The 72,089-nt window shown below is 35.5% G+C and overlaps 3 protein-coding genes and 1 non-coding gene across 5 annotated transcripts; 1 reads left to right on the forward strand and 3 right to left on the reverse strand.

Annotated features, from left to right (window-relative positions):
- The first annotated feature begins 5,437 nt into the window (after positions 1 to 5,437).
- LOC145097630 (patatin-like protein 2) lies at positions 5,438 to 9,526 on the forward strand. 2 transcript variants are annotated; one of them, XM_079035234.1, is made up of 7 exons: positions 5,438 to 5,824; positions 5,929 to 6,110; positions 6,194 to 6,253; positions 6,869 to 7,061; positions 7,151 to 7,312; positions 8,769 to 9,077; positions 9,192 to 9,526. In XM_079035234.1, exons 1-7 carry the CDS (start codon positions 5,630 to 5,632, stop codon positions 9,417 to 9,419), a joined length of 1,329 nt encoding a protein of 442 aa, XP_078891360.1. In that variant the 5' UTR covers positions 5,438 to 5,629; the 3' UTR covers positions 9,420 to 9,526. The 2 variants fall into 2 exon arrangements, with proteins under 2 accessions (XP_078891360.1, XP_078891362.1); XM_079035236.1 differs by lacking the exon at positions 6,194 to 6,253.
- A 47-nt stretch (positions 9,527 to 9,573) lies between these two features.
- Positions 9,574 to 12,423, reverse strand: LOC145097631 (peptidyl-prolyl cis-trans isomerase CYP40-like). Its single transcript, XM_079035237.1, has 9 exons — positions 12,154 to 12,423; positions 11,030 to 11,530; positions 10,615 to 10,702; positions 10,479 to 10,531; positions 10,274 to 10,378; positions 10,085 to 10,160; positions 9,931 to 9,968; positions 9,776 to 9,847; positions 9,574 to 9,686 (listed from the first exon to the last, which is right to left on the reverse strand). The coding sequence occupies exons 1-8, from the start codon at positions 12,322 to 12,324 to the stop codon at positions 9,794 to 9,796; spliced, it is 1,086 nt and encodes a 361-aa protein (XP_078891363.1). The 5' UTR covers positions 12,325 to 12,423; the 3' UTR covers positions 9,574 to 9,686; positions 9,776 to 9,793.
- A 37,290-nt stretch (positions 12,424 to 49,713) lies between these two features.
- Positions 49,714 to 54,401, reverse strand: MAPKKK5 (mitogen-activated protein kinase kinase kinase 5). Its single transcript, XM_079037894.1, has 9 exons — positions 53,891 to 54,401; positions 53,319 to 53,555; positions 53,074 to 53,224; positions 52,623 to 52,786; positions 51,882 to 51,957; positions 51,750 to 51,809; positions 51,536 to 51,661; positions 50,091 to 50,249; positions 49,714 to 49,999 (listed from the first exon to the last, which is right to left on the reverse strand). The coding sequence occupies exons 1-9, from the start codon at positions 54,286 to 54,288 to the stop codon at positions 49,964 to 49,966; spliced, it is 1,407 nt and encodes a 468-aa protein (XP_078894020.1). The 5' UTR covers positions 54,289 to 54,401; the 3' UTR covers positions 49,714 to 49,963.
- A 2,787-nt stretch (positions 54,402 to 57,188) lies between these two features.
- LOC145049093 (small nucleolar RNA R71) lies at positions 57,189 to 57,295 on the reverse strand. Its single transcript, XR_013683208.1, has one exon. It is a non-coding gene; the product is annotated as a small nucleolar RNA R71 (small nucleolar RNA).
- Positions 57,296 to 72,089: the final 14,794 nt, after the last annotated feature.

Consider the following 72,089-nt stretch of genomic DNA (forward strand, 5'->3'; position numbering starts at 1 on the left):
GATAAAGGCAAATTTTATACTTAATATTAAACTAGTGAAGAGACCCATCCTTTGCATGGGTCGGAATGTATTTTCTACATTTGGTATTATTTTTATTGTTTACTCTAATGAAATAGAACATTTAAAAACATTTTCAGCTTAATTTACTATGATAGTTGATGACATTCATGACAAAGTTTCTCTTTAGCTAAACATTTTTGGAAAGCATCATCTATGAGAGGTGCAACTTCTTCCCTTTTTTCCCTTTCAAAGTGATCCATCGTCTTAGTTAGTTTTTGCATCGTCTTTTCCATTTCTTGCATCTCTCTAACTTGCTCCTGCATTTCTAGCTCCATCAAGGACTGTTTTCTCACCTTCTCCTGTCAACAGAAAAGGCAATGGTCCATATGAAAAAAAAAATAGGAATGGAGGATAGAGATTTTCAAACTTATCCTTTCAATGATGGGCTTCTTTTCTTTCTTTTTGATACATTTTCCAACATTATCTAGTAAATTTTGTGCTACTTCATGCTCATGTTCCTCGATCTCCCTAAGGGGGCTGATAATAGACAAATGAATGCCAAATTTCTCTAGCGGTCTTGATATATGATGCCAAACCTCCAAGGTAGCTTGAGATTGATTATAATTCATCATGCATTAAAAAAAACTCTAATTAATAAAACAAAATGGTACTTCTTTCCATCCACTTATGATAGATATAAGTGAAAGCAAAACGCTATAATACAAAATAATAATAATAATAATAATAATAATAATAATAATAATAATAATAAATAAATAAATAAATAAATAAAATCAAGGTGTTAATTCTGCCAATTTTCCCTAAAATTAACATAGAAAGTGCACCTATAATAAGAAGAAACAAAAGTATGTTGGTAAAATAGAAAATTGACTAAAAGATTGTTGTTATTAATTGCATTTATTATTTTTTCATGAAAAGGGAAAATGCAAAAACAACAACCTACTTTTTATATTATAGCATCCAAATCAAGGGTAATATATTTGTATTTCTTGCCTCAAATACAAAAATAGAGTAGCCAAAATTGTAACTTTTACAATATTGAAATTACATGTACAAAGAAGAGGATCCAACTTTAACTTCAGGTAATTTTTATTAAATTGAGGACAAAAGAAAAAACAAAAAGTGGTACCTTTATCATTTTAATAGAAAACGATTTAGCATAAATTTTCCTCAGGTTGATAGTCATCCCTGCCCAAAAAATTGAAATAGAAACTAACATGTTAGTAATTGTTTTTTTTTAAAGTGAAGTTTCTTTAATTGGAAAATACACTCAATCAGAATATTCAAATTTTTACCTGTTCGTTTGAAGGGACCCATCTCTGATTGAGAGTTACAAAAACCTCTTAAAGAAGCTAACCTGATAAAGAACAACAATGGTAAGCTTTGCACAATCATAGAGAAATTTGATATCCAAAACTTGAAGTTCTTCAAACCTGATGTTGAAAAGCTTCTTTGAGTTGTCCTTTGTTGTCGAATGGAATTACCTGAAGAAAAGAATAGTAGTGGTATTGTAAGTGAACTTGAAAATAACATGATGCTATCAGTTATTCCCAGAGCAATCTTTTATATCTTCATACCACTTACATAAAGAATAAAGAGGTTAAGAAGTTGTAACATTTCTACTGGTCCAGACATTCGAATAGCGATCGAAAGACCAGGAGATTGGTTCTAGAAAGCAATTCCAGCTGGGTTGACGGCTGTGTGGTAACATCCATTTGGTTTGGAATCAAAGAGAAGCTGATGCAATCAAGACTCATTTAATAATACCTCCAGAATAAATTACCTTAAAATTGTGATCCATCCCACAAAATTCATGAGAAATGTCCAAAAAATTGAGACAAATACATGTGTAGTTTACCTCAAAAAGATTAAGCACATCGATATAACCAAATTGTTTGATGGAACTATGGACTTGTGAATTCAGAGAAGCTTAATTAAATGACCTTAAAATCAAATGTTCTTATGTATGTCTCAATTAGGCATTCCATCAAATAGTTGGCCTGCAACTGAGAAGTGGAAAACAAATTCAAAGGAATTAAAATTAGAAATAAATAGAAAGGAATATATACAAACGTTAGGGATTATGTGACCTTCTTCGGTATGAGTAAAAGGGTAAAGGGAGAATTGTGAATGAATCGAAGACCTTTAAGAGCTTTATAGTGCGAGTTCCATCAAGCATAACCAGAGGAAAAGAAGAAGTCGATGAGAGATATCAAACTAAAAGCAGTTCAATATAACAAAACCCAATTTGTGAATTCAAAAAACAACAATAGGAAATCGAGAAGAGACAATACCTTTGTTCTTAAAGGATGTTGTTGTAGCTGAACTGTTGAAACCCTTTCTTTGCAATCGACATTTATGAGGATTTTTCATTATGATTCTGCTCAGTCGCCATGTTCTTTGAGTTTAAAAGATGGGATTTAGGGAAAATTAGACTATGTGATACCATGTCGCTTCTTCTTGCCTTCCTCTCGAAGCCTTCCGATCTCTATATGTTGGTTTATTCCCAGTCAATCAAAACATACACAATCGGTTGGTGGTTGAGACGGTGGAAGAACCGCATAACCAGAGGAAAAGAAGAAGCCGATAAAACACAGGCGGTGATATACACGTGTATATGGAGGAAACATCGAGGAGGAGGCGGTGGATATATGAGATCAACCAAAGTCGCGTCAACTAACTCCCCAACATACGCCGCCGGTTGTGAAAATATTAGATAACCTCCATCAAACAATTACAAATTTAACCTTTAAACTAAAATAATATATAAAAAATAATAAATAAAGAGTTTCCTCACCGGGAAAAAAAACTACTACGTGCTTCATTACTATAGGTTCTTTTCTTTTTCACATCTACTTCTCATTTTCACTAGAACCGACTTATATATATATATATATATATATATATATATATATATATATATATATATATATATAAGTATTAATCTTTTAATATTATAATAATATAAGGGTTGTATTTTAAACTTTTAAAATACTAGGATTTTAGAATTTAATATTCAAAATTAAACTTTTAATTAAATTTTAAATTCCACAACTTTGAGGGTGCAATTTGAAACTTTTCAAAATTAATAGTTCAAATTTTAAATAACTAATTAATCATATAATTAGACATTATCTTAAAGTTTGACCAAATCTATCTATTTTGATAAGGAAATCGGATTACCATTCAATAAAATCGATTTTTTGGAGATAAAAACGAGTTATGGTAATTATCCTAATCCAAAATAGATCAAAAATTCGGAAAATAAACTAATTGACGAGTCAACTCTTCGAGTTCATCTAGCAGATTGTGAATCTGCTTGATTTTCTGGTTTGGATAAATCACTATTGCATCAAATATAACAGAAAAACATCCTAGGCTCTGATACCACTGTTGGGTTTTGAGCATAACAACATTCATATGTGTTCATGCAACCCTAATTGCTTCGGATCTAAGTTTTTCTCTAGTTATACATGCAAAAAGAATTTCCAAAGCAATAACCCTAAACTAGCATACAATTTTCGAAATTAATACGAAAATTAGGGTTTGATTGTTACCTATCTTGTTATCTCGTAATAACAAGTAATCCAATGATGATCTTGACTCTCGAAAGCTTGAGTGCCTCACGCGTTGCACCTCTAATGGAATTACAAACACCAAGAGCAAGGGATGAGTGGGAGAGGGGAAAAATTAGGCTAGGGTTTCTCTTCTGTGAAGCAGTAGCCAATTTCAAGAGGTGTAAGGGTCTTTATATACTTGTGGCTGCTAGGGTTTCCTGATAAAACCCTAATTCCTTACTTAGGCTCCAAGCAGCCCATGAACCTTCCTTCTGGAAGGCCTTGGACGATTTTTATAGGGCCTCCTATAGATTTTGTCCAACCCATACAAAGGGAGTCCACTGCAACTATCATTGATTTGCAATATCATTCCCCGTACTTTTAATCAGTTCCTTTAATCCCAAAATTAATACCAAATTAATTTCTGATTAAATATTAATTAAATAATATGATTTCATATTAATATATTATTTTTATAATATATTAATAAATCATTAAATAACCTCTCTCTCTCCAAAGTCATCATGTCAAGTTGTTATGGTGAAGGCAACCCAAAAGGGTCATGTTACATCAGAACAAGTACATACCAATTATAATTATGGGTCTAGACACCTAATCCAACAATATTTTAGGTAACTCGCTAAGCTTTGTGCTTACGATTTAATGTTTAAATGTTTCAGGTACTTCTGATTTCAAAAGGGAAGGGCTCGACTTGATCGCATTGCATCCATTAGAGTTTTTTGCAATATTTGTTTTATGATCTTACACTGATGTTTTGATAATACTTTTATACTCTAATTATCTTTTGGATGAATGAATGAATGGTTTTGGTTATTGAAAAATAAAATTTTTATTTAGTATTTTTTTAGCACTTACACAATACGAAGGAAGGGTAAGGGGAGAAGATGGCTCGATGATGGGGGTGGGTCTAAACCCATTGTCTTCCTCTAATCGCGTTCGTGTGTTTTTCACTAGATTCAAAACCAAATCATATATGAAATTGGGAGTCGCGACTATGGAGGCGTCTAACAATGGCATTGATGGCAAAGGCTGATAGTTATGGAAAGAGGTCGAAGGTGGTTTCTGCAAACTAAGGAGAAAGATGGTTATGGGGAAGGAGAAGACGGTGGGATTAGGTTATATGTTTTCTATTTTTAGAAAGTGCATGTATGTATGTGTTTTTGAGAGAGAGAGAGAGAGAGAGAGAGAGGGAGAGAGAGAGAGATATGTATGCGCCCTCTTTTATTTTTTTTAATTATTAAAATATTAAAATAAATATTAAAAATGTAAAAATAAAAATAAAAGGATATAATAGCCATTTTAATTATCGGGGGAATCAAAATCACACAAAAGATGGTCACAATGACCATCAATCTAAAAATGCTAATGTTTAGACCAAAACTTGAAAAAAAAATGCATATCCCATCAAACATTTTTTCAGTTTTGTCCAAATATAAATTAATTTAAAAGGGTATTAAAGTTTTTTTTGCCTAGTTTAGGGACCAACTATACAGAAAATCAAAACCATAGGAAGTCTGTGTAACGAAAAAAAAAAGCTGGGGATGAAAACTACAAATCTGAATAACCATAAGGACCATTTATGTAATTTTGTAAATAAGTTAAAGTGAATTACAAATTTACCTACTATGGTAAGTCAAAATTTATTAGTGTTTCTACATGTTTCTCTCTCTCTCTTTTTTTTTTAATATTCTACACAACATATATCACACATTAGTAATTTATATGTATACCCATTTATGTGGAGCTCAATGGTCCTCCTGTCTTTTCTCAGTTTTGCTGTTTTTGGACATTCTTAGGAAAATTCGAAATGAGTCCCAAAGTAAAAAGTCTACAATACCCTAACTTTCACAATGGAAGAACAAGAACTTATTCTAAACAAAAGTCAGAAATTCAAAACTCATCCATCATACGAACACACAAAGATTTCTTGAAACTTTATAGAAACTCATCCCTCCTAATCTTCCATTTCTCCAATTGATCTTTTATGTTTATAGGTATCGGATTCACAAAACGATCTGTCGATCAAATCAATGAATAACACCAATCTTGTAATCATCTGGATATTAATCATTACCATTATCGTACCCATCAAGTCGAATAAAGGAACCGATAGACCAACTAATGTGGGGTTGGCAAACTATTGCACCATTCTTAGCATCGATGGTGGTGGTGTTCGTGGCCTCATTCCCAGTACAATCCTTGCATTTCTTGAATCCAAACTTCAGGTAAATGTATATTATATATTTCCAGATCTATTGTTATTGTTTTTGTTGTTGTTTATTTATATATGTTAGAGTTTTTTTATATTGGATTTGTTGTTTTGAGATAGGAAATAGATGGACCAAATGCGCGACTTGCAGATTATTTTGATGTGATTGCTGGAACAAGCACCGGAGGGTTGATGACGACGATGCTTACAGCTCCTGATTATAGAAATCGCCCGCTTTATGCTGCGAGAGACATTAATGGATTCTACTTTCAACATTCGCCTAAAATATTTCCTCAACTAAGGTGAATTTCGATGATTTTTTTTTTTAAATGGTGTTGTTTTGATTGAAACATTGTTTTCATTATCTTTTTCGAATCAAATACAGCGATGATGATGATACGATAATTAGTGAAAAATTTTCTACTCAACATGAAGCCTGCGATGGGTAAACACCTTCAACTACTTTTGTAGTTCATGATAAGAGGGTGTTTTGAAGTGTGTTATGAAACTGGTTATCTGATTATTACAATTTAAATTTGTAATAATCAATTTTTAGTGTTTGGATAAATCGATGTATTTTTTAAGATTTTTTGAAAGTTGATGGATCAAATAATCAGTTTCATACCAACTTCAACAAAACCGATCAGTTAAAATATTTTAATCGCCGACTTATCACTATTTTTATCTTATTTTAGAAACATTTTCCCAACGAGGAAAAATTCTAAAAATATTTTTATAGTCGATAGAAAGTAAATTGTCATAATATGAGTTTACATATTTTAACGTAAAATTACCATTTTTTATTAATCTTTTATAAACTTCTTACCTAATTATCACAACTTCAATAACAAATATAAAATATATCCAAACACTATCTCTTATAAAATGCTCTACCATAGCGGATTATATGATTTTGTTACTTGTAAAGTCAGTTTCAAAACACACATCCAAACAACCCTAACATTTTATTATCATCTATTTCTAAAATTAACCCGATTAAATACCATGAAAATAAAAAGCAAATACTTGTATAGATCTAAATTAAGTTTTACCATTGTAGTCGAATCAAGTTCCTGAACTCGGTAGCGGGCATGTTTGGTGAGGTCGCCGGACCAAAGTACGACGGAAAATACATCCGATCATTAACCAAGACGCTATTACGAAATATGACAATTAAACAGACTTTAACAGACATTGTTATACCTGCTTTCGATATCAAGCATCTTCAACCTACCATCTTCTCCACAGCTCAAGTAAGCTATATAACTACTCAATTCATCGAATTGGTCTTCGTTAGGGTTTGGAATTTTAATGATAACGAGTTTCAGTTTGATTCGTTTAGGCAAAAGAAATTGCCTGGAAAGATGCGCAATTAGCGGATGTATGCATCAGCACTGCAGCGGCTCCGACGTATTTTCCGCCGTATTATTTTGAGACTAGAGATACCGATGGAACCAAACACACTTTCGATCTCATCGATGGTGGAGTTGCTGCAAATAATCCGGTAATTATTGTTTCTCTTTTTCTTCTACAATTTTTTATGTTCTGATTACAGATGCATTTTGATTTGAGTAAATTTCATTTTTTGTCCAAAGTTATAGATAATTTTTTTCAATGTTTTCTTTTGTAATTTTTTTTCTTTTGAAGTTTTTATGATATTTTCGGTGTCTTTTCTAATTAAAATAACTGGTTTTAGTTTTTAATTATAATAGTTTTGGTCCAAAAAATATAGTGAAATGGACCAACACCATTACAAAAAAAACTCAAATAAATACCAAAATGACAAGAGAAAACATTTTGTGACCAAAACTGTAAAAATCAGCTATATTCAAAGAATCAAAGGACAACATAATTTACCCTGGACACTAACTTAGGAAATTAACATATAATAAAAACGTTTTTACAATTATTAGTGCCATAAAAGTGGTATTTTTACTTTTTACGAATAATAGCATGATATTTATAATACATAAAATGGGTTAAAGTCGTCTATATCTTTAATGCAAAAAACCTCTTAAATAGTTTTGTTTGATAATAGAAATTACTTCTCTTTAATAATATGGTTTTGTAATCATATGGAAAAATTGCAAAGAACAGCAATCGTACTTTACCCTTGATATCAAGATGGGCAATGTTTTGATTTATAAACAATAGAGCAAATTACAAGAATCCCTATGGTTTAGGGTAATTTGCATATTTGGTCCCTAACTTGTTTTTTTAACTCCAAAGGTCCCTACTGTTTATTTTTGTTACGCGTTTGGTCCCTGTTTTACCTAAAAAAATCTATCTTGCCCTTGATTTTTTAATTTATTTAAATAAACACACCCCCAACCTCATCCCCCTCACCTTACCTTATCTACCCCACCATTTTTCCCTATTTTAATAATAGTCTTTTTAGGTAAGACAGGGACCAAGCGCGTAACAAAAACAAATAGTAGAGACTTTCCGAGATAAAAAAAATAAGTTAGAGTCCAAGAATGCAAATTACCCCAAACCATACGGACCATTCGTGTAATGCATGAGTTATTAATTTATCAACAATAACAATGTACTCTATTTTTTAAAACAATAGTAACATATTTTCATTTTGCCCTCCATAAAATCAACGTTCTTACATTTCCTTGCCAATATTGGCAATTTACTTCAATTGCTATGTATGAGTTATTATATACAGTAATCTAAGTACATTGTTATTATTGATTAAACAATAATGTATAGTGCTAATGTTGGTAAAAGAAAAGTGAAATACCTTACATTCTACTGCAATTTATCCTTAATCATATCAAAGAGGCTCATTATTTATGAAACTATTCTAAGATTTTAGGACAAAAAAGATTGTTAACTGAAAGTACAAATCCTTTAAATTAAGTAAAAAAAATATTTTTTTTTATTTGTAGGAATTTATATAAAAAGTGATAATGTAAGTATTATTTAAACGACAAACAACTGATAATTGACAGACGCAACTTGCCTTGACGCATATACATAAGGAAGTGTTGATGGGGAAATACAGATTCGCGGGTGCAACTTCGAACCACGTTGATGCCAAAAGGATGCTTGTTCTTTCACTTGGAACCGGCATGCAAAAATTCACCGAAAGATATACAGCACAAAAAGCCGCAAGATGGGGTTTGCTGAGGTGGATTTTCGATAATGGGTCCACCCCAATTCTACATATTTACAGTGATGCCAGCTCAGACATGGTTGATATCCACGTGTCAACTCTTTTCAGAGCCTTGAACGCCGAAAAGAATTATCTACGCATTCAGGTAGTCTTCTTAATTTCAATCCAAAATTCCAAATCCTTTTTTGCTTTTTTATGAAAAACGAATATTATTAATACTACCCATTTCTATTAGAATTAATTATGTTAATAATGGCAGGAAGAGAACTTGACAGGGGACCAAACTTCAGTGGATATTTCAACAATGGAGAACATGAAAGCTTTAGAAAATATTGGGAAAAAACTGTTGCAAAAAAACGTGTCAAGATTAGACGTTGAATCAGGCAAATTCTTAGAGGTTAAAGGCGCAGGAACAAACGCTGAAGCTTTAACACATTTCGCCAGACAACTTTGTGCAGAAAGAAAACGTCGCCGTTGTACAAATTAAGGTTTCTTCCATTGGTCTTTTTTGTCTTTATTCTACCAGATCAATCAATCTTGTAACGTCTTTTTTCTAATAACATAGGATTTCATTAATCATTTAATCATTAATCATTATACTGTCCAAATTCCATTTTCATTTTTTTTTAATATAAAAATCATCATATAACATTCAAATCACATTCATCAATAAGCAATAATTGGTTTGAATCAAGGACAAAATTTTTTGTATCACTGAATTACTTGCTAGATCTGAGAACATGTTTCCGGAATCCTGAAATAAGATATTTACAAAGGGTAAGATGGTAATTTTTAACCGAAGGTTAATTCTTAAATATATATTGGTATAAAAATAATACTTACAGTTAAATTTTTGTGGAATTACTTGAACATTCTGGCAAATGCTTTCTTTTCTTGATCCCTCCTATCAGCAATCTGAATACACATTAAAATATAAATTTAAGTAAAAAACAAAATTTATCTTTTTGAAATTGAAATTTGAGAGAGAAAGGACATACCCTCTTCTTAGCTGCAGCTAGCTCTTTCTTTATTCCACCTGAATTAACCAAAAACATAAAAAGCATCAGATAAGATGTGTATTTTACTTTTTTACCCTTACTAACAATAATAATACTTATATTATTAACAATTAAAATGGTAAATTAAATTTACCATCATTAGGTTCCAACACCAGTGCTTTCTTGAAACTTTCAACAGCTGAATCAATGTCATTGAGTGCCATACTTGCCTGTTTGTTATGTAAAAAAAAAATATTTTATATTTACAATTGGTTAAAATGAACTTTAATTATAATTTATAAATTATAAATAAATAGATAGATTGATATATAAATATAACAACCTGGCCTTGACGAAAAAGAGCTTTCACATTATCATCCATTTCACGAAGTGCAAAGTCAGCATCCAATAAAGCTCCTTTCAAATCTCCAAGTTTCAATTTGCAAGCCTAAAATAAAATAAAAAAATTAATAATCCACTTTATACCCTTCTTTAATTATATTTTTATAGAATATTTTCTTGTTTAAATTGTCTTTTTAGCAACTTACAGAACTGTTTGTGAAGATCTGTGATTTTGTCTTCCTTAAAGAATCAGTTTTCCCTGAAAAATCAAAAGAACATAATATAATATGTATCAATTTACTATTAAATAAATAATAAATAAAAATTTCTCATTATATTCACCTTCATCAATATCTTCCTTCTCCCAGCATATGTCCAAGTAACGCAAAGCCTTACGATACTTCCTAAGGGCATTTTTGTAATCTTGCTTCTACAAAATGCAAAAACAACCACAAAAAATGTCATTTTTTATAAAGGGGTCAAAATGTTGCATCTTTTATGCAAATAACATTTTACACTTATCTGTATAAAAATCAATATTTTGACAACATTTTTGGAAAAGAATTATTAATTTTACTATGAGATGAAACCCTTTAAACAATAAAAGGGCAAAAACAGAAAGTTATGTTAAACTTTTAATTTAGATTGTAGAATTATAGAAAGATAAAGTTTAGGTTGTATAATGTTGTGTCTTTTTATCAATTAACCCTAAAGAATATACAAAATTACATTATCCAAGTAATAAAATTTAGATTACCTTAAACTGTTCATTCCCAAAAGCTTTAATGGCATCAACAGCAGTCATCCACCATGAAACTTCTTCAGGCTTAACATCAAGATCAAGTGGCCAATCAGGATAAGTATCACCATCTTTAAAAAAGTCACAAACACCATCATCTTCTCCTTCTAGAAGCTCCCCACAATCTTGTATAACAACTTCTTGAATAGGTAAGTCGTTTTCTACAGTTGTAGTATGCTCAACTGATCTAACAACTCCCATTCCTTTTATAACTCTACCAAAAACTACATGCTTTCCATCTAGATGAGATGTACGTGTGGTTGTGATGAAAAATTGAGAGCCATTTGTGTTTGGACCAGAATTGGCCATTGATAGCATTCCTTTTCTTTCATGTTTCAATTCGAAATTCTCATCTTCAAATTTTAAACCATAGATTGATTCTCCTCCTGTGCCATTTCGAGCAGATATATCACCTCCTTGAATCATGAAACCTTTGATCACACGATGGAAACATGATCCCTGCAAGTTATGATCAGACAATAAGATAATGATGTTCACCTTAGATATGTGTGTAATTGTTTGTTTATTGTATTTGGTTCTCTGTTTTTCATGAATATGTTTGATTTTGTGAGTTTTGATGTAGGATTGGTTGATTTGCTAGAAAAGGAACATAAGGCATGTATGAATTATATGAATGAACTTGGGATTAAGCCTATACAAGCTTTACATGACATCAAGTTGCACTTACAGTTTGAAAGATGACAGACATTGATTAGATTAGAAATTAGCATAAAAAAGTTCAAAAGAAAGTCTCTTGCTTGTCAAACTGGAAAGAGGCTTTCATTCATATAATTCATACGAATTTGAGGAACCCTAACAAAGAGAAAATCAAAATATTCGATTAGCTTGTTGAAACGCAAGGAAACTCATTGAGTGAAGGACATAAAACTTGCAAAACACATACGATTTTCAACTGAACAGCTAGTAGAAGAGATAGAATCAGGTTTCTGAGAAAACTAAAACTACAAACAACCAATCATAGGTAAAAAAAAATATGAAATCAAACATATTTGCGAAAAATACAGAATCATATATAGTAAACAGATAGAAAGGTTATCAAGTGTTGATGAACAAGATTATACCTTCAGATGGAGGGGAACACCAGTGTTAGGACCAATCCCCTTCTCTCCAGTACAAAGAGCCCTAAAATTCTCAGCAGTTTTGGGAACAATGTCTTTGTATAGCTCCACAACCAATCTCCCTTCAAGCTCACCTCCGATGCTTATATCCAAATAACACCGCGGATTCGCCATTTTTTTTCTTTCTTTTCACAAAAGCTTCAAACAACACGAAAGAGAACTTAAAACCCTAGTAAACCGCTTCGCTTCCTCTTCCGCCCGCTATTTATTTTGAAAGTTGTTTGGGGTTGATGCTAAGATACGCGGGGTACATTGTAGCACCCTGTTGATAGGCTATGATCAGATGGGAAACGGAACAGGAGAAAGTGGTGTACTCAAGGTGTTGGACGGTTGGATTTGATCTGATGAAGTAATCGGATGGTTGAGAAGGAAAGTAGAGAAAAGACATTCGAGAATAAGGAGATTATCGTCGTATGATTTGACGTTGACGTGACCCTCGTGTGGATGTCGGGTTGTGATCCGATATGTGATACGGGTTGTCGGATATTTGGGTCCACCACCTCATGATTTGGACTAGACATTGGAAAAAATTCAAGAGTGGTAAATATTTTAGGTTTTAGGGTTTCTAATACGATACAATTGGTGGAACCCATTTTGAATTATAGGACAAAAACCATTAAAAACCATTCCATGAATAGGATTTGGGTTAAATGTTGCGATGTTCACAAAATACCAAGGCATTAAATATTTTCATCAACAAAAGTTAAAATAATTATTATTAGCTTTTCAAAGTTGATTAGTTGTAAAATATTTTTTGTTAAGGAGGCATTTTAAAACCGGTCGAGATTTCCGAAAAAATAATGGTTGGTCTTATGCATAAGTAATTCACACAACTATTTTTTTTAATGTGTTAGAGCTTCTTTAACCATAAATATTGAGATAGTGATTATTTAATATTATTTTAATAATTTTATTCCAACCAACTTCTGAAATAATTTTTTTTAGAGGCTTTTACATTTTACCTCAATATTTGGTGTTAAAAAAAGCCAATATAAAAATGGTGTGACTTTTGAAAGTTAAGTAGAATAAAAGTGGCTTTTAAAATGGTGTTATAAAGATCGATTGGAGTTGGTCTTAGGCTATTTAAAAAGATTGCCAAAAAATAGGAAATTTAAGCTACTCAAAATATACTAATAAACTCTCTCATGTTAGTCTAGATCATAACCTCATTGACAACCAAACCAAACCAACAATCTATAAAAAATATTTCATTTATTCTTATCCCCTTTTCATTTATTCATACCCTCTAATGAAAGGTAGTTACAAGGGTAAGATTATAAAATGAGGAGTAGCAACAAGGTATCCCATATATATATATATATATATATATATATATATATATATATATATATATATATATATATATATATATATATATATATATATATATATATATATATATATATATAGAGAGAGAGAGAGAGAGAGAGAGAGAGAGAGTTTGTCTTTTAATGTCTTGAAACTAATATTTTATACTGATTGGCCAAAGAAATATAAAAGATACAGTAAATAAAAAATGTTAAATGATCTCACCAGAAAAGTAATTATGACGGACGTATGTATAAGAAATCAGGGGTACAAATATCAATACCCGTCAAATTTTTAGGGTGAGAAAGAAAGAGGGGAGGGGTGAATAACAACACCCATTTTCCATCATTATATTTTATTCCTCATACTCTCTTCCTCATATTCTCTTCGTCACAACCACAAACAATCAATGAACAAATGCAAGCTAAATGAACTATGCCAGTAACATAATTTGTCATATCTTCGGTATAATTGTTTGAGGTATGATGCAACTCATAACCGCAGTTCCAAGGTTTAGTTGTGGTTAGTAATTTTACTTATTGTTCGAATTCGATATTCAAAACTTCTAAAGAAGCTGAAAATGATGTTGCCGGAGTCGCTTTCTTTAACCTCACAAATGGTATGTCTTTTTATTGTCAAAATTACATTCATTAGTCAAAATTACATTATTAGCCTTTGTTTTATTTTTCGAACTTTAAATAAAAAAAATCGAAAAGGTGATTTAGGCAATTCTGGTACTCCACATCAACAAAAACTATCAAAACCCAACAAAACAAAGTTGAACGAGTTATGTCAAAAAAAGGATGGTGATACATTATTTATTCATGTAGAAAGATGGGCCATGACCACAACCCCTATTTTAAAGCTTCAGTTAATGTCAATAGCTACACATATGCTTCTACATCCATGTTCAAAACATCAAAAGATGCTCAAAATGATGTTGTTGTCATTGCTCTCTCTCAACTACTTCTTCCTAAGGGAAGTCGATCGGTCTTCATGGTGGAGTTGGAATCTATCTTAGCGTAGCGTAGTAGCATAGCGTTATATAATTATATTTGGTCTCATGTATTGAATCATTTAGGTAATCATTTAATCTTTAGAACGAAAATGTTATTTTATATTATTTTTTATTCGGAAATTAAACGAAATATGCAAAATATGCAAACATGTAATTATTTTAATGTGTATCAATAATAAATCTCGTAAAATGAAAATAGATATTAGATAATAAATTATACTATAAGTAGACTTTTATTTAATTTTAAATACTTACATGATTTAAATTATTATTTTCTTATACTTTTATTTAATTTTAAATACTTACATGATTTACATTATTATTTGCTTATGTAAGTATTAATTAATTTAGATTTGGTTTATGTAATATTTATTGGATTTTTTTATATAAGCTGTTTTTATAAATATATTAGAGTTAAATTCTCTAATTTGGATTTTAGATTTTGTTAATCAGATTATATTTAAATCATTTTATTCACATTTGATTTTTTTTATTATGAAGTTTTTATTTTGTTCATGATTTTATTTGATTTTTGTTTTTTATTTAAGTATTAATAGTTGAATACTTGATTTTATTTAAGTATTATATTCTTATTCTGGTTGATTTTGTTTTTATATTTAAATTATAATTTTGTTTTTTAGTAAGTATTAATAGACGTAGATTGATGCGTCTGAAACAGCTACACCTAATTTTACCTCATAATCTACTAGCTATTCGACCCAAGGCAGTGTACCCCTTCGCAAATAGTATAACACAAAAGTCGAGTATCAAACACAGGGAATGGTTTTAATTAATTAATCTACTCACTATTAAATTAACCTAAGATTCTAGCAAAGTTAATTGATTTATATCTAATTTTGTAAGTTTAGATAAACTTAACTAACTCAATCAATTATGAAAAGCATTCCTCTTAGTTCGAATCCACTTTCCCTCATTATTTAGTTATTAATTAATGATAATTCTCGTTGATTACCAGTTAATATTTTATTAGCAATTCAATTCCAAATTTATTAATGTTGAATTAATTCATGTAGCTCTATGCATAGTCACACATAATTTAACACATAATCAATTATTAAATGGATTGGAGCTATGTAAGATTGATTAGGTAAACACAATATTATGATCACAATATATGTTCTCTAGCACAACCAAAACTAATACTTTGATTACTTAACTAAGATTGATTTGATCCTAGCTCTAGCAGTTCACCGGTCACTAAATTACGAGATGTCAAGTTCATGCAATTCAATATTCACTAACTACACAGAACATGAGTTTAAGCAATCCTAAGTATCAAGTTCTAACATGCTAGGTATAAGCAATCAAACACAAGCAAATAACCAACTAAAAGAATCCATAATCAAATTACTAGTTCATGAGTTCCAGCTTTATCTAGCTAACAGGAGTAGCTAGATTTAGCTACTCATAGTCACAAACAAACAAATAGTCTTCATAATCAAAAGCATAGTAATGTACCAAATAAAAAAGTAAAGTATGTTCTTCTTCTTCCTCCTTGGTGTTGTTACTAGGTTTCTAGCCCTTAAAACTCTAAAAATTGTCTTCTGGTAACTCTTCTCTCACCAGCTAACCTCTAAAAATCGTGAGGATCAAGGATATTTATAGCTTTTGATTTTTTCCCTCCTCACGTTGTGAGTAAGGAAGCTCACGTCGTGAGATTGAATGTATCCGTATCCAACACAAATTCTTTTGCTTCTGGATGTTTATCTTCTAGAATCACCATGCTCACGTCATGAGCCTTTGCTTCTCACGTCATGAGTATGCCTTTTTGCTGAATTTTTCATCTCTTAAGCTTTTAACCTCCAAAGTTCCGGTTCTTGTCACTTTCAGTCTTTATTCTTCAAAATGACTTCTTTTGGCTGCAATAATACAATTTAATCCTATAAGTATCATTTATCTATGAAAATAACCAAATTATTAGTCAAAATGTATTTAAACATTGCCTAAAAGTATGTATTAATATGGCAATATCAAAATACCCCACATTTATCCTTTGCTTGCCCTCAAGCAAAACTAATTATTTTTAATTTAAACCTTCATTACTAGTATCACATAAAACAATCCATTTTGAACTCATCCATTATACCAAGACCTCAATGCGCATATCTGTGTCTAAGGTCCTAATAATTTCCCCAACCCTGGCTACTCACAATCCTTATGAACCTTCACCCATTATCTTATACGATACTCACTTCTACAACCCTCTGAATCAATCCTCAAAAATCTTTCTTAACCTCAAGGTATTTTTGGTTAAGCTACCCAAGCATACATAATCTAGAAATTACAACTTTAGATACCACAATGGAGCTCTATGAAATTCTTCACTTCTTTGTATATTTGATCTTTGATTTCGTTGAATTCACCACATTTTTGTTTTATTTTTTGTATCTTCAACTTTTGATTCTTTGGAATTTTGATCTTTTGACCTTCATACTTTGATAGCTCTAAAATTCTTCAACTTTTTGGTAATTTCTCTCTCTCTTTTTTCTAATATATATCTCACTTTTTCACTCAAAACCTACATGCTTAAGCAAGGGAACTTAACTTCAACCCTTATTGGTTAAATATATTAGTCTAAGTGCAATGACTGCATAAGCTCTCTTGGATAGATTTCAGGTACAGGCTGCAAAACATATTGTGGCATATAAACTACCATAATATCTTTTCATAACTCATGACTTGAACTTACGGAAAGAGGGAGTTCGGTCCCCAACCTGGCCCGCATCAACCTCGGCTCGGAAAGACCTGAGCCGCTCCTCCATTATCTCCATCATCCCCTCCTTGACAATCCCAAAAAATCATTAGGGTAGTGTCAAGAATGTCCGTGGTAACCTCAGTTGCGATAAGCCCGTGCAACCTCTTGTCAATGGGCTTTGTAGTGTAGCCCGACCCAAATCCAGATCTTAATCCCTCTGCTCCATGACGTGTCACCACCATTATGATATGAAATACCATAAGACAGAATGATAAAGATATTTTAAAAGGGGATCCTTCCACACGGTCTCCTTAGAGCTTCCAGATCTAACCTTAGTTCGGGTACAGGTCATGTGCTTTCAGTAGTACGGGCCCAATACTACCTTCCACACCTACTTGCACCTTTCCTGAGCCTCTACCTGATAACTCTAATTCGTCCCAGAACAAAACATATCTCACAAACTACCGCATAACTCAAATCCTAGGCTATCCTAAGATTTTCTCCATCCCCATCAAACCAGAACTCAAATCAATCATAACAGGTTGCCTTATGCCTGCAAATTATACACGGAACAGGAAATAAGGCCAGATCAATTATTCTAAGGCTATAAGATCCTAACTGTATACAATTTTGAAAGCATACACAGAGCAAGATCCATCCAATTATCATATTCCTAATATCAATATAGCATGGCTAACATATTGGGGAAAACACTTACTTGAGCTCGGCCTATTACGCGCATTGCACTCTCCATTTTTCTTACAAGAAATCAGTTTTAAGAAGTTTTTAACTTTGATTTTTTGAAAACAATTTTTACCATTCCCTCAGTTTGAGTCTTGACACCCGAGAGTGTGCCCGAGTCCCTCAAACCAAGGCTCTGATACCAACTTGTAACAGCCCAAATTTCCAATAATTTTTTCATTTTTAAGTAAGGAAATCATTTCCATAAAATATAAAATTCCAATCACATTTATTTTCAAAATCCATAACATCAAACAATTTATTCATAATATCATAGTGTCCCCAACAAAACGCCAGAGAGTGCATGTCACGCCATCACATCGGGTTCTTGCCCTTAGATCCCAAAGTACCTGAAACAACCAACAAACTGTAAGCTAACGCTTAGTGAGTTCTCCATAACATACCCCACACAATCCGCATAATCATGTAACCATATCAACCATACAAGTCATGCATATAAACATATACGGATGATGTGGGCTCCCCCCAGGGTCTTACACCTATGTGCCATGGGCACCCCCCCCCCCCCAATGGTCCTACTTGGAATACCATGGGCACCTCACATGGTCTTATAACCAAGTACCATGGGCACCCCCATGGTCTTTACCTGGAATGTCATGGGTACCCCTACATGGTCTGATACCATTGATGGGTTATATACAAACAATCCTATGTGTGCATGCAACTCTAGTTTTGGATCTATGTTTTCTCTATTAGACATACAACATATGAACATAAAAATAAAACCTAGCATGCATCTACTATTTTCAAAAATTACAAATCAAAGATTAGAATGCATACCTTTGTTGCTATATAGTAATAACAACTAGTTTTTGTATCAAATCTAATTGAAAAACAACAACCAAAAGCTTTGATACCACTGATGGATTTTATACAAACAATCCTATGTGTGCATGCAACCCTAGTTTTGGATCTATGTTTTCTCTATTAGACATACAACATATGAACACAAAATAAAACCTCGCATGCATCTACTATTTTCAAAAATTACAAATAAAAGATTAGAATGCATACCTTTGTTGCTATATAGTAATAACAACTAGTTTCTTGAATTCCCTTTGCTCTTGAGAACAAGTACCATAAGTGTAGTACATGTAATGGCTCACAAACAGACTTGGGTGAGAGAATGAAAATGAGAGAGAGGAGAAAAGGTAGCTTGCTCTATAAATAATCTCTTCTAGTTTTTCTCAAGAGTGGGATGAAATCTTAAGCCTAGGGGGTCTATTTATACTTGAGGCTAGCTAGGGTTTCAGGGTGGAAACCCTGATCTTTTAGCTTAGGGCCTAAGCAAGTCCATGGACCTCCTTGCCTTAGGCCTTGGACGAAAACTCCTAGATCCTTCTAGGATTTTTGGCCTAGCCCTAATAAGGGTGATCCAATGGCACAAAGCCTAAACTATCAAATAATTACAAAACACCGCCTGTACTTTTAATCAGTTCCTTTAATCCCAAAATTAATTCCAAATTAATTTCTTATTAAATACTAATTAATAATATGAATCCAAATTAATATATTATTCTTATAATATATTAATAAATCATATTTATGCCCTTTATTATTCTTATAATAAATCATCCTCTCTCCTTATCAGTCATCCTGTCCAATCACCAGTGTGAAGGCAACCCAAAATGACCATGCTACTATCGGGTCAAGCACATAACAATTATAGTTATGGGCTTAGACACATAATCCAATAGTCTCCCACTTAGATAAGTCTAATAAATATAACTACCAATGTAACTTCAAGATCCGATTAGCAATCGTAGCTCTTAATAGCCGTTGTCGAACTCTGACCTAGTCAATGACGCGTCCTTTAGATAAGGGATCATGTAGTCCTCCGTTCTCAAGGTATCATGAGGAAAAATACATGGAACATAGTCATACTTATTGTACAACAGTTTGTTTCCTGATTTCTGATCTGTTTGACATAGAACTTAATTGAACACATCAACTCAGTCCTGAATGGGCCCGATACATAAGTCAACACAAAATCATCGAGAGGCCCAAGATATCGCTTTTAACCTCTTAGGATAAAAGGAACAAATAAACTTTGATTTATATGCTTGTACTATTTACTCATTAAATCGTACACAATAATACGTTTTATAACATCAAGTTACTGATGCGTTTACGCATTATCAATACACAACCAACTTGTAAACAACAACTCATATATCTCTGTTTAAAGACTATACAATATTATCGTCTCACAATCACTCGTGATAAATTCCATGAAGTGATTCATGTGAGTGCGGGTTTAATCTCATACTCAAATCTTATTTCAGGAGCAATCATGAACGTTGCAACCAACTTTTTCTATGTCTAAACGCTTACACAATCTACAAGCCAATTCATGACAGTCTTGCTTCAATACCTACTTCCAAAGTATGATCGACTGTGGATAGTTTGAATAATCCTATTATTCAGGAAGTCAAAACATGCAAAGTGAAACAATAGTAAACAACTGACACTAAATAAAACTCCTTTATTCAATCATCGAATGTCAATTACATTTTATCTATTACAAGTTTCTAAATAGCTATCTAATCACTAAAACTAATATCGTCCTTCAACCCAATACTCCTAGCATGTTGCAAGTACTTAACCCTACTCAGTCCCTTCGTAAGGGGTTCTGTTGGGTTCTCCTCTAACGATACCATCTCTACTACGAGGAGTCCCTCTTCTACTTGATGTTTGATGAAGTGGTATTTTGTGTCGATATGCCTGGATCTACCATGATCCCTCGGTTCCTTGGTTAAGGCGACCGCACCCTCGTTATCACAGAAAATCTCCATATGCTCCTTTATGGCAGGTACAACTCCAAGGTTTCCAATGAAGTTCTTTATCCATATTGCCTCCTTCGACGCTTCGCTCGCTGCTATGTACTCTGATTCGCACGTTGAGTCAGCTACGGTCTCCTGCTTGGAACTTTTCCAAGTCACTACTCCTCCATTCAGGGTAAATACCCAGCCCGACTGAGAGCGGAAATTATCTCGGCCAGTCTAAAAATTGGCATCACTATACCCTCGCACTCTCAATTCATCACTCCCACCGAGGATAAGGACCCAATCCATAGTCCTTTGTAGGTACTTAAGAATGTTCTTTATCGCAGTCCAGTGAGCCCCACCAGGAATCCTTTGATATCTGCTGACCATGCTCAAAGCGAAGGCCACATCAGGGCGAGTACATGTCATAGCATACATGATTGAGCGAACTGCGGAAGCATATGGCATTCGACTCATCTCTGCTATCTCTGCATCGGTACTCGGACTCTGAGTCTTACTCAGTTTGGTATTGCTTTGGATTGGTAACTCCCCTTTTCTTGGTATTCTCCATGCTAAAATGTTTTAACACTTTGTCCAAGTAGGTACTTTGACTAAGTCTTATTAGTCTTTTACTCTTATTTATCAATATCCTTATCCCTAGAATATAAGTAGCTTCTCTGAAGTCCTTCATAGTGAAGCACTTCCCCAAGGCAGGACTTAACCTCCTGCAAGGTTGGGATGTCGTTTCCTATGAGTAGTATGTCATCTACATACAATACGAGAAAGCTTACTATACTCCCACTGGCTTTGACATATACGCAGGACTCATCCCCGCTTCTTGAAAAACCAAACTCTTTGACTTTATCATCGAAACAAAGACTCCATCTGCGGGACGCTTGCTTCAATCCATAAATGGATTTCTCAAGCTTACACACTCTATTAGGGTACTTCGCATCTACAAAACCCTCTGGCTGACTCATGTAAACATCCTCAGCAAACTTCTCATTAAGGAAAGCGGTTTTGACATCCATCTGCCATATTTCATAATCATGAAACACATTTATGGCTAGCATAACGGGCGGTATAAGCTTCGAGATCCTTCCCCGACATTTTGAGGTTCCAAAGTTCCTCTTCCAGTTTTTGCACTTCGCCTCTTGGGCAATATTCTTTCAGCATCAAAGCTTTTAAATCCTCCCAGCTTATAAAGTTAGCCACTGCAGGAGTAAGCGACTTAACTCTGCCGTTCCACCAAGTAAGAGCTTTTCTTGTGAAGGTGAATGCCGCATACTTGACCTTGCTCGCTTCGGGACAAGCACAGATTTTGAAGACTGCTTCGGTCCTTTCGAACCATTGCATCAGCGCGATGACTCCCCCGCTTCCGTCGAAAGGATCGGGTTTGCCATTCGTGAAGTCTTTGTAAGAACACTCCTTAGTACGCCCTATGTTGTCCCCCTGATTCGAGTTAGTATTCCCGGATCCGGAACTGCTGGAACCATTTGTACCCATTTGCGACATTGCTGCCGCCACGGCTGCTGTTACTGCAGCCTGAAACATCACAGGATCAAACTTCGGAGGTGGTGGCGGAGGGGGCGGTGTTGTGCTGCCGGAGGGTCTGGACTTTTTCTTTGGCGGCATAGTCCTGTCATAAGTTGGTAGAGACGAACAGACGATAAGTTTCTAATAGTAGTGACAAGTCAGATGTTATCAAGCCAGGCTTGTCTGTATTATGTTCTGACTTAAAAGTATTTTGTATGTAATTCATAACAAAGCCCCTATGAATGAATTTAGTGGTAGTGACTCAAATGCAACTTGTGATTTGTTTCGTGCCTGATCCCCTCCTAAAATCACTTGGTATATATACCAGTCGTGTATAATTAAGGTCCAATAGGCCTTCAAACTTAATGAGTCTGCCCTAGGCCCACAAACAAACGAGGAACAGGACCTAAGGCGGACTCACCATTTCTAAGTCGATTATCCCTTAATTACACCCGACCTGGAGGTATACATTAAGAATTTCTTGGAGTTACCATATGTATTTTTTTTTGTAATACAGGGTTATAAAATATATGGAAAGTTCCCAATGAATTTTAATGCGAGCCAATTTATTTAATATAATTTAGTGTATGGGGTTCGAGGAAAATAGGTCTACATCTCATTAACGTAAGGAAATTTTTTGGACAATGCTACGGTTCCCTTGAATAGTGTAGTCTCCGGATTCTGAAGGATTCGAATGTCTCCATTAAACAGCCTAGGTTGGTCTTGCTCTTCGCTCCAGGTCTCCAAGCACTCTGCCCAAGGAGGCGTCGGGCCTTGAAAAGCCGGACGAGGGTTAGGATTCGGAACAAAGGTCATCGGGGGTAGGTTCTCCGTTTCAGGTTCGAAGTCGGAACCGTCAGCAAAGCCTTCAGCTTGGCGACCATCCACAAGGATTGGGTAATCATTCTCTGGCTCCACTCCGAACCATCCAACTTTGTCGTGGTTGGGGTAGTACAGGTCGTCGTGGGGATGGAATCCAGCCATGATATTTTTGTGAGAAATGGAAATATAAGGAATAACTAAGTAGACGTACTAATTAGATAATTGTAAGATGATCTTTATCAGGTACTTCAATACCTTGTTTAGTGCATACTAGTCATATGTATTTGGGACAGGATAGACCTTCGAATAAGCGATCCTAACTCTAAATCCCCAATCCAACGAGAATAGGAAGTAAAGCAAAGATCCACAGATTCTAAGTCTATGACGTCCTGGATACATATAATTTTAATGTATCCACTAGGCAATTATTGACCTGTTGATAAAAATCTATTTAGTTCTCAGATAAGTAATTATAATAACACCAAATACCCCTATGGTATTTCATTGTGGTAGTGTTGGTAAGTTTTTAGACTTGTTGTAACACCTACGACCATTCATGGGCATATGCTAGTAACTTCTGGGTGAGACATAGTTGATCAGGCTATGTCATTCCCAGACCTGACTATACATCCCCAAGCCTACTCGTATTGTTCAACAATCACCACTTTTGTCCCATCCCACCATGATACTGACCCTAGTGTGTGTGCACGTGCTCATACTTTTACCGAGAAATTATTTGTTTCTAAAAGTGTAGTTATTTGGAAAATGTTAAATCAGAGACTATTAGTCCCAATGTATTTATAGTTTGTATATCTTTGGTGGTTGTCGAGGCCAACACAAATAATAACCCTAAATATTACACACTAAAATAGTGTATAGTGGTAAAGGGATCGAATCCACGGAGATTGGTTCAATTTATAACTCTATGAAAAATCTCTTTGTAAAAATACTTGTAAAATGACAATAAAAATAAAATGGGGGGTTTTGGTGTTTTGAAATACTTGAAACAAACTAGAGTTAACTATGATTTAAATAGACAAATGCAACAAAAATAAGAGTTTGATGTAAAATCAATAAAGGAGAGATGGTCGACTTAAAGTTTCCTCACTTTGACTTTTGATGAACATATCATTAGAATCCAATGGTGCAATACTTTGATTTAAATCCTTAATTTGGCTATAGCAATCCAAGGAGCTTGAGATTACCTAGACTTTTCTTAATTGTTGAAATGGCTAGAGAAGCTCATAACAATTTCCTTAGTCAAAGTCACTAATTCCAAATAGCATGCAATTAGTGAAAGTCAACTAGCATTAAGAACCAAAAAGTCACCAAATCCAAGAGGGGTCAAATGCTTTCACCACCATGTTGGAGGAAATGTTTTTATGATTGTGTGAAGCAAAAACAACACAAAAATCATTTGTTGCTTGCTAATTTGAGGATCATTTACTTAATCAAGAAATTAGCCAACTAATCACCACAAACATATTTAAACTCATGAATAAAAACATACTAGTAGTGATAATATGATAAAACACAAAACAATTCCATAAAGATTTAAGATCAAGTTCTTGGATTCTTCAACATCCAACAAAAGTTCAAAAGATTCAACAAAAAGTCAACCAAGATTTGTTTAGCTAAGCATGGCTAAACTCAAATGAATAAAGTTAGATGAGATTGTACCAAACATTTGACAAGATTCAAGAGATGAAAAGAAGATATTCTTCAAGTGTTCTTGGCCTCCAAAAATGCTCCAAACTCCAGAGAGAAAGTATGAAAATCGGACCTTCAAGATAAGATAAAAGAGGCACACCAAACTTCCCAAAATAGAGCTCTAAGCAAAATCCCGAAATTGCCCTAGCCAGGAACCCACGCGGGCCGCGGGGAATCCTACGCGGGCCGCGGGCTCTGACGGGTGATTTTGGGCTTCTTCAAGCTTTGGGCCCCCACAGCTAATCCATTGGCCCAGTTCGAATCCAATCAACTCCTAGCCCATTTTTCTTCAATATTTCTTCAATTAAAGCCCGATTTGTCTATCCACATCATTCTAAACTTCCGCAAACTCTTAAACATCAATCTTGCACACTCAAGAATTCTTTCGCGCCCTTTCAAATTTAAAGTTCAACACTTCTGCGCCTTCGAGCAATCGACAAATCTACTCCATGAATCACCTCCATAGCCATCAAGCACGAAATCCCCAATTCCCTTCAAGACCAATCGCCTCCCAAGAGTGCCGCTCTGCTAGTTTCCAAGAAAATCTGCAATAATGCTCAAGAAACTAGGAAGTACTCCGAAATGGTCATAAAAATAACAAAAGGGAAAATATGCATGGAAGTTAACTAAGATGCGAATGAAATGTATTAAAATAAACTATAAAAGAAGTAAATAAAATGAAGCTATCAATCTTATATGGTTCGATATACTTAGTTCACTATAAACAATGCTCTGATACCAATCTGTCACACCCCCAAACCAAGGATGGCGGAAACGTCCGGGGGTGGAGGACTTCATGTACAGTATCATAACAACAAATGTAATAGTGAAGAAAGAAAACACAACCATCATCAATATAATTGAAAGAGTTACATCATAGAGTAAGTTTACATGTTTCAAAATCAATTACATCATGATGACAAAATGTGACATCCCCAAAATCACGGCCAGAAAAGACCGGTTTCATTTATGCTTTTTAAACATTTTCAGAGTAAATCCTTTTGATTTTAAAAGAGATGCGGACTTTGTTCCCAAAAACAAAGTATGATAAAATAATATTTACCAAAGCATTTCATAAAGAAATGTATTTTCATTATATAACCAAAACTCGGGATGTCATGTTCCGATACAGACCATAAAGCATAAACGATAAACATTAGAAGTCATTCAACAAATATATACATATACAGACTTGTAAACAAAAACAATTTGATGATTATCCATCTCATGCCCTTGCGCCACTTCCTGTAATACAAAGAAACTGAGTGGGTCTGGCTTGGGAGCCTGGTGAGCATATAGGGTTTTCAACCCACAATAAATAATTAAATTAAATTTTCATCAACCAACGATAACCCAATTACCCATTCCCGTTATTCTCACTTTATGTCCCTAAAATAACTAACACAAGGGACCTAGTCTAAGAATATTTCATCGGGGCGACAACACATGCATTCGGGGGTTTCCCGGCAATATATGTCAAATAAGGCAACCGTGGGGGGATGGAGTACAGCGAATGAACACCCAAGTTCATTAACACCTACAGGTGGCGAGCCTGCTAGTGTTCCATAGGACTGTCTAGAAAAGTCTGTGGTCGTCATCTAAACTCCGCTAGATGACTAAATCAAAAGAACATCGAGGCCTCTCATCTGTTTATTACACACCAACTATCTACCCATGTTCTACCCAACATATTAGTAGATAAAAATATACATTTTTATACATAGTTTAAAACCTGTATAGCATGCTTTAATCAATACATATTCCACATAACAGATGAGGCACACACACATAACACGTATTTCATAGAGAATAACTCAGATCTATGAGATAGAAGAGAGTGAATATACATTCACACATATAACAACAAAATATATACACATAGCACGTATTTTATATAAAATACTTTATAATAATGTGTTGGAAGAAGGTAACTACACACTCACATGATCAGAAGATGATCCGACAGCACTACGGCTTATAGAAGTAGTATACTTCGATAGATCTGGAAGATCTTCACCAAAATCGAACTCCTCGCGGGCAGAGCTTCGGCTCGGGAATAACGCTCTTCGGGATCCTCGGGGCTTCGGATCTTGCTTCGGGGCTCAGGAATGATACCGGGGCTTTGGGATATGATTGGCACGCAAATCGAGGCAAAACTTAGAGAGAAGGAAGAGTTTGAACAAGAGAAAATGGCTGATTTCGAGTTCTATTTATAGGCTGAGGGTTTGGGATTACGCGGGGTGTAATCTCAAATTACGTAGGGCGTAACTTGGTTACGCAGGGCGTACTTTGACGTCACTGCATGCGTCGATCTGTGGCACTCGAGTATTGGTCAGGCAACTTGCATCCGCCTGAGTACGCGGGGCGTACTCAAATTACGCTGGGCGTAATTTGACTCGTCAAACTTCTAAATTCCGTAACTTTCGCATACGAGCTCCGTTTTCGATGTTCTTTATATCCACGCGTAGGTGAGACTACGCTTTACAACTTTCGTTTAGACTCCGTCGGCTAACTTTGACTTTATTTTTTATTATTTATTTTTAGAAGGCCCGGACAGGAAAACTTCGTTATAAAATCATAACTTCTTCGTCCGGCGTCTGTTCTCGCCTATCTTTTCATCGTTTCACTACTAACAACGAGATCTTCGATTCTCATTTAGATTGTTTCGGCTAAAAACCGCTCGATCTCAAATTGAGTATTCGGGCTGCATACTGCTAAGTCGAAACTTAGAAAAATCATAACTTCCTCATACGAAGTCAGATTTGGGCGTTCCTTTAATGCACACTCTTGGTTTAACGAAATCTACGACTTTCGTTTAGATCGCTAAGGCTAAATATCACTCTATCTTAAATTCATATTTTACGTCACTCGGCGTCGTGCCGGTTCTGTCACGAAACTTTGACAGGTCATAACTTCTTCGTTATAACTCGGATTTTGGCATTCCTTATATCTCCGGAATCCTTGTTTCGACCACTACAACTTTATGCAAAGATATCGGGCTTATCTTACACTTTAATTTTGACGCTTATTTTATTCTTAATTCATTAAATTATAAAAATCAAGAAAATAAACACATAAATCACATAATTCACATAATTCACAAATAATACATTTTTATTATTTTAAATTTAGTTACAAAGGTTAACCTAGACTATTACATTGCTAAAAATGGCAAGCCCAGAAACACAGGCGTTGCACAAAATAAGTTTTAGTTTATCGCTTTAGCGTCCCGTCCTCGAAAGCAGTTGATTTACCTGTTTAGTAATTTCCTGATAATACAAGTTGTTTTGAGAAAGTGTCAACACAAAGGTTGGTGAGTTCATAAGAGTTTTAAATTAAGAAATAAACTATTTTCCTTTTAAAAGCGATAGAGTATGTATAAAGAAAACCCGATATTTTCCTCAAAATGTGAAATGTAAGTTTCTATGATATGAAATAGTGCATCCTCGAATTCCCTATAGATTCCCTTCTATAATTTCCTTGTGTACATAAGTTATATAAAATTTAAGTTAGATAAAACGTCGAATGTAATGGGTCTGCCCTAGGCCCACAACCAAACGAGGAACAGGAAATAAGGCGAAACCATCAGTTCTAAGCCAATCACGACTAGGTTCTATATAACTCTAGCATATACACTTAGAAATTATAGCTGAAAACTAACAATGCGAAATTGAATGTGGACTTAAATCCAAAAACCGGAACCAAACCCTAGTGTAGTGTACGAAATAGTAATAGTGGTTGTGAACATAAACTATACATATCATAGTTCATCGGATAGTGATAGTGACTAGTGAACATGAACTATGCATATTATAGTTTACCAAAAGTGGTGGTGATAGTGAGTATAACCTATACATATCATAGTTCATCAAATAGCGATAGTGGTAGTGAACATGAACTATGCATATTATAGCTTATCAAAAGTGGTGGTGATGGTGAATCCTTTTCTTGTAATTAAGTTCGTAGTGTAGATGAAACATAAACTATACCTATTATAGTTTATCACTTTGTTTGTAATATATATGCCATAACTATACCGATTATAACTAGCGTGTTCGTTTGTGGGGGTATAATGGACTTAACTATACTTATTATAGTTTATCATAATTATTCATAGTGCTAATAACTCTTGCATATGTGTAATACCTTTAATAATGTGCTTGTTATGTAAATGAATCCTCAAATATACCTATTATAGTTTATTAAATATTTGTTTGGGTAGTGAGCATAAACTATACTTGTCATAGTTTACCAATGTTTGTATTTTAATGGATATAGCCTTGTAATGTCATTTATATATTTACCATACTTATGGAGGTAAGAATCCATTTGTTTTCTGATGTATGTCTATATAATAAGACAAGATGACATATATGGTAATAACATATCATCACATGAAGGTACACACCTTGCTCAACAAGTTACAAGGTGTATATGAAATTTAAAACATTTTTCTAGTATTGCCATTTCTATTCTGTTTTTAGAAAATTCATAGAAAAATAATTAAAGGTTCAAATCAGAATCCGTAAATTCTGGAAGTTTGGAAAATGAGTCTAGTTTGTTCATAATTTTTATTATAAATTTTAATGACCTCTTACTTGTGTGAAAAAGTCCATAATCACAGATTGGTCCGGATTGATGTTTGAAATGATAGGCAGTTTTGTAAAAATCACCATAAATTGTAGAAAAATCGTATGGAGATGTGCAAGTAGTCATTTTAAAACTAAGAATTGGAACTACTTGCACCAAAATAGTTTTGAAAACTAAAATGTTTAAGTTGTCCAAAACAGTCCGTGAATGAAGTCCAACTTTTCTGATGAAAGCTGTTAGAAAATTTTAGTTATGTTCTTGGTGTTTTAACTTGTATTCCCCCCTTAAAAACTTGAGAAAACATGAAAATGTAGGAGTATGAACTCACCTTGAGTGATTTCAGAAGATGGATGATGGAGAAAAGAAGTGTTCAATTCAAGAACACTTGGGATATGCTTGAAGATTTGAGGAGCTAACAACAAATATGACGATATTTGTGTAAGCAATCAATGATTTGCATAGAATCAAGTGTAATAATCACAAGGAGGATGAATTATACTTACCAAGAGAAGAATAAATCTTGAAAATCAGTCTTGGAGTCTTGAAATAGAGAGAAAAAGTTTGAGAGAAAAGTTGTGTTGTATTTTTGGTGAAATGAAAGCAAGTGAAAGAAATGAGAAGAGAGGTTGAGTGTCCAGCTCTCAAAAACGTGGGGATGGCTTGTGAGTGAGGTAAAAAGGACAAGGAAGTGACAAGGTATGGTGGGGAGGAGTGTGGGTTGGTCATGGAGTAGGTATGGTGGTTGTTTGTGTCATAACATAAAGGAAAGTCAACACTCCGCCTCTTGTACTTCACCCACTCTTTTGGATAAGGTTTTATCCTTAAAAACGTGATAATTTAATAATTATGGGTCCTTATATGTTAAAATAAAGTTTTGGGTGAAAATCCCGCATTAAAACAATTAAAAACGAAGCTAAAATGAAGTCGTAGTCGAAAACCGGGAAGAAAAGAACTTCCAGCGAGGCTTCTCGGAAGGGGGTCGGAGGTTCGGTCCTCATGAGGCTGGGTCTGAAGCGAGGCGAGGCAACAAGGAAGCGAAGGGCTCGGTCCGAAGTCATCAGAAGCGAACTGGACCGAAGTGAACAGTACCTTCGGGTTCGGTTCCATGAGCCTTCGGGTTCGGGTGTGCATGCGAGGTTCGGGCCCGAGAGGACCCTTCGGGTTCGGGTCAGCAGCCTTTGGCTCAGAAGGGTTCGGTCCCTAAGAGAACTTTCGGCCCTAAGAGGGGTTTCGGGTCCTTAAGAGGGGTTTCGGGTCCTTAAGCCTATTTTGTCCGTTTTAAGCCGTTTTTTACCCGGTTAAGGGTCAGAATGACCCGAATGACTTCACAAAGTTACGGAAACTTTTGAGAGAGATTTGGGAGAGATTTGACATTCTTGGAGAGATTTCACATACAAAGAGATATTTAGGAGAGATTTCACATACTTAGAGAGATTTGGGAGAGATTTGACATTCTTGGAGAGATTTCACATACAAAGAGATATTTGGGAGAGATTCCACACACTTAGAGAGATTTGGGAGAGATTATCGATAAGAAGAGATAGAGTGAAAACGATTGAGAGAGGTTTCATTTGTGACCTTTTTGAGTGTCCGGCTTCGCAACGCAAGGTCCGTAAACCCCGTTGAGCCTTGTTTAAGGATCTCACACACTCCCGATGAGTATGCAACATTGTTTTATCGGTTTGGCTTGACACTTACCACAATTTTAGGTTAAGGAGATCTAGATGTACGTACTTTTCGATTTATGATCTCTCATTAGAATAGCGAGTTGTTTAGTAAATACATAACGTGAGCCCTAGTACACAAGGATTAGTTGGGTTGACTGGTTTGACTTGTTGACTTTATTTGACTTCGAATTGACCAGAATTTGATGGTTGTCACATAATACGGGTGGAACACTAACTCTACTGGAACGTTTAAGAGGTAAGGACCCGTCAATTGATTCAACAGAAGTTGCCTCCTCGGATTGAGCGCCAGTGTTAGAGGTTCCTTCATCGCTTGACTCTTGAAGCTCTTCAAGGTCAACTTGCCTCCCACTGTCCTCTTGGCATATGAGTTCTCTCTCGCAAAAAACCCATCTCCTTGCAACGAAGACAACATTGTCACTCGGTCTATAGAAGAGATATCCAAAGGACTTCTGTGGATAGCCGATGAAAATACATCGCTCACTACGAGGTTCAAGATTTTCGTGAGTCTCTCGTCTTACGAAAGCCTCGCAACCCGTCACACCCCCGAACCAGACGGCGGAAACGTCCGGGGGCTTGTGCGTGACTTCATCCTTGTAGTATCATCACATAGTATATAATTGAAACATATCATCATCATCACCACACATGTAATATAACAACATACATTCTTTACATCGAGTATTGTGTTTGAATATTACATGTCAAAATAATTAAAGTCCGATGAAATAAAATATGACAAAACATCCATTAGTTTGTTCAGCCCAACCTACTTCAATGGTTTCTTGAGAATACAAGTTAATTTAAAAAGGTCAATATAAAAATGTTGGTGAGTTCATAAGCATGTTTGAGAAAATGATTTGTATAACCTTGTAATCACAAGAAAATGTTGTATTTTCTTAAAATAGTTTAGTATGTTTGTGTCCAATCTTGTATTAATGCATGTGTGTTATTGTTTAATAGAATGTCAAAAGTGAATGAAGAGAATGTAAAGAGAATCCCCCCAGACAACCCTATGTTGCCTGTAAAAAAGGAGAATGCTGGTATGTCAACCCCCGAGGTCGAGTACCGGGGCGAGTATGTTCCCGAGTAATCCAAAGGGAAAAGAGTATGGTCTCCCATAAATTTCATAATGTTAATTCCTCTAAGTGAGTCGTTATAACCATACTAGATATTGACAAATTCGCCTGTCTTGGCATTTATGGACGCCGACGGAAAATAGAATAAGGTTTTCGTCACCCTAGACAGGTTTAGTCTAACTGTAGCGAACAACTCAGGTGTGGGGTGTCATCCCCGTACAGATCTATACACAAACCCCTGCTCTCCCTCCAAGAGACTTTGGTTATAACTACATGCTACGATCGTGCACTCAATAGGTGTCTACCGTCACGTCTCACTAGATCCTTAATCGAATTTACGCGAAGAGAAACATATAAAACATATTCCAGGCCCAATGAACCATGTAAGCGAACAACTAAGGCCCACTAAACACGTAAGTCATTTTCAGGCCCGAAAGGAATGAGATTATATAACATGGGCCCAAAATATATGTAAAAGGACAACTAGGGCCCATTTCACATGTAAGGTATTTACATGCCTAAATAGCACGCAAAGAGTATCCAAGGTCTGTCGAGCATGTTAATGGGTCAATTAGTCCCAATAAACATATAAAGAGTATCCAGGACCTATCAAACATATAAATGGGCCACTAAGGCCCAATAACATGAGAATGACAAAATTAGCCCATTTGTTATTATATTGCTAGTATTAGTTCAATTATTTACCAAAATGGCATAAAAGGCCCACTTTTTGTAAAAATGACATTCTTGACCCATTAAGCCAAAAATTTACAATTAAGGCCCAATTTTAGTAAAAATAACATTTTAGGCCTTTTTTTGGACAAAACTTGTATTTAAGGCTAGTTTTTGTAAAAATAACATTTTTAACTCACTTTTGTCAAAAATAACATTTTTGGCTTGATTTTTGTAAAAATATACATATTCGGCCCATTATAGAAAATTTTATCTTTTTGGCCTAAATTTTTATATTTTCACAACTTTAACCCTTCTTATAAAAATTTTACATTTTTGGCACAACTTTCTTGAAAATGACATTTAAGCCCACAAAAGATCAAAAATTACAATTTTTGGGCCCAAAACCGTGAGAAGCCCAAATAAGGCCCATTTATGAAAATGTTTACATTTTTAGTCCTTGTAAGGTCTCAAATGTCGAGATTAGCCTTGTTGAGCAAAAATTTCCATTTGAACCCCTTACTAGCCGTGAGTTACATAAATAACTCATACTTTTGTCATTTTGTCGATTTTAGCTTCTTTCATGAAGTTTTTCTTAGCTTCAAGTAAACTAAATGTACTTTAAACCTTTTTCTTGTAAGATGAGTTGAAATAAGTGTTATGTCAAACCAATATCGTCATCTTTTATTAGATCTTTAAGTCCATGAAGTTTATAACACATAAACACATACATAACTAGAAAAACACACAAAATCATGCATACATACATAGATCTACACAAAACAACTTGTATTCTCCCCCAAAATAAAGTAAAAATTGAAAATAGGGGGTATGAACTCACTTTGGGATGATGGATCAGTTTTCGTGAAGAGTTTGAAGGAGGTTTCGGCCTAACTTGTTTCTTGAGAAGAGTTTTCGAGTCTATGATGGTTCTAGGAGCATAAATCACGAAATGAGAGTGGTTTAAGGAGAGATTTCTAGTGTAAACTTGGATTAAAAGTTATAGGACTTCACAATAACTTACCAAGTTGATGAGAAGCTTGAAGTGAATCTCTTGAAGCACACACCAATTCATGATTTTTAGGGGAGGAAAAATGAGAGATTTTCTTTGGAAAATTAAGAGAATAATGTGTTTGAAAATGAGGAAGGATGGTGGTGATGGAGGCTCTTATGGTCGTAAGTAGAGAGATGGAGGGAGGAGAGGAGTGTCTGTAGGGTTTGACCCTAGTGATGTGAAGCTTATGGAGACATGTTGGATATTGCATGTTTACATGGTGGATTACTTTGAGGTGGCATGCATTAGTTAGCTAATCTTTATTTATATATATATATATATATATATATATATATATATATATATATATATATATATAAACGAGAATTAGAGGAAAAGAGGAAAATATGGACCTTGGGCTTGTTCTTGCTTTGGCCCATTAGGGAGTTTTGATCCATGTGGGCCCACATAGATGTTTACGGCCCAACATGACAAAAAGAATGGGTTTTCGGCCCATTGAGGTTCAAGAAAGTTGTTTACGGCCAAATAGGGCCCATGAAAGCAAAGTGAGACATTTTAGGTCCAATAAGGCCTACAAAAAGTCTTATGGACCAAAATGTTATAGTTTAATGAATGTGGGTCTATTTAGGGCCCAAATAAGGATTCTTAGCCCAAAATAATCAAGTTGTGTGTTTATTGGCCCATTAGGCCCAATAAATGATTCCTGGCCCAATAATTAGTAATCACTAATAACTTTTTATTTTCCTTTTTTTATAAGGTTGTAAAGTTTTGCTCATTAAAAACATTAATGTATTTGAGGAGATTTGTGATTTAAATATGAAGAGTTAATATAAATGTTATAATAGATGTTTTAGTGTTTTTATGTTATTAAAAGTTATAGTGTTTATTTTTCATATTTTGTATTATTCGCTGTATATATATCTTTTTTAATACAAATGTTATAATAAATGTTTTTCTATTTTTATGTTACTAAAAGTTATAGTTCATATTCTTGTTCATATGTTTTGTTACCTGTTATATTATCATTCATTTGATATATAATCTACACAATTTTAAACGGTTTATAAAATTATCAAATAATTATATATATCACAATGACTTAAAAATTAAACTATAATGTTTAATAAAACTCATATATTAACTACATGTTTGCTTTATAACCAATATTTTGTTTCAAAGTGGAAATATTAAATAATAATTTCGTAAAAATTATTATTTTAACTATATAATTCTATTCTCGCGCAACGCGCAGGGATTCGCCTAGTATATTATAAAGCTAACATTTTTCCTTGAACCTCATGCATTTGAAACTCCCAAGACCATTTTTCCTTGAACCTCATGCATTTGAAACTCTCAAGATTATTCAACTTATACAAATTAATTTTTGATTAATTGAAATATTATGATTTGTAACTAATAAACTCTTCAAATCATGCTATTTAATTATAGAGTAAATTACACGAATGGTCCCTATGGTTTGGGGTAACTTGCATGCTTGGTCCCAAACTTATTTTTTTAACTCGGAAGGTCCCTACTGTTTGTTTTTGTTACACGCTTGGTCCCTACAATCTGTTTTTGTTACGCGCTTAGTCCCCATCTTACCTAAAAAGACTATTATTTAAATAGGAAAAAATGGTGATCTAGGTAAGATAAGGTGAAGGGGTGCGGTTGGGGGCGTGTTTATTTAAATAAACTAACAAATCAAGGGTAAAATAGTCTTTTTAGGTAAGACAGGGACCAAGCGCGTAGTAAAAACAAACAATAGGGACCTTTCGAGTTAAAAAATTAAGTTAGGGACTAAACGTGCAAATTACCCTAAACCATAGGGACCATTCGTGTACTTTACTCTTAATTATAAAGCTAGCATTTTTCCTTGAACCTCATGCATTTGAAACTCTCAAGACCATTTTTCCTTGAACCTCATGCATTTGAAACTCCCCAGACTATTCAACTTATACAAATTAATTTTTGATTAATTGAAATATTATGATTTGTAACTAATAAACTCTTCAAATTATGCTATTTAATTGATGAGTTAAATGAAATATTTACCCTATATAAGAAATTTGTAGATTACATTTTACAAGTATGCCAACACAAAATTATGGATTATATTTGTAGGGTTTGAAGAGTTATGTGAATGGTTCCATGGATGTAATTGCAACTTTCCCAAATATAAATTCATGTAAACTCAAATTGGGTGCATGTAAAGTTTTAGATATTAACTAAGGTTAAAACTTAGGTATGTTTCTAAACGTATACTTGAGATCATTTTTTAAGTTTATGTGTTATGCATCTTTCTATAATCACATGATGATGAAGTGGGATTGATTATTACTTCTGATGATCTTTTGGTAAATCAACCATCAAGCTATTTATCAGTTATAGCCATTACTTTTGTTAACATGTATGTATCTTTATGTTCTTTCTTTTCTCTCTCTCTCTCTCTCATTAAGAAAATATATTTTATGTACAAGAAAACATTATTCAATATGTATTTTATGCTATGTATATACTATATTAGTTTCTATCGCTTATTTTGTTGTAAATAACATCAATTGAGTTTTTTATAATTGATTTTGATGAAAGAAGTTTACAATTATTATTCCAAATTGTTGGTGATAATGATGAATTAGAACAAATGATTTTTAATGTCATATGACTTTACTGTTGAAAACCAATAATACCAAAACTTATATGGATGTACCCAATTTTAAATGTTTTTATAGTAATAAAAATAAATTATCTTATTAAATTTGTCAATTTCTTTTTTTCCTAATTGTTCTTTATCGTAAAGTAAAAGTAAAATAATAAAAATATTAATATTTTCATAAGAAAATATAAGTGATAAAAATATATCTCAAGTGTAACAATCCTCCTCCCCTACCCCACTCTTAACATATTTTTTTAAAGATTAGCCGCAGTACATAACAATTACTATAGTTTTGAAATTCAAATCATCATTTTATTTAGACCGTTCATTCTCTTTCAATATTTCATAACTTTAAGGAAAAAAAATTAAAAGTACAATAAAAAAGCATGATAGTTTTTTTAAAATATTATAATGATAAATTTCAAATAAGTAGTTTTTAATTAGTAAAAGTAATGATTGTTTAAAATAACATAAAACTAAAGAATAGATTATATTATATTAAAGTATTATTATTATTTGAAATAATAATAATCATAATAATAATAATAATAATAATTATTATTATATAGGAAAAAATATTCAAATAAATTATTTATAAATTAGTTAAAAATATATATAGTTAAAAATAATTTTAAATCAAAAACTTAATATAATTTGATTCAAGCACAACTTTTTAAATCTTTCTTATCGTATATTGAAAATTAATATAATATTAGTAACAACTTAGAATAAAAATTATTATTTCAATGATAAATATTTATAATATTGTTTTATAACATACAATTGTTAATATTTATATTATATTATTGGGCAGAAATCAAGAGTTTAAAACTTCCACAACAACTCAATAGTTTTTTTTTATTTAAATGTAATTATGATTTCAAATTTAATGTAATTTGCCTTTATATTTTCCACTACATTCAAAAGTTTTTAAAACTTATGGTTATTAATGTGCAATGCTTTTTTATTTTCCACTTATTTATTATATATATATTGTAGTTATATTAGTAGTATATAAATAATATTTAATTAAAAAATCACATGTTTGAAAAGATTTGTGATTCAAAATGAAAGAGTTGAAAAGAAATTTAATCTCAAATTTTTTATAACAATGTTTCTATATATCAAATGTATGTTGATTTCTAAATTTTTTTTGAATGATTTATAAGTGTTTAATAAATTTTGTTTGATGTATTATAATGTTGTAGTGTTTTTATTTTATTAAAGTTATAGTGTTTTTCATAATATTTGTTATTTGTTTTATATATAAATCGGCATATGTTTTATATATAATTTCCACAACTTAAAACATTTATAAAATAATCAAAAGTTGTATAATTTATTTTTTCATACTACTTTGTTTTTTTATAGATAGAAATCAATATATGTTTGGCATATAATTTACATAGCATAAAATGGTCTATAAAATCATGAATTAATAGTGGAAATAACTAATGATACAAATTTATTAAAATTAATAAAACTAATATGTTAATTATAGAGTTTGTTATGCTATTGACATTGGTTTTACATGTATAAGTATTAAATCAAGATTTCTTAAATGTCATTATTTTAATTAAATAATTAATTCAAGCGCAACGCACGGGGATTCGACTAGTACTATAATAAATAAAGATTTATTTTGCCACATGTCACATTCTTATTCATTTTTGCCACGTATCTTTTTGTGATTATTTTAAATTAGTTTTTTTAAATGTCATTTTATGGTTTTTTTCTAATTTTATTAAATTCTACATAATATTTAAATGTAATAGTTGCAATAAATGTAATAATAAATGCATACCAATTTCTTTAATTGAATTTTTTTTTTTAATTTCAAAATTTTTAAATTAAAGCTCTCCTTAGTTGTTTTTTGTTTATTTATCTAAATTATTTGTTTAAATTTAAAAGAGAAAAAAACACTTTAATTTTAATAATTAAATATTTTTATCAATTTTCTTATAAATTCAAAATTTTCAAATGTTTAAAGTTTCATATTTATTTTTTCTTATAAATAAACGCATGCAATACATGAGTCTTACATATAGTTCAAATTAAAAAAATATTTATTGATAACCTGAAAACAATATATCCATTATAATTTTCAAAATAACGGAAATATTTTAGTTAGATAAATAGTAAGTCGGAGTTTCTTGTTGTTTGGTTATTTATTTATTAACGTAACATCTCTTAGTAAGAGTGATATTGTATCGAACGTGTAAAAAAAACTTCATATTTAACTATAAGATGTTCTTGGATAATTAACCAAACTTAAGCATACCAAAAGATTAACCAAAATTATCAGTTTATTAAGTTCTTGAACGTAAATCTACATTGAAAAAATGGTTAACTCGTTTTTTGAGTTTGGTTATTTTTAAACGATTTCTACTTCATAAATGCCTTTTAAAATTAAAACACTTCATTATTGAATTCCAAAACTAGTCTTTCGATGTAACTGGAAAAGGACCGAAAAGGAAATTGGAATTAAAGTCTTAGAACAAACATCAAATACATCCAAGATCTAGTTGACGAGCCTTCTCTATTAACCTTCTATTTTTACTTTACCACCTAAAATAATTGTCACCTCTCACTTTTTACTTCATTTACTCTTTACTTTTTAAAACCTAAAAAAATTGTCACCTCTCACTCCTTCAATTTATTTTATTTTCTTTATATAATAAAATTAATAAATTATAATTTAATAAGTAAGAAAATAATAAAAAGCTTATTAAATACAAAATTAATAGAAAGGAAACATTTCATTATTTAAAAAAAATACATAATTAAAAATTTTAAAAAGTAAAACATAATAGGAATTAAAATAAAAACGAAACTAAAAGGTGATTGATGTTTTGCATTAAAATATTCATATCTTTGATGTGTTGTTTTTTCGTCACACTTTTTGTTTTTCTTAGCGTGCATTTTCTTTTGGCTAATTTATCTTTCCCAAACGCCAAACGTTCGCTAAAATTCAAGTTGTATTGTTCGAAACTTGATGTCATTTTTTGTATTTCTTTTGATTGATTGAATCCTGATACAATTGAAGAAGAAACATTCTTTTTCGCTTTGTACATACCATCGAGTGGACAATTTATTTCGGTTCTAGCTCGTCCTCGTCATTTAAGTCTAATATTACACGAGCATGTTGTGTAGCTTGTGTAGTATGTTTTTGCTCTTTTTGCTGCTGCTCCTCCAACTTCTTTGTTCTGCATATCTCGCCATTTTGGACTAAAGGCTAAAAGTTTCCTAGCCTCATCATATTTGAATGACGTCTCTTTGTTCATGAGGTGAAATAAATCATACGTCATTGAGAAAGTCTTCATCAATGTGGCCGCTTTTCCTTAGAGTTTTTAGGTTGTTGTACAACTTGTCCATCATTGTAATTGTTATTTTCATACCTTGATCATTGTTGTCAATTGTGTTTTGAAGGGTAATCACCAAGATCCATTTATGTCCTCTTAAGATTCAACTTGGTTTGATTTTTGTCTTCGTTGTTATCTTTTTTTTGCACCTTGCATGTTTTGGTTAAATTAGAAGTCATGTTTCGATTTTGATCGACTACTAGTATAGATTTGCAAAACTTACATTGTTTACACTTTCTTTTCACACTATCATCATCTACTATCATAATTCTATCGAAAAATTTCCAAAAAAGTGTTCTTTTGTTCTCATCTTTTTTTCGTCTTGTTGTAGGCTTTGGCATATCTTCTTGTTCCTAATTGTCATTGATATTAACTTAAGTTGTGCGCAGATAAATTCATCTTCACTACCATAAAAACAAACAAAAAGATTCAACAAGTATCAAGTAACTATAACAACTTACTTTTTGACAAATAATTTCTTCATAACAATATCAAATTCGTATAATAACAACAAAGTTCTACAATAGGAAAACCATAGAAAAACTCTATATATTATATATCCATGCTTTAAAAGACCCCTTATATTATTTTTTTGTACACTCTAACCATTATTCTTTTCTGACCTTTATTGTTTTAATACTTTATAACCGGTTAGCCTTAAGCAACCGGTAACATGAATAATGATGTGACATTAAACAGATGACATGGCAGTAAATTCGGTGACATGTAGGCAAAAAGTCAAGGCTAAAAGGTGCATCTCATTCTTCTGCTACAAAACTTACGATCTTGTTCTTTTTCTTCTTCTTTTGAGTTCGATCGATCATATGGATCTTCTTTATCTTCCTCAACTTTTAGCTATAAAAACATAGTGTGCAAATGTGGTGAACAACCAAAGGTCTGGACTTCAACGACCAGAAAGAACCCATGCAGACATTTCAGTTGGTGCCCTAATTGTCTGGTATATGAAAATTGTGTAAGATTGATATCATTTCTGTAATGTTTACTCAGATTCTTCATTTATTCGTAGGATCCTTCAAAAGATTGTAAATTTTTTGTATGGGTGGATGAGGATTTCAGTCTTCACCGGTATAAGAGTAAAGGTAGTGAGTTGAATAGGGAGAATATGGATTTGTTCAAGGATAATATGATCCTTTCCAAGAAGAATATGGAATAGAGAAATAGAAGGAGAACATAGGTCCGTAGAAGAAATTAATGAACCTTGAGGTGATTGACAAAAAAAAGATTGATATATTCATGGCCAGGGTGATTGTGTTTGGTATTGTTCTGGTTTTCATCTTCATTTGGTTTAGTATTATGTAACTTGGCAAGTTAGATTAATGTAAAATCGCTAATTATGTAATAGGGTGGTGTTGTTTGGTATTATGCGCTTCGGTAATTTTGAAGCAATGTTTAAGAAATGTACTTTGAAGACTTGGCACATTCTAACTGTTATAAATTGGTTGAGAAAAGATTTATTGCATTTATTTGTTTTATGAAAAGAATGTGGTTATGTGAGTATATGGATTGTTCTAGGTTCCCTTGTTATGGTTATAATGTTAGAGGGTGTTTGACATTGCTTTTAGAATGACTTTTTAACTTTTAGCTTTTTCAAAAAGTTAAAAAATAGCCAAAAGATGTTTGGGTAATAGAAAAGTTCTTTTGAAATGACTTTTTGCAAAGAGTAAAAGGAGGGGTTTCAAAAAGTCACAAAACCTGACTTTTTGTGACTTTTTATGATTTTACATATAAAGTTACACCAAAAGTTATTTTCCTAATCCAAACACATTTTAAATAGTATCTTTTGCAAAAAGTCCTTCTACAAAAAATCATTCTAAAAAAAGAACTTTTGATGCTCAAAAGCAATCCTAAACACCCCCTTGTTTTATACCGGGGTATAAATCAGTTAGACAGTTTTACCCTTTTGTTAACAAATTATCTCATTATGGTCAAGTGGTATACTGGACGATTTTAGCCATGGTACTAATTATGGAGTACATTTGGAACTTGGATTGGAATTAGTTGGAAATTATTGACCATGTAAAGAATGTGCTTTTTTTCTCAATTTATAGCAATGATGAGTATTCATGTATTTGGACAAAATTACCCCCAATTTATTTCGTTGTCATGTTGTTACAGATACACAAATACATCTTATGGATTTTTCAAGGGTATAGTTGTCATTTTTTTGTCACTACAAGTCTAGAAAGATGAACTGATGCATCAATTAAAAAATTAAACAACAATAAACTTAAAATTGGCACTTTCTTTTGTCACCACAATTATGGAAAATTTGTTTTTTTTTCCTTCGTTTTGCTACTTTATTTATGGTTTTATGCATTTGACAAATTTACCCTTGGTGATGGTTTGGGTCTTTAGCACACAAGACAACACCAACCAGAAACAAAAAGTTGAGTAGAATTACATGATATAGGATAATTACAACCATAAAAAGCATTACACAAGAAGTTGGACCCCGATTTCTTGATCTTCGTCCTCTCCTTTCTCAGATTCTTCATCTAAAGGGGTCCATTCATCATCATTCGATGATACTTCGAGCAATTCCATCTCTTTGAACCAATTCATTCAAAAAAGGATCACATATTATCTTGCCCATTGAAGAAGCTACATACTTGTCTTCATCGACATCTAAAGACAACCCAAAAATATTGGACTCATCATTTTTTCCATTCAAACTCTCTATATTAACTTCATCTTCAGTATTTGAAATCGAATCCATAGCTATTTGTGTTAAAGGAAACGAACCTGGATCGGATTTCAAGTCGATTTCAGCAAATAACAAAATAAAAAAATCAGACATGCTTTCCTTCCTTCACATTAAAAAATCCTTTTTTACGGAATCCAATTTATTGAAGGTTAAAGGACGGTTCGATCTACTGAAAGGTAACCCACGTCGACTTATGAGAACAGGTAACCTAGGGTCATCAGATAAATTAGATAGATTAAACGGTTTTGGAAATAAAATGGTTAAAATGTTAAAAATATAAATAATATAAGGGTTTTTTTAACATTAGTGTGACAACCCAAAAATTTCTGTTAGTTTTAACGTCGAAATTAACGTCAAAATTAATTACGTCAAAAATTAGCCAAATTTATCCCGAAAATATTTTTGACCGGATTTAAACCCGTTGGAATATTTTTAATTAATATTCGTCAAGCGAAAATAAAAACACGTAAATTATCTTTCCATTTATTTGGAAAAAGTTTATTTTTATTTACGACCATTTAACCGGGTAAAATTTTAAACCTCGTTAAACATAAGTATCGGGTAGTCGTATACCGGGTACAACACCCAAGCCCTATATAAGGGTGGATGGACACTCCTTAGAAGCCTTTTACCACCTAGACCCACTTTCTCTCTCTACTCTCTCTCCTCAAGTCCGTTTTCGCCTCAAAACCGCAAGATACCGCCTCCAAAATGTAAGTTCCCTTACCCTAGCTTGTTCTAAACATCATTGCTTGTTACTATAGTTCAAAAATCACTCAAGAAAGCCAACTAAAAGGAGTTCACGGCCTAAGAACCTCCTTAGGCCGTAAACACCTAAAATGGTGCCAAAATGCCCGAAACTCCCTCCTTTAGGCTTAGAAACTAGTTTTGGGTTAAACCTAGAAGTGTTTGAGCTTTGAATCATCAAGTTTGGGGGCTTGAAAGAGGGTTTACGGTCCAAGCATGTGCTTAGACCGTAAACACCCTCTAAATATGCAAATCAAGCCCAAAACACTTCCAAACCTCATTTAGGCTTAAGATATGACTAAGGGACTTACCATTTCGGACTTGGAACACCCAAACATCATCATTTGGAGGGCAAAATAGAGTTTACGGCCCAAGCAGATGCTTAGACCGTAAACTCCCCTAAAACATGCCAAATGAAGTTTCAACCCCCTAAAAAGCCTTATACCCTCACTATAACTTGTTAGGAATGAGCCAAGGACCTTGAAATCAAAGAATGGAAGGTGTCCAAGAGTTTACTACCGTAAACCATGGGGTTTACGGCCGTAAACTCCTCAAGGAGTGTCAATGGACCGTAAACTCCTCAAATGGTCCATTTTGAAGCCTTAAACCCTGCATAAGCCCTAGAATTGAACCTAGCCTAATTTCACAAGTGTTATAAGACCTTAATGCATCAAAGAACACACCATCCATGAGTTTACGGCCGTAAAATCATGGGGATAAGGTCTTAGGGCCGTGAACTCTATAAAGAGTTTACTCTTGAAGAGTAAACTCCCTATCTAGGCCATGCATACCCATAGACGTTACCCGGGACACCCCTAACACTTAATCAAAGTGTTTTCCGCACTTTAGGATGTGTATACGTGTTTAATTAGTATTATATTTACTAATTGTATGTAAACATATGTCATCATATGTTAATAGGTCACTAAGTGTGTTCAAGTCTTTACTTGACACCGAGCACCCAACCGACACCTTCGTTCGATCCACTTACAACAGGTGAGTTCATACCCATGAATTAACCTTTTAAATGTTTTTACATGCTTTTATGGGGGGGGGGGGGGATACAAGTTAAAACATGCCAATTATCATATCAATCACATGTGATTGATAACCCGCATGCACAAAGATTTATTACACTGTCAACTGTTTTACCAAGTATGATATTGTAAATGGTTTTCCAAAACGTCTTTACTTGTTCAAATCTTTTCTCAAATTGACTCTCGCGCTATATGTTTTACTTTAGATTCAGTTACACCAGTATTTTAAACAAAGGTTTTCTTTACCCATAATGTTTTATCAAAGTTTCATTCAAAACTTGTTTATGAAAGGTTTTCAAAGGATTTCTAAAAGTTTTCAAACTTATTTTACAAAAGAATACCAAGTCGTGATTTTCTTAAGTGTAAATGTTTTCTAAAGCTTTCATCAAAGTTTTCTTCCATGTTTTTATACTCCTACTTCGTTAGATGCTACTGCTTCGATTATACTTCTACTTAGTTAATGCTCCTACTTAGTTAAATGCTACTACTTTGTTAACACTTTTACTTCGTGACACACTTCTACTTATTAACGCTTTTACTTCGTGATACGCTTCTACTTCGTGATACGCTTCTATTTATTAACGCTTCTACTTCGTGATACGCTTCTACTTGTTAACGCTTCTACTTCGTGAAACACGTCTACTTTGTTAAACACTCCAACTTCATGAAAAGTTATACTTAGTTAAATGTATGCCTGTACTTGTATAGTTATATAAATAATGTTTAAAGGACTTAGGAAGCCTAGTTCGCCATATTTCCTTTTCCTCGTTGGGATGTGGTCTGGTGGGATAGGATATCCGTCCGAAGGTCGTTTGATCATTAATTATATATTATGTATACATGTATAGACATATAGGTTTACATCGATCGGTTCAGTTATGAGTCTCTACTGCTAGTCCAACACTTACATCAGAATTCACTGTTCGAGATACATCTTCAAGACACGGATCTTCCCGTCGTCGAGTTGGTAACCAGAGTCTCTTGTAGGGAGAGCAGACATTGTGTGTATAGATCTATACGGGATTGACACCCCCGCACCCTGACTGCTAGCTACAGTCCACGGCCTACTAAGCCAAGGGGTGACAAATGTCATACTTACACCGACGCTTGCAGGGCGTCAAGTACTCTAGTGTCGATTAGTATGGTTACGGGTATCTCCATGTTTACCTTATAATTCATGGCCTTAAGGTAACAATGTTTAACACTGTATGCTAGAAACACACTCTTAGAATTACACTGTTTCAGACCTTGCTAGCTGTATCTTTCATTTGATACTGTATGGGGTCTATGTTTCTCTGTTTCAGACCTTGCTAGATGTATCTTTCATTTGATACTGTCTGGGGTCTGTGTTTCTTTGTTTTAGACCTTGCTAGCCGTATCGTACAGTGGATACCGTCTGGGGTCTGTGTCTCCTCTTGTTAGACTGAGCCAGGCGTGTCGTTCATTCGATACTCTCTTGGAGTCTATGATTTCTTTGCCTTAGTCAGTAGTATCTTCTGCTGAGGCATATGTTATTTTCCCTTAGTACTTTTACTAGTAATAATCTCCTACTTTCTTTAAAGTCGAATACTGTATTTTGGTAATGATAATATTTTAGGGAAATTCTCTTTAAAACATAACACTGTCGGGTCTTGGTAGAAGACCGCTTTTATTTAGAAAATATAGGATTTTCTGGAAAGGACTCTAATACACCGTTGATTCTAAACTACCACTTTTATAAAGTTATTTGAATAAAATGACACTAAATACTTATGAACTCACCAGCATTTATAAAAATGCTGATACTCGCTTTCAAATAACTTGTATTCTCAGGTCAGCAATAGACAGGTACATCCCAGGAGCTTTTGGTGAAGACAGTTAGTACCAAGCTGCACCTATATTATTACTTGTATTACTGTAATGTCTCTATGAAATGTAACTTATGTAAAACTATTACTATTAATGCAATGGTTGTTGTAGTTTGATTAGTATACTGCATATGTTGTTATACTTGACATGACGTCATCCACCCTAGAACGTTTCCGCCGTTCCGGTTTTGGGGTGTGACAATTAGCATATAATACATAGGGTTTTTCTATGGTTTTCATTTCTACAATTAACAATCAAGAATATCAATTTTTGATTGTTAATTGTAGAACTTTGTTTTTATTATATGAAATTGATATTGATAGTTGATTTGTTATGAAAAAATTAGTTGTTATAAAGTGCAATAGTGGTTGAATTTTGCTAAACCTTTTTGTTTGCTTTGATGGTGGTAAAGATTTATTTGTTGGTGTTGCACCTCAAGTTAATATTGATGATGATTTAGAATAAGAAGATGTGCCAATTGCCAAAGCCTACAAAACGAAGAGAAAAAGATGGCAACGAAAGAGCCCCTTGTTGAAAATCGTTCGATAGTATAGAATGGTGGTGTGAAAAGAAAGTATGAAAAATATAAGTTTCGCAAAGCTATACTAAAATCTGACCCAACCTAACATGGGACTTATACTTGAACCAAACATGCAAAGAGGTGCAAAAACTAGGATAATTGGAGGTCCTCTTGTCAAAAGGCTACTTACATGGTGGTCAATGTCATGACCCAATTTATAGATGAAAATTGGATAATACATAAGAGAATAATAAACTTTAGGGAGATCAATAGCTATAACGGAGATGAAATTACTAGGTTGCATTCACGGACGAAGTATAAAAAATTTCATGTTTATGACCACGGATAATGCCACTTTTAACGACAAGATAACTGATTTTTTTGTTAAAAAGTTGTCCAATCTTTATGATGGTGGAAAACATTTCCACATAATGTGTATGGATCACATATTAAACTTTATTGTCAATGATGGGCTAAAAGTCCAAAACTACCATGTCGAATATGTCCAAAAAGTCGTAAGATATATCAAACAATCAACACAAAGGATAAGCAAGTTTAAAAGGCTATGAAAGATTGTTGGTTAGAAACAAAAAAGTTTTTATTTTAACACCCATATCCGATGGAACTCAACTTTCAAGCCATTGAAGACCGCATACGAGCTACCAGAGGCGTTTGTGAAATTTTGCATAAAAAGATTTTTTTTAATTGTGTCGAATCTGTCATCTTCTTTAAACCGTCATCACTTCTTCGTTTGAAGTCAGAATGATATAATTTTTTTTCCAACATGTAGTTTGTTGTTTGTATTTTATTTTAGATTATAGAAACACCTTATTTGGTTACGTATTTACTAAGTCACAGCCCTTAAATACAGGGTATCAAAGTTGAATTTATGTTGCTTCTAGATTGTGATGAATATGTCATTTTTTTACAAAAAAAGTGTATGAAAATGATCTAGGGAGAGTAATGGAGCATTCATACTTTGGTGTAATAAGATATATTGTGGATTTCCTTTAAACATTTAAGATAAAATAAATCATTTCACATCTTTAGTACATCTCTTTATCCTGGAAGTCTTAGATGTTGAAACAACAATGATCAAAGGGGAATTTGTTCAAATGGAAACGGAAATGAGGGCAAAAAACCACAAGTATTAGGGTGCCCACGATAAGATGAATGCTTTTATGTAGTTTAAAGTGTAGCTAGATCCTATCATGAAGGCTATTCTATTGTTACATTCTTTAAAAAAAATGATCGAGTACATGGATTACTCCATGACAAAGACAAACTCAGTAAAAGAGTTGAAAGCGCGTCAAATGGTTCACGAGGTTGAGATAAGGATTGAAATTTTTTTAGGTCCTACTTGAAAGTATTCGACAATGGTTCTCAATAAGAAAGTCGTAAAAAAGTCGTTTGTGATGATGATAATGACTTTTCAGTGATTTCCTTAATATAGTAGGTAGCAACTTAGATATGATGGATAACAAGTTAAGAAACTATTTAAAAGAGACTAGTGGACTACAAAAAAAAAAGATTTTAATATCTTTAGTTCGTGGAAGGTTAAAGTGATAAGGCTCCCGATAGTTGCTCGGATGGCAAAAGGTAACTACTGCTTTTTTCTAGTTCGTCATAGTTTGTTTATAAATTACCGTTGTTAAAATTTTTAATTCTTTTGTTGTTAAGACATATGGCGATACAAATCTCAATCGTGGCATCCGACTACGCATTTAACACTAGTTTGTAGATTTTCAGATGAGCATCAGACAAGCTTGTTGACGTTGATAGTTGAATCTTTGGTGTACAACCAAGATTGGTTTAGAAAGTCTACAAATCCAATAATAGACAACGTCAACGAGATCTTGAAGAACAATGATAGCTTTGAGTATTTTTTTTTCAAATCTTGTTCTATGTTGATATGATTATTACTTTTTATCAAATACTAACACTTTTTTTTATTTCGTTTTATATAGAGATTGTAAAAGCTTTAAACAAACTCCATGACAAATGAACGATGAAAAGGCCGATGGAAAATTAGAGTATGACTTTTATCTGTTGAATCGGTATTAAACTATGACCTTTTGTGTTTCGATAACTATTAAACTATGAACTTTTGTGTTTTGATAATTACTTTGTAAGGTTTTATTACGATTATTACTTTTTGTTGGTTAATTTTATATTAAAGTATGAACATTTTTGGGTTAATTTTTCTTGGATGATTTGATATTATTGTAATGATTGGGGCTCAAAACAATGACTAGTTCATTTAACACACTTTATCTTGTACCAATTGCAAAAGAACATATACCGATTACAATTCGGTACTTGAGCGGAAAATCTGACATCGATGTAGTTTTACCGGTCTAGTTATCGGTTCTCATAATTGGGTTAATCTATTCGGGTCGGTTCTGGTTGCTCACCCCTACCATAAACTATCCCCTAATTAAAATAAAGATGAAGGAATTAGACCAACTATGATGAAAGCCAATAGGTGTGACAAAATGGACAAAATATGCTGAAACCAAGCCCATGGTACCTGTTTAAGGCCATCAAGAGATCGGTGAAGGTGGCAGACATGATTCTATGCATAAAACGGTATTCGAAAGATGATCATAAAGAAATGTTTTCTTCATATCGAGCGTCTTTGGGATCTATCAATATTATCAACCACACAACCCCAAATTTGGTGCAATTCAAAGAGTTCTCGCCAAGGATCATAGTTGAGGATATCAACGTCTAGGACTAGGGGTACATATATACGTGTTGTTGTCCATTACAATTATGTTATAGATCTTTTGGGTAGAGGGAGTAAAAGAGGAAGAAGAAACTTCGCTAGCTATAAGATCCCAAGAAGAGGGAGTCGACAACGGTGGTTAGGTGGCCTAGATTGAGAGATTAAGGTTTAAGGTTTTAAAAAGCATGCTATATTGCTATGATACTATGTAGGATATATTTATTTGCCCATGAAATGAGCTCTCTCATTATTCATATATAAATACAATATTACAAGAGAAGCAATTAATTGCCTATACAAAATGGGGTGACTATACATCATCTATATAGACTCAGAGTAGGCAACCAATGTTAGTTTACGTTATATGTATCATGAGAAAAAACAGAAATGATTCCGTACTCTTTTTAGCAATTTCCTTTCGAGCTAGGCACGTGGGCGTTGATAACCGATTAAAGTTATGACCAAATCTCTCTTTGATCTTCTGCTTTATCCTATAGAAAAAAGATGATAATAACATTAATTCCAAATGTTACGATATTAAAATAATTAATATGAAGCTAAAAATTATTATTTGGTATTTACCTGGTTTGAGCTCAAGAACCTATGTTGAAGTAAGGTGGTAGCTTTCGGCCTTTCTGCAGGGTTCCTAATAAAGCAACAACGTAAGAAATCTTTGCCTTCAGGTGACATTGTTTCAGGTAATGGCGGAGTCTCCTTAATAACCTTAAACATTGCTGCAGGCTGAATTAGAAAGCAATTTTTAGTTTAGTTCATTAGCAAGTGCAAAATAATCAAACATTAAAGAAAAAGGACAAAATACATAAAAACGATTGTATTTTTATAATAACATATGATATATTTTTTTTAAAATAAATATATTTGTATAAGAAAAACAAAAGATAAATCTCGAAAATAATATCACATAAAAATTAAAAGTAGATAAAATGATGTTTTTATATTTCAAATGTTTTTAGATAAAAAAAAAACAAACATATTTAATGATGTATTGTAATATAGATATTTTAGATAAAGTTTAGATAACAAAAGTTATGTATATATTAAAAGATATTTGCATGATGAATAAAATTAGTAAGCTTTATTTTTTATTTATATAAATACTCTATTTTTTTATGTTTTAGTTTTTTGTTTTTTTATTTGATTTATGATAATTAATATAAATGGTCCATAAGCAAAGTTTCGTAAAATTTCAGAAATAATCCTTATGCAAAATGTCCAAAATGCCCTCAACTTAAGGACTATATTAAACAAATGACTCACAAAAGGACCATTGGTGTGACAACTTTTGTCAAAAGGGACCATTGATGCAAAACAAAAAAAAAAGCTCAGATAAAAAATTTTAACCATAAGAACCAGTTGTTAAATTTTGTCTTAAAAAGGTCCAAATACATAAAAATGATTATATTTTGGCCATTTTTTTTGTTTAACTACTGGATTTAGTTTCGTCGATAAAATTCATCCACGTTTAGAGCATTAGGTATGGGTCCGTTGAGGTGGTGTTATAACAACTTATAACACCAAGGGGGAAATGGTGTTCATGATGTTATGACCATGTTATGAGGAGGTTAAGAGGAGAAAATTAGAGAGACAATAAATGTGTAGCCAATCAATGTTCTCGTTTCAATATGTCATAACGCCAACAAGATATGCCATAACACCAAGGGGGAAATGGTGTTCATGGTGTTATGACCATGTTATTAGATGCCACATCAGCAAAAATGCAACTTCTTGTTGCCCATACCATATGCTCTTAACAATCTTTTCAATATCAACTACTTTGACATGTTATAGTAGTTTAAAACGGTTACAATACACTCTTTTTCAAAACTTAGTGGTTTTAGTGTCAAAATTTTAACTAAAGTCACTAACTACACTTTCACAAAATTATCATTGTGCCATTTTAATGTGATATTGCAGGTCAAAATGGTCAATATAGAAAAGGTTGTAAAACTTAAATAGCTTTCATGTAATTTTCCAAAAAGAATACATTAATTTTTAATTTTTATTACCCCTTCATATTCGCTCCAAGGAGGTTTTCCATTAATCATTTCGATAATTGTACAACCTAAACTCCATATATCGATGGCCAGAGCAAGATCTGGATCATTATCTTTTTGTGTCCCATATTGTAAGAGCTATAAAAAAAAGGAATTATGACGTCATAAAATAAAATAAAAAGATAATTGTTTTCAAATAGTTTAATGTGGTAGAAAAGAAATTTACCTCAGGAGCCATCCAATAAGGACTTCCTTTTAGAGATAGATGGCTAGCTTGTGCATTAAGCTGTATAACAAAATCAAAATTATGACTTATTTATATTAACATTAATTAATAAAATTTTTTATAAGAGCTTACGTGTTTAGCCATCCCAAAATCAGCAAGCTTGACGACCCCATTTACATCAACAAGTAAATTAGCTCCTTTGATATCCCTAAAAAGTGTAATTACTTTCAAATCCATGACCAAAAAAAAAAAAAAAAACTAATGTTCAAAGTACAAAAAAAAAAAATTATATTTTGATTTTCTTTAGGTTTAACCATTATATTTTAGTTTCGTCGATCATAGCCACCAAAGTTTGACAATTTTTTATATGTGATATAACATATTAAATTGGTTAAAATAGAAAATTTTAGTAAAATTTAGTGGCTTTAATAAAAATTTTGATAAAATTTTCTTTTCTAACCAAACATAACAGTCAAAGTCGTCGACATAGAAAAATTGTCAGACTTATGTGACTTTCATTGATGAAACTAAAATTTAATGATTCGAATTTTCAACATAGGTTCTTGTTTAATTAAAACAACTTTAACCCAACTTGCGACATAAATAAATGGACCCATTCAAATAAAATAATGAAGTCTATAGTTAGTTAAATAAATTAGTAACCAAAAAAATTATTCAAAATTATAAACAACTTAGTTAAATTTCTATTTGTACTTTTTAATATTAAAAAAAAATAAAATAAAAATACATATCAAACATGTTGGTAGGTTGTCCAAATCATAAATTCCAATCCTAGGATAATCAAAACTACTACATATTAAAGTTTGCTAAAATTTCAACTACACAAATAAAAAAAATAATTGCAATCGTTACCGATGAATGGTCTTGGTGCTATGCAAATACGCGAGTCCTGAGACAATATGACGTGTAAAATTGCGTACAATAGACTCTGTCATTCCCCCGCAATGATCGCGTGCATACTTATTAATTGAACCAGGATGAATATACTCCAGGTAAATATAAAATTTGTCGTCAACCTACATGTATATATCTGAATGAGACTAAATGACCATTTTACCCTTATATTCAAACAAATAGTTTTAACATGACACTGATTATACTGAAAAAAAAAAACAGTACAGATAAGTAAAAGCTAAATAAAGGTTGGTTTCTTAATAAATTAAGCTGAAATTTTATGATTTAACCAGTTAAGTCATTCTGTCCAGATTAAATGTTTAAGTCGATAAGCTTATGAATTAAGTAATAAAAAAAATTAAAATTTTTTATTATTTATTTTGCTTAGTGGGAATAGGAAACCACTTACTATTTCGCTACCATAATATTGAACAATGTTTGGATGCTTAAGCTTGCTTAGTACATTAATTTCCTGTTCTAATTGCTTTATACACTCTGCAGATTTCGGGTCATCTGGATATAATTCAACTTCTTTCATTGCACATAAAGCTCCAGTCTCTCTATCAATAATAAAAAAGAAAATTAAAATGGTATTAAGATCTGACACACATGTATAATAAGAACATAATATAGTATTATATATTAAATACATACCTATTAGAACCAACATAAACACTTCCAAATGTCCCACGACCTATAAGCTTCCCCTTTCGCCATTGATTTTGTGTCTGTAAATTCCTTGATACTGAATCAGGTTTACAACGTGGGGAAGAAGAAGGTGGATGAATGACAACTCCGGGAGGAAGAGGTAAGGGGTGAACTGGATTTACGACACCTAGATCCGTCGCTAGCGGTGTCTCCGTCGTGGTTGTTGGTGGGCCGATTGCTTGACTGGATTTAAAACAGGGTTGAAGTAGAAAATTATTTAAAAATAATTGATGTTTAAATCGATAATGATAAAAGTATCCATATATATACCAGTCGAATAACGCCAAAAAGTTACGAGATTGACTTTCATTGTTTGCATGTATAAGTTTTGGATAATTTAATCTTACTTCAATCGTAATCATGTTCGTTGTGTATAAAGAATTTCTTAATCGTTATTAATTCATTATTATAGAATCATTTTGAAGGCGCACATAAGTCCCCAGTAGATCAAAGATGCAGAAAATTTAACCTCATAATCGATTTGATCAGAAAAATTGAAAATGTAGAGATGAAATTACCTTCGAGATCCTTGCCAATCTACGCGAATACTGTGTGAAATTAATCTGTTTTCACCGGATCTCGTAATTGCCTCAGGCAATGGCAGAATGTACTTCGATGTCTGATCGGAAAAACCTTCCATGCCGGAATCGCGTTTGAGCAGAACAGCAAAGTCAGGGAGAGGTAGCGGATGCGCCCTGACGGTGGAGGTCTGGCCGACGTCGTTGTCGTCGTCGGTGAAATTTCGTAGCTTCCAGTCGAGGCCGATGCGATTAAGCTTTAGAGTTCCGTTACTAACACGACGGCGATGAGCGGCGAGTGGTGAAGCTGGAGCTTCGTTGTTATTGTTAACGAAGCTCTTTCTAGACGAATGACTCCGGGAGGAAGAAGGAGCGGATGACGTTTGCCACCAATTCATTGCGATTAAAGTGAAGAACTGAAGCCGTAGGGCGGTGGCGCTACGGTGGAGACTAGGGGTCGTTGAGAATAGTGATCTAGCAGCGGTTAACGACGTCGTGTAGAGCTATTTTTTGTTTTAATTATGCTCTCCTTTTCGTCTTATGCGTTTAGCCACTTTATAGGATGCAAGTCAAAATTATATGAAAGGAAGCGACGTCCAAAAATCTAAGAAAGTCAACAACAGTCGCGCTTCACGTGCCCTTTTGGTGTTTGAAACAAACTATTGGATTACGGCAGCATTTAGTAATACGAAATTGATTAAAATAAATGATAAATAAGTAATTTAATAAACATAATTAACTTTAAAACCGTACGTATATGAATGACAGTCTAGACCGCATACCGTACCCGTAATCCGTATACACATTCCAAAGACTCATCGAGTGAATCCGTAACTATACTTAACGAATTTTTATTCAACGCAATGTGCTCCCCTGTATGAAGAGATAGTGCTTCAGATGAGGATGCACAACTCAGTTGGGTGGAAGTCACGAAAGATGTTGTCCGAGATGTAGTCTAATATTTTTCAAGTTTTTGTGTAACATCCCAAAAAATAGAGGATAAAAATTCATTTTTTTTATAATAAAAATGTACCATTCATTTCATTGTTTCCAAAAGACCATCATAGCATAAAATGTATATCCTCAAAACAACGATAAATCAGAGTAATCACGTAGAAAATCATCGGTGGATGCAATGCGATCAGCCTATCTTTTCTTCTTGGAACCGGAAGTACCTGAAAAACATTTCAACATAAACAATATGTACAAAGTTTAGTGAGTTCCCCCAAATACTGATGAGTTTTAGGCATAACAAAAAAAACTTAAATCTCTTAAGTGTGCATGCAACCTAAAACAAGATCTATGTTTTCATTATTGAACCTATAACTATGAACATCAAAATAAGAACCCTAGAAACCTTAGGCAATTTTCAAAAAAGACATAAAAGGGTTTAGGATTACATACCTTATTGTTATTCTAGCAAATAACAATTATCCTTGACTTGTTGAAGCTTTGGAAGCAAACACCACAAATGTCGCACCTTTAGTGGTTTAGACCCAAGCTAGCAAGAAGAAGATTATGGAGAGAGGAGGAGGAGGGATTAGAATTTCGGCTATCTCCCTTAGAGAATGAGTGGCCAAAAATGCTAGGGTTAGGGTCATTTATATAGTGGTACAAGGAAGCACTAGATAACCCTGACCTGAATATAATAATAATATTTCAAATTGGTAATTATCCATCTCTATATTTATCCATATGAGATAATCTAGAAACCCTAAATTATCCTCTAGAACCGTCCACCCTCCTGGTGGAAGGTTCTGGAGCCTTTTGTTCAACTATTGAATAATTGTACTTTAGACCCTGCACTTTTAATTAATTCCATTAATCTCGAAATTTATTCCAATTAATTTATGATTAATTATTATGACAATTTATTTGGCTTTTCTTGTATTTGATGAATTATAACCCTAGCATGTTAAAATTTTTTAGTCTTTATTACATTTCATTCAAGTTATATGTAGTAGATGATCATCCTAGCCGCATTAATTTGATTTCTAGTTGTTTATGACCATTAAATAGTTAGATCTTGTGATTGAACAAATCATAGAGTTAAGAGTATAAAGTTAATAACTTTGGTTGTATTAGAGAGCATTAATTATCCACATTATGTGCTTGAATTACTATCTTGATCATAGATCAGTAGTTTCTAATTTCATCATTCATAGTTCAATTTATCTTTATATCAGTTTTGTGTTCAACTTGTGCTTGATCATTGCATAGTAGTTCATAAATTGAGAAACACTAGAATTCTAAACCATAGTAACTAGTATTAATTAATTGGAAGTCAATATAAACTGTCTAGTAGAAATAAACCATAGGGGAAAGAGAATTCAGAACTAATAGAAGTACTCTTTAATAATTGAAGTAAAAACAATTTTATTTGTTTGATTAGTCGTTATTTGTTTGATTTAAGTTACCTGAACTTGCAAAATCAGTAAAAAAAACCCCCCAATTTACTTATTTTATTAAGTTAATTATTAGTAGTTATTTATTAATTAGAATTATGTTCCACGTGATCGACACCCGACTTATCTAACTATACTATAATCCGACTAGGTACACTACCTATAGGAGCATTAGTTAGTAAAGTTAGTTAGGTTTATAAATTTAAAAGTTGATAGGTATATTTTTGCTTATCAAGTTTTTAACGCCGTTGCCGGGGAACGACTTATTTTAGTTTTTATTTTAATTGCTTATAGTTATTTGATCCTCTTTGTGGGATAAAAACCGCAAAAAGTTATTTTTTTGTATTTATTTTTCTATCGGATCTGTAACCACGTCGTGGTCACGTTGCAATTTGTTTTTAGTTTAGTTACTTTTATTCGTGTTACACGTTTTCGTTTTTGTTTCAGTAGTATATGACCATTGACACCACCATTTGAGAAGAATTAAGCGAACCCGCAAGCGAAGATGAGATGGCCAACATTGCATACATGACTATGGAGGCATACAAGAAGCGAATTCGTGAGGACACCAGTCCAGGCCTTGTGCAACCTGAAATTCCCACCACCGCCAACTTCGAGCTCAAGGGACACATCCTTTCCACGCTAAAAGATATCCCATTCTACGGAAAAGATCATGCAGATGCATACAAACACCTCAATGAAGTCAATAACATTGTTGGTTATTTTAATAATTCGAATGTACCATGAGAAATGGTGTTGTTAAGAATGCTTCGGTCACTTTCAAAGGAGCGGCTAAAGATTGGTTGAATGCACTCCCACCCGGTGCAATCATAACATGGGCACAAATGCGTGAAGAGTTCATTCAACAATTTTGCCCATCATCGAAGGTTTCTAAACTTAAGAAGGCCATAGCTAATTTTGAGTAACAAGCGGGGGAATCAATGTATGAAGCATGGGAGAGATATAAAGGGTTACTAAGAAATTCTCTCCCAAATAATCTTAACGAGCAACAAGAAATATCTATATTTTATGATGGGTTAAACGTGACGACAAGGCAACTCCTTGATTCTCAAGGACCATTAACAAAGAAGAATCCCGCGACAATTAAAGACCAAATCGAAGAATTTTCAATGCATTTAAGAAAATATCACAAACCTCAACAAGACGTAGCAAGATGATACAAGGATGGAAATGGTTCTTCAGTTTTGGAAATGTTAAATAACATGGATCGAAGAATGACGAAAATGGATCAATCCATACACGCAATAGTGATGGGTTTTTCATGAACATACAATCCTATGTGTGCATGAAACCCTAATTCGATCTATGTCTTCTTTAATTGAACATACTATATAAACTAGAACATGCAACCCTAATTTGATGTATGTCTTCTCTAACTGAACATACTATATAAACTAGAACATACAAACCCTAGATCTATAGACAATAATCGAAAATCATGAATAAGGGTTAAGAAAAATACATATGATTGTTGTGTAGTAACAAAAATCTAAAACTTTGTAGATCTTAAAGCTTGAGAGCAAGTATCACAAGTGTAATACCTCTAATGAATCACAAACACACTTAGCAAGAATATAATATGTGAGAGGGAAGAGGAAGATACAAAAATTGGCTACAACTCTTCTAGGGTTTCTAATCTCTGATTTTCATCAAGGGTATGGCTCCTTTTATAGTGAGGTGACTTAGAGCCAAAGCTAGGGTTATGTAACACCCGAATTCCCAGGTATGAGATTTTGTTCCTTTATTTTTGGGTTTTGTGGGGGAACTCGACGAGTTGGCATCTAGACTCGCCGAGTATGGTCGCGGATTCGTATGCGAGTTCACAACTGGACTCGGCGAGTTCATGAGTGGACTCGACGAGTCCATGCTGTTTAATGAAACCCTAATTTCCAGGGTTTGAGACCTATTTAAAGGCCCTTATGGCCGTCCATTGCGGCTACCACACCCCAGAGAGAGTCCTAGATCTCTTGTGAGGAGAAGAGAGGCCATTGTTGATCATTTGTTGGTGAAATTTGAAGGAGAAGGTGACCAAGGCAAAAGAAGGCTGAAGGAAATGCAAATCTAGTGTCTTTAGAGATCAAAGGCATCATATTAAGGTATTCCTTCGGACCTTCTCCAGTTTTGGGTGTTGATTCATAGAGTTAGGGTTTTTAAACCCTTTAGAAGAAGAGTATGTAGAGTATTTAGTCCCCTCTCGAGTTTGTGCTTTGGATCTGGACTCAAAGAGGTCCAGAGACCTTAACCCTTGGAGCTTTATGAGTCATTTTGGAAGTCATGAGCTTAGAATGTCATTTTTGGGGCTAAATCACCATTTTGGACCATTTCTATGTTATATGTGTGTCAAGGTCCGAACTTTACGTGATTATCATGCTTGGGGAGGCTAGATCTATGATTGTATGGAGCAGATCTAACCTCAGAAGTCATTTTGAGTTTGTGCATGGCATGAACTCACCGAGTCCGAAGAATAGACTCGGCGAGTAGTATGAAGGTTGCCCGTTAATCACTCAGTGAGTGGACATGTCGAGTTGGGGGAATGACTCGGTGAGTCAGGGAGAGTAAGGGGTCTGAGTTCAAGTTGGAACTCGCCGAATCTGTTCTTGGGACTCGACGAGTTGAGTCGGGGTGGCCCCGCGATTCTTGCCAGGTGGAACTCGTCGAGTCAGGGGAGTACTCGACGTGCCAAGAGAGGGTCTAAGAGAGAGTCAGTGGACACGTGTAGACTCGCCGAGTCGCCCTAGTGTACTCGCCGAGTCGGGTCAAAGTTTGACCGTTGACCTTGTTGACTTTTAGGGTTGAGTACAGTTGTATTTATGGGAGTATTTGCTTTATGTGATTAGGCGGAGGCTAGATCATATTTCTACCGAGACAGAGACTTACCGAGATATCTGAGCTGAGTCTTCTCACTATACTGTACCTGGAAAGGTACCTATGTGTGACCGGAAGGTCTTGTATGCTATGAGTTGCATGTTTTGTATGCTATGCGTTGCACACTCTGTATACGTTATGTATGTGATATGTATGCTTTGTATGATATGGGCCGGAAGGTATTATGACGTGGACCGAAAGGTCAAGGAGTCATGGACCAGAAGGTCGATACGAGTAGGACCGGAAGGTCTACTGGGACTGGGACGGAAGTCCCCTGAGACACATGGACCTGAAGGTCGTGTAGAGTATGGCCTGGAAAGGCATATGTGTGTAAGGGTATTTTGGGGAACTCACTAAGCATTATGCTTACAGTTGTTGTGTTATGTGTTTCAGGTACTAGCGAGGACCGTGGAAAGGCGCCGGCGTGACTCGTACACACTAGAGAGAGGATTTGATTTTTATGATCTTGGGATACGATATGTTTTGATAACTATTATTGGATATTTTATAAAATATTTTATGTGAAAAAGGTTGTGACAAAAATGAAATTTTTGTTTTGAAATTTACGTTGTTACAAGTTTGTATCAGAGCCTTGGTTTGAGAGATTCGGATGCACCTTCGGGCGTATCTGAACTCAAACTGAGGATTTGAGAAAAAAATTTATAATAAAGTAAAATTTTTGAAAAGAGTAAAAAGTGTTTTGAGACAAACAGAGCAGAGCCGTGTGTACGATCAGCCAGCGCCCGAACGGTGAATTCCCAAAAGTACCCTTACATTATGTGTTGTGAGATATGTTATGTTACATTATGCATGCTAGAGTAGGCTAGGTATACATATTAGGACTAGAGTAGCCTGATTTGTGATGCCTTAGCCTAGGAGATTTCTGCTGCTGAGATGCTTGAGAGAGAGTAGATAGTAGTTAGGAGCTCATGAGAATAGAGTGCTTGTAATCCAAGATCCATGGAGGAGGACTTGGAGTGAATGTTGATGCGGTGTGGTCAGTAGTATTAGGCCCGTACTACTGAAGACACCGGATCAGTGGGCAGTCCAGGTAAGAATCTTTTGGACAACGGAGGACAAGTAGGGTTGTGTCATCGAGTATGAGTATGCTCGATCGGGTCTCTAATAATTTTTGTTGTATTTCAGAGGCATCATGGTTGGGACACGCCATAGACCTGAGGCGAGTGGTGTGAGTGACGAGGAGCTTCGTCAGATGATCCACGATGAGGTGGCTGCGGCGATCAGGGCCGAGATTCCGGAGATGTTTGGGTCTATCAAGACCACCCGGTTGGAGACTTTTGATGAGCGGTACGCCGCGGTGACTGAGGCCGCAGCCGCTGCAGCTACAGCAGCTGTGGCTGCTGTCAGGCCTCAGGGAGGTGACTCGTTGTTGTTCCGGGAGTTCAGCAACACGAAGCCACCCGAGTTTGATGGGACGCAGGATCCGATCGCTGCGATGAGATGGATTGCTGACATTGAGGGATGCTTCTATACGTGTTCATGTCCGGAGCATCTGAGGGTACGGTTCGCTTTGAACCAGCTTCGCTTGGGAGCGAAGGATTGGTGGAAGTTCGTAACATCGGACTTCACTCTTGCAGAGATTTCAGCGGTGACCTGGGAGAGGTTCACCACCATGTTCAGAGACGAGTATGTTCCCCCGGTGGAGAGGGAACGGCTGGTTCAGGAGTTCTTGACCCTCAACCAGGGTAATGATTCAGTTACTATGGTCACCCAGAAGTTTCATGAGAGGGCGATGTTCTGCCCTGAGCAGGTGTCTACTGAGCATGCATGGATGAGCCGATATTTGGGTATTCTGAGGAGGGACATTCGGGAGTTCGTGTCGAACTCGATGTACCGGACAGTTGTTGAGCTCCAGGAAAATGCCCGGAAGAGGGAGATTGAGTTGGAGACTCAGGCCAGGGAGGAAGCCGGGTCTCAGAGGATGGATTGGCGGCCAGCTCAGTCTCAGCCGACAGCCAAGCGGACCAAGTCCGCCGATTCGAGGACTGGAGGCCAGAAGGGCCGCACTTGCGAGAAGTGCGGCAAGGGGCATGAGGGGGCCTGTCGATCGGGTGCTTGCTACAAATGTGGCAAGGAGGGGCATATCGCCAGAGATTGCCCCAAAGGATTTATGGTTTGCTTCCATTGCAACCAGACCGGCCATCGGAAGGCCGAGTGCCCTCAGCTACATCAGGGATCAGCGCAGGGATCTGCGCCTGCTGCTAGGGTTACCGAGGTTCGGCCGGTGAAGGTCGAGGCCCCGAAGGCTCGTGGGAGGGCATTTCAGTTGACCACGAAAGAGGTCCGCGCGGCGCCCGATGTTGTTGCTGGTATGTATCCTCTTTTCATCTTTTATTTGAGTTGAGTTTTTATGCTTATATGATGATATGCGTAGGTACTTTTCTTGTGAGTTCTTTACCTGCTCTGGTTTTATTTGACTCAGGTACGAGTCGGTCATTTGTTTCCTTGGCATTTAGTCAGCACATTAGTATTCGTAGAGAGGCGTTGAGTCGGCCTTTGCGAGTTTCCATAGCTGATGAGCGAGCAGTGTATGCTTCGGATGTGATTCGAGGATGTGTCCTTGAGATCTTCGGTGTGGAGTTCTCGATAGATCTAGTTCCGATCGCGATGGGGGACGTGTGTGTTATAGTGGGTATGGATTGGTTGAGCAGATATGGAGCTGTGATAGACTGCGAGCGTCAGTTGGTGACGATTCGAGACCCTAGTGGGGGAGTTCTTACAGTGCACGGCGAGGGTACACGTGCGGGGTCAACATTTTGTTCGGCCGCCAGAGCGAGACAGAGTCTATAGCAGGGCTGTAGAGGATTTGTGGCATATGTGATGGATGCGAGGGTTGTTTTAGAGAGACCGAAGTCGGTTGATGAGGTTCCGATAGTGTGCGAGTTTCTGGATGTGTTTCCAGAGGAATTGCCAGGTGTGCCTCCGGAGAGGCAGGTAGAGTTCAGTATTGAGTTGGTTCCGGGAGCTGCGCCTATCGCTAAGGCGCCTTATCGCCTTGCGCCTCCGGAGATGCAGGAGTTATCCTCGCAGCTTCAGGAACTGCTGGGGAAGGGGTTTATCAGGCCGAGCAGTTCGCCATGGGGGGCACCTATCCGTTTTGTCAAGAAGAAGGATGGCTCGCTGTGCATGTGCATTGATTATCGTGAGCTGAATAAGCTAACGGTCAAGAACCGTTACCCATTGCCGAGGATCGACGATTTGTTTGACCAGTTGCAGGGAGCATCTTGGTTCTCCAAGATCGATTTGAGGTCTGGGTATCATCAGGTGAGGGTGCGGGAGGAGGACGTCCAGAAGACAGCATTCCAGACTCGTTATGGGCATTACGAGTTCGTGGTGATGCATTTCGGACTCACCAACGCACCTGCGGTGTTCATGGATCTCATGAACAGGGTGTGCAGACCGATGTTGGACCGCTCAGTGATCGTGTTCATCGACGACATATTGGTGTATTCGAGATCCAGAGAGAAACATGAGGAGCATTTGAGGGAGATCCTCGGAGTTCTGAGATCGGAGAGGCTTTATGCCAAGTTCTCCAAATGTGAGTTCTGGCTACGAGAGGTTCAGTTTCTGGGACACCTCGTTAACCAGAATGGGATATTGGTCGATCCGGCCAAGATTGAGGCGATCATGAGATAGGAGGTGCCGATGTCACCCAGTGAGATCAGGAGTTTTCTAGGTTTGGCTGGCTATTATCGGAGATTTATTAAGGATTTCTCCAAGATCGCCGTGCCACTCACCAAGTTGACCCGGAAGGGTGTTGCGTTTTCTTGGGGTCCGGAGCAGCAGACCTCGTTCGAGACACTTCGCCATAAATTATGCGAAGCACCAGTGCTAGCTCTTCCAGAAGGGATGGGAGATTTTGTGGTTTATTGTGATGCATCGATATCCGGATTGGGAGCGGTGCTTATGTAGAGGGGGCATGTGATTGCTTATGCATCGAGGCAGCTTAAACCTCATGAGTCGAGATATCCCACTCATGATTTGGAGCTGGGAGCGGTAGTGTTCGCTCTCAAGATCTGGCGACATTACCTGTATGGGGTTCGGTGTACGATATACACGGACCACAAGAGCTTGAAGTATTTGATGGATCAGCCCAACCTGAACATGCGCCAGAGAAGGTGGTTGGACGTGGTCAAGGATTATGATTGTGAGATCCTGTACCACCCGGGCAAGGCTAATGTGGTAGCCGATGCATTGAGCCATAGGGCGGAGGGCGCCCCAATTCGAGATGTTTGTTTGAGATTGTCAGTGATGGACCCGGTGTTGGATGCTATTTGTGGGGCCCAGGCCGAGGCCGTGAAGCCAGAGAGCCAGAAGAGGGAGAGAGTTTTCGGGCTGGTATCGGAATTTGTTACTGATAGCCGGGGGATTATGACATTTCAGGGCCGGATTTGGGTACTGTCTGTGGGCGAGACGCGTACCATTTTGATGGAGGAGGCTCATCGATCGAAATTTTCGATCCATCCCGGGGCCACCAAGATGTATTTGGACCTGAAGAAGGATTATTGGTGGCCCTGTATGAAGAGGGATGTCGCATGGTTTGTAGAGAGGTGCTTGACCTGTCACAGGGTGAAGGCCGAGCACCAACGTCCACATGGTAAGCTACAGCCATTAGAGATTCCCAAGTGGAAATGGGAACACATTACCATGGATTTCATCACCAAATTGCCAAGGACCACGAGGGGTGTCGACGCAATTTGGGTGATTGTGGACAGGTTGACAAAGAGCGCTCACTTTCTTGCTATCAGTGAGAGCTCTTCTGCTGAGAGGCTGGCAGAGTTGTATGTGAGGGAGGTGGTATCACGACATGGAGTTCCGATCTCGATTGTTTCAGATCGAGATGTGCGATTTACTTCCAGATTTTGGAAGAAGTTTCACGAGGAGTTAGGTATGAGGCTACATTTCAGTACTGCATACCACCCACAGATGGACGGACAGAGTGAGCGGACGATTCAGACGCTCGAGGATATGCTTCAGGCATGTGTATTGGATTTCGGAGGGAGTTGGGACACGTATTTGCCCTTGGCGGAGTTTTCTTATAACAACAGCCATCATTTGAGCATTGGCATGCCGCCCTTTGAACTGTTGTATGGGAGGAGGTGTCGAACCCCTATTTGCTGGGGAGAAGTAGGGGAGCGTGTGATGGGCAGCACCGAGATTGTGCTTCAGACGACAGAGCAGATCCAGCAGGTCAGACAGAGGTTGTTGACCACTCAGAGTCGGCAGAAGAGTTATGCGGACAGACGCCAATCCGAGCTCGAGTTTCAGGTCGGCAACTTCGTGCTCCTGAAGGTGTCTCCTTGGAAAGGAGTGATCCGATTCAGGAAGAGGGGCAAGTTGGGGCCCTGATATATTGGTCCTTTCAGGGTGATCGCGAGGGTGGGCAGGGTAGCATATCGTTTAGAGTTGCCAGCAGAGTTGGGTCAGATTCATGACACTTTCCACGTATTGCAGTTGCGAAAGTGTATAGCCGACGAGTCGGCAGTGGTGCTATTAGAAGATATTCAGATAGATGCGAGCCTAAATTATGCTGAGAGACCGGTGGCGATCAGGGATCGGAAGATCAAGGTTTTGAGGAACAAGGAAGTGCCACTGGTGCAGGTCCAGTGGCAACATCGGAAAGGGTCAGAGTTGACTTGGGAACCGGAGCGTGAGATGCGGGAGCAACATCCATAGTTGTTTGCAGAGTGAGACTTCAGGGGCGAAGTCTGATTCTAGTGGGGGAGAATTGTAACACCCGGATTCCCAGGTATGAGATTTTGTTCCTTTATTTTTGGGTTTTGTGGGGGAACTCGGCGAGTTGGCGTCTAGACTCGCCGAGTATGGTCGCGGATTCGTATGTGAGTTCATAGCTGGACTCGGCGAGTTCATGAGTGGACTCAGCGAGTCCATGCTGTTTAATGAAACCCTAATTTACAGGGTTTGAGACCTATTTAAAGGCCCTTATGGCCGTCCATTGCGACTACCATACCCCAGAGAGAGTCCTAGATCGCTTGTGAGGAGAAGAGAGGCCATTGTTGATCATTTGTTGGTGAAATTTGAAGGAGAAGGTGACCAAGGCAAAAGAAGGCTGAAGGAAGTGCAAATCTAGTGTCTTTAGAGATCAAAGGCATCATATTAAGGTATTCCTTTGGACCTTATCCAGTTTTGGGTGTTGATTCATAGAGTTAGGGTTTTTAAACCCTTTAGAAGAAGAGTATGTAGAGTATTTAGTCCCCTCTCGAGTTTGTGCTTTGGATCTGGACTCAAAGAGGTCCAGAGACCTTAACCCTTGGAGCTTTATGAGTCATTTTGGAAGTCATGAGCTTAGAATGTCATTTTTGGGGCTAAATCACCATTTTGGACCATTTCTATGTTATATGTGTGTCAAGGTCCGAACTTTACGTGATTATCATGCTTGGGGAGGCTAGATCTATGATTGTATGGAGCAGATCTAACCTCAGAAGTCGTTTTGAGTTTGTGCATGGCATGAACTCGCCGAGTCCGACCCCTGACTCTCCCTGACTCACCGAGTCATTCCCCCAACTCGAAAAGTCCACTCACTGAGTGATTAACGGGCAACCTTCATACTACTCGCCGAGTCTATTCTTGGGACTCGGCAAGTTGATTCGGGGTGGCCCCGCGATTCTTGCCAGGTGGAACTCGTCGAGTCAGGGGAGTACTCGACGTGCCAAGAGAGGGTCTAAGAGAGAGTCAGTGGACACGTGTAGACTCGTGGAGTCGCCCTAGTGCACTCGCCGAGTCGGGTCAAAGTTTGACCGTTGACCTTATTGACTTTTAGGGTTGAGTACAGTTGTATTTATGGGAGTATTTGCTTTATGTGATTAGGCGGAGGCTAGATCACATTTCTACCGAGACAGAGACTTACCGAGATATCCGAGGTGAGCATTCTCACTATATTGTACCTGGAAAGGTACCTATGTGTGACCGGAAGGTCTTGTATGCTATGAGTTGCATGTTTTGTATGCTACGCGTTGCACGCTCTGTATGCGTTATGTATGTGATATGTATGCTTTGTATGATATGGGCCGGAAGGCATTATGACGTTGACTGGAAGGTCAGGAAGTCATGGACCGAAAGGTCGATATGAGTAGGACCGGAAGGTCTACTGGGACTGGGACAGAAGTCCCCTGAGACACATGGACCGGAAGGTCGTGTAGAGTATGGCCTGGAAAGGCGTATGTGTGTAAGGGTATTTTGGGGAACTCACTAAGCATTATGCTTACAGTTGTTGTGTTATGTGTTTCAGGTACTAGCGAGGACCGTGGAAAGGCGCCGGCGTGACTCGTACACACTAGAGAGAGGATTTGATTTTTGTGATCTTGGGATCCGATATGTTTTGATAACTATTATTGGATATTTTATAAAATATTTTATGTGAAAAAGGTTGTGACAAAAATGAAATTTTTGTTTTGAAATTTACGTTGTTACAGGTTAAGATTAGGAAACCCTAATTTCTTTGCTTAAGGACCAAGCAAGCCTAATCCCTTCCATCCAAAGCCCTTGGACGAAAATTTTAGGGCTTATCTAGAATATTTCCGTCCAAGCCTCTTAAGGAGGGTTCTAGAGCTTCTTTCCTCAACTATCATAAATTTCCAAACAACCCATGTACTTTTAATTAATTCAATTAATCCCAAAAATTATTCCAATTAATTTCTGATTAACTATTAATTAAATAATATGATTTCTAATTAATATATTATCTACATATTACATTAATAAATCATTCATTTCAATTTATTAATCAAATTAATAAATTCTTCCTCTTTCTCAATAGATCATCATGTCTAGTTGCTAATATGAAGGCAACCCAAAATAACTATGCTACTATCAATTCAAGTATATACTAGTTATAGTTATGGGTTTAGACACCTAATCTTATAGTCTCCCACTTGGATAATTCTAATAACTACAATTTTCGATATAATTTCAAAACTGATTAGCAAATTGTAGCTCTCAAAGCCGTTGTTGAGCTCTGACCAGTCAGTTGTGTGTCATAATATAAGTGATCATATAATCATCCATTTTGCAAGATATCATGTAGAAAAGTGATATGGAACTGAGTCAATCTCATTTTCCAATCCTTTATTTCCCGATTTCCGATTTGAAATGACGAAGGACTACTAATCGAGCACATCAAGTTAGTCATGGTCGGGCCCGACACTATAAGTCAACATCAAATCATCGAGGGGCCCAAGATATCACTTTTCTCGTTAGGGAAAAAGGAACACATAAAGTTTGAGTTATATGCTTGCACTATTTACTCATCAAATCATGCATAACAATACGTTTTATAACATCAAGTTACTGGTGCGTTTACATATCATCAATGCACAACCAGCTCGTAAATAACAACTCATATATCTCCGTTTAAGATTATACGATATTATCGTCTCATAATTACTCGTGATAAATTCCATTAAGTAATTCTATGGCGTGGGTTAATCCAATACTAAAATTCTCCATTTCAAAAGCACTCATGAATTATTGCAGCAAGCCATTGCTATGTCTAAAACTCTTTAGACAATCTACAGTCCAATTCATGACAGTCTTAATTCACTACTTACTCCCAAAAGTATGATCGACTGTGGATATTAGAATAATCCAATTATTCGGGAATTAAACACATGCAAAATGAAACATAATAATAAATAATAAATAACTGACAGAAGATAGTAAACAATACTCATAAATAAATCTCCATTATTTATTCATCAAATTTCAATTACATTCATTTATTACAAGTTTCTTAATATTTATCGAACTACTAAAACTAATATCATCCTTCAGAACAATGCTCCATCCGTGTTGAACGTACTTAATCCTGAACGTACTTAATCCTACTTAGACCCTTTGTGTAGGGATCGACAAGATTATCTTCAGATGATACCCTCTTCACGACGATGTATCATTCTTCTACTCAATGTCTGATAAAGTGGTATTTTTTGTCGATATGTCTAGATCTGCCATGATCTCTAGGTTCCTTTGTTAAGGTAACCACTCCTTCATTATCACATAAAATCTTCATTGGCTCCTTTATGGCTGGAACAACTCCAAGATCTCCGATGAAGTTCTTCAACCATATAGCTTCCTTTGATGTTTCGCTTGCAGCTATGTACTTTGATTCACAGGTTGAATCAGCCACGGTCTCATGTTTGGAACTTTTCCAAGATACTGCTCCTCCATTAAGGGTAAACAACCAGCCAAATTGAGAATGGAAGATGTATTTGTATGTCCGAAAGCTGACATCACTATACCAAGTAACTCTTAAGTCATCGCTGCCACCAAGCACGAGGACCCAATCCCTGGTTCTTCGCAGATACTTAAGAATGTTCTTGACTGTTATCAAATGAGCCTTACACAGGTTTCCTTGATATCGACTAACCATGCTCAAAGCAAAAGCCACATCAGGGTGAGTACATGTCATAACATACATGATCAATCCAATGGCGGAAGGATATGGATCTCGACTCATTTCTGCTATCTCAACATTGGTACTCGGACTCTGAGTCTTACTCAATTTGGTATTACTATGGATAGGCAACTCTCCTTTCTTGGAATTCTCCATGCTAAAATGTTTTAACACTTTATCCAAATACGTACTTTTACTAAGTCCAATTAGTATTTTATTCCTGTTTCTCAAAATCCTTATCCCTAGGATATATGCAGCCTCTCCTAGATCCTTCATAGCGAAACACTTTCCAAGCCAAGATTTAAATTCTTGCAAGTTTGGAATGTCATTTCTTATAAGAAGTATATCATCAACATACAATACCAGGAAGGTTACTAAACTCCCACCAGCTTTGACATATACACAAGACTTATCTTCACTTCAAGAAAACCCAAACTCTTTAACAATTTTGTCAAAGCAAAGATTCCATCTGCGAGAAGCTTGTTTCAATCCGTAGATTGATTTCTCAAGCTTACACACTCTATTGGGGTACTTAGCATCCACAAAACCTTCTGGCTGACTCATGTAAACATCCTCAACCAACTTTCCATTAAGGAAATCAGTTTTGACATCCATCTGCCAAATTTCATAATCACGAAATGCAGTTATGGCTTGGATAACCCTAATAGATTTAATCTTAGCCATCGGTGAGAAGGTCTCATCATAGTCGAACCCTCGGGTTTGAGTAAAGCCCTTCATAACCAGTCGATCCTTAAAAGTGTGTACCTTTCCATCCATGTCGGTCTTCTTCTTGAAGATCCATTTGCACCCAGTTGTCTTATGACCTGGTACATTGTCAACCTAATTTCAAACTTGGTTGTCATATATGGACTTGATCTCCCTGTCTATTATCTCTTTCCACTTGCCAGACTCAGGGCCTGCCATTGCTTCCTTTTAATTAGCAGGTTCATCAAATTTACCAATGTGCTATCACTGATAAGCATATCACCTTCTGTAGTTATATGGAAACCATACAACACAGGTGGAACGCTAACTCTACTAGAACGCCTAAGAGGCAATGACTCGTCAACTAGTTCAACTGGAATTTCTTCCTCACGTTGAGCTGTAACGTTCCATTTAAATTAAATAATTAATTAACCCTAAATCCCGAGATGTATAATATATTTTATTGTAGCTGTAAATCCATAATATCTTAGTGGGGTGTTGGTCTTCAAGAGTTAAAAGTCATAATCGAGAGTTTAGGGGTTAAATGCAATTTTCGGATTAATTTGTAAAGAATTCTGAAGGTTGAGGGCTGATTAGTAAATTATGGATTTAATTTGAAAAGGATTTCAGAAGTCAGGGTGTGTTTGGTAAATTATAGACTTATTATGAAAAGATTTTGGAATGTGGAGGGCCGAATGGTAAGTTATGTACCTATGTTGAAAAGAATTTGTCATGGAGGGGCTATAAGGTAACTTATGCAGCTGAATCGAAAAGAATTGAGAGGGAGGGGTAAGAAGTGTAACTATGAGTCAAGTTTTAAAATTTACGCGCTTAAACTCGTCACCCTCATATAAAGCCTTTATATATAAGCATTGTGAAACCCTAACCCTAACGGCCTTCTTCAGCCGCCAGCATCTTCCCAGAGTCCTCTCAGCTGACACCTCCTCACCGTTGCTTGTACCACCCTCACTACTGTTGCCGGAGAAGTCAAGGACGAACTACAACCACCGTTGCATTCATTCCGTTGAAGATGAAGGCTGCCCTTGGTCATCGGGGCAATGGGCGATTAGAAGAGTGTGATTTGTCGCTGCTGCCGTTCGCCAGTCGGGGTCGCGACCTCCTTTCCTTCTCCGTTCTTCTGTTGTTGCATTGTCATCGAACCACCACTGCTGCTTCTTGCTATTTCACATTCATAGGTTCTCCGACCGCCACCTTCCTCCAACGGGGAGTTTGCTGCTCCATTGGTGTGTGACTTCCGACGTATGAGCGTTAGTTTCAATCCATTTCGTGGGTGTGAGTGTGTCTAGGTGGCCACAAAACGTGTATAACCACCATGGTAGCCAACCATGGTGGCTGCCACTCATGCTACTCCCTCTACTGTCACCAACCGCCGCGAGGGGTGGTGGTGTGTGTGTGGTTTTGTGTATGTGAGAGTGTATTGTATGTGTTTTGTGAGTATGATGTTGTATGTATGATTTTTTTCCAGAAAACCCATCACCACCACCGTGAGGTGGTGGCTGCCACCTCACGCTGCCACTCTGCCGCCACCAGCCGCCATGTTGGGTGGTGGTTTACATTCGTGTGTGATTGAATTGTTTTTTAGATGATTGGACATGTTTTGGGTTTAGAATCATAACCACCACCACCACCACCATGAGGTGGTGGCTGCTGCCGTGAGCCGCCACTGACCACTACCGCTCGAGGTGGCAATGGGTGGTGTCCAGCCTAATGAAACCCTAATCAACCTAAAAACCTAATTTGGAACTTTGTTGGCACGTAATTGGGTTGGAAGCCTAATTAGGGTTTAAAAAACCCTAATTGTGAATATGTTAGTTTGGAATTATCGGGACCCATGTTTTAGGCCATTGGAATTGAATAATGAATTACGCTCGACCACACTATATGAGTTACCTAGTAGAATGATGGACTTAATGGATTAAGTCCTTAATGGTTTAAGTGTTTCTAATTAACCATGTTCACCATTTTATGTGAAAACGCTAATTTTGTTGGGCTTTGAGTTGGCCCTTTCTATTGGGCTTAGGTGATTGGGCTATTGATGGGCCATCCAAGAACAAGTACATAGACTAGAATATTTGGATAGGATTTAGGATAAGGCCCATGTGAGGGGTTTGGGCCCAATTTGGAAAATTGGGCCATAGATGGGCCATATGTTGGGCCTTGATTTATTATTTGGCTTTTGGGCCTTCAGAGTTTGAGTTTGGGCCTTGGCTTTGGACCAAGATATGTTAAGGGTAAAATGGTCTTTTTACCCCAAGTATGGACTTATGGTTATGCATTGAAACTCAAATGGTTAACTGGGTTTTGTTTTGTTGTTGACAGTTCGGGGGTCTGTCAGTCAGCAACCAGAGATTTATTCGCAGGACTTCAGCCGTGCGAGGTGAGTCTCCTCACTGTTTGTATGGGTCGAAGGCACCAATGCCGGCCCATTTGGTTTATGTATTGTGGGAAGGTCCGGGGTTAGCCCTAGGTATTATTTATGAAAGAGAAGGAGGCGGCTCCTGGCACACTGTATGCTATTATGTATGGTAGGAAGACCCGGGAGTTAGCTCTCGACATTATGTATCAAAGACCAGGAGGTGGGTCGTGGCACACTGTATGCTAATTGGATAAGTAGAGTAGTATGTATGCTAGTTGTCTTTTTGATGCTTGCATGGAAGAATAGGAGGTGGCTCCTGGCACTTGTATGTAAGACTGAGGGGGTGGCCATCACCCAGATATGCTTGGCAGTATGTTGATATGTATGATATGT

Source organism: Lactuca serriola, chromosome 4 (genome assembly GCF_051521515.1).
Source record: "Lactuca serriola cultivar US96UC23 chromosome 4, Lser_US96UC23_V15, whole genome shotgun sequence".
In the NCBI taxonomy this organism is placed as follows: domain Eukaryota; kingdom Viridiplantae; phylum Streptophyta; class Magnoliopsida; order Asterales; family Asteraceae; genus Lactuca; species Lactuca serriola.

Excerpts from the sequence above, each read along its gene's own strand:
- MAPKKK5 (XM_079037894.1), bottom strand. The coding sequence starts at position 54,288 with ATGAATTGGTGGCAAACGTCATCCGCTCCTTCTTCCTCCCGGAGTCAT. Across the intron at positions 51,958-52,622 it reads AGCACCAAGACCATTCATCG|GGATATCAAAGGAGCTAATT; the intron begins GTAACGATTGCA and ends TACACTTTTTAG. Across the intron at positions 51,662-51,749 it reads CTTATTGGATGGCTCCTGAG|CTCTTACAATATGGGACACA; the intron begins GTAAATTTCTTT and ends TTTTTTTTATAG.
- LOC145097631 (XM_079035237.1), bottom strand. The coding sequence starts at position 12,324 with ATGGCGAATCCGCGGTGTTATTTGGATATAAGCATCGGAGGTGAGCTT. Across the intron at positions 10,703-11,029 it reads TTGGGAATGAACAGTTTAAG|AAGCAAGATTACAAAAATGC; the intron begins GTAATCTAAATT and ends TGCATTTTGTAG. Across the intron at positions 9,848-9,930 it reads TAGCTGCAGCTAAGAAGAGG|ATTGCTGATAGGAGGGATCA; the intron begins GTATGTCCTTTC and ends ATGTGTATTCAG.
- LOC145097630 (XM_079035234.1), top strand. The coding sequence starts at position 5,630 with ATGAATAACACCAATCTTGTAATCATCTGGATATTAATCATTACCATT. Across the intron at positions 5,825-5,928 it reads TTCTTGAATCCAAACTTCAG|GAAATAGATGGACCAAATGC; the intron begins GTAAATGTATAT and ends GTTTTGAGATAG. Across the intron at positions 6,111-6,193 it reads AAAATATTTCCTCAACTAAG|CGATGATGATGATACGATAA; the intron begins GTGAATTTCGAT and ends AATCAAATACAG.